The sequence below is a fragment of the Oreochromis aureus genome, linkage group 15 (genome assembly GCF_013358895.1).
Source record: "Oreochromis aureus strain Israel breed Guangdong linkage group 15, ZZ_aureus, whole genome shotgun sequence".
Taxonomy (NCBI): domain Eukaryota; kingdom Metazoa; phylum Chordata; class Actinopteri; order Cichliformes; family Cichlidae; genus Oreochromis; species Oreochromis aureus.
This window is the reverse complement of record NC_052956.1, coordinates 31,015,483-31,087,571: the sequence shown is the minus strand read 5'-3', so window position 1 is coordinate 31,087,571 and position 72,089 is coordinate 31,015,483.

The window sequence follows — 72,089 nt, the reverse complement described above, 5'->3', positions numbered from 1 at the left end:
TATATAGGCAAATACATCTGGAAACAGACACATACCATAAATTTAAATACATAGACAGTGGTAAGTCTGTTATAATTAATAATAATGTCCTGTTTTTTAATTTGGAAAAAACAAAACAAAACAAACAAACACAGACTTGGCAGCCAGAGAAAGTCAAGGACATGCTTTCTTTAGTAAACCAAACCATGTATACTGCCTTCATCCGAATACTGATGGAGTGTGACATACAATGAGTCTTATCGTCTACGGTGGTCAGGGACTTTTTCTTCACAGAACACAATAAGAAGTAAAAAGCTAAGAGTCTACAACTACACTAGCACTTCAATTAAATGATGAGCAAATACTAATGTTATCACACAAAAGTATAGTTGATCAGAATGCTTTCAGGTTTGCAGGTATTTAAGGTAAGTATAACAATTTATTTATTGGAGAAAATAAACTTTGATATTGTGACATCAACACAAATCCCCATGGTATCATCTGTCAGGGACTCATCAGTCATCCCTGTCTGGAAACCAAGTGTGTCATTGCATACATACATACAGCCATGCTGCTGTTATTTTTATTTTCCTTGTTTCCTAAAAAGTTGAGGAAAAAAAGAAGAAAGAAAGGAATTAACTTGGCCCTCTGAGGAAAACCCCAAATATTCTTGAAAGGTACAGAAGATAAAGCTAGTAAGCAGGCTCTGACTCTTACTTGTTTTACTAACTAATTGCTAAACTGTCTTTTTTATTTCATTTTTTGGTAACAAATCAGTGGTTCTGCAAATATTTTATTTAGGGAAATTTGAAAGTACTGGTAGTCTAGGACAGCAGCAGTATTATTTTACTTCACCCTGAGATAGCAACTGCATAGCAACAGCATGGCTTTAAATTGTTTTTTTCTAAACAATACCTTCTAATAACTTCGAAGCCTCTGATTCAGGTCCACTCAGTGTTTTGGTTCCACACTGGGTCAGACAGTTTCTGCCCGAGCCTGTCCACATGCCTCCTGTGACTGTCAGGGCCACCTGTTGAAATAGTGGGTGGCTAATTCTAGTTCTGACTTCTGACTCCCTCTCCATTACATTCCATTTGACAGACTCCCAGATACACACAGATAACCACCACCGGCATTCCACCCTCCATTCACACTTCTCTCTCTCTCCCAGCCAGCATACTTTTATTGCAGCCCCACCCCCATCACTCTTGATTGATGGAGTATCTCCACTCAGGGTTAATTTACACTGCTGAATAATGCATGGAATGATGCCACCACTCCATTCTGCAGCTCACCATGGGGTGAGGCTTCTGCGTTGGAAGAATCAAGATGTTTTTCTTCATCTCGCAACTCCCAGATAACACTGGAGGGTAAAGGGCTTTTTAGAAGCTGACAGCTGTAGTGGCAAACATGTTCTTTTAGTATTTATTATTGAGCTGGGGAGAATAGTAAACTTGATAATAAATAAGACATGGGACATCTTAAGCAAGAGGTCTTTTTACACCACCTTCTTTATTTTTTTGTGTCCTTTTCTGAAATAAGATTTTCAATTTTGGGTGAAAGAGTCATCTAAAATCTTTTGAATGTGGACTTTTGTTTTAAATGGGAAAGCATTAGTTCTCATATGAAAATGATGTAAAAAGAAAAAGCCTTAAAAGTATTATTTACAAAAGTCACAACACTTTTTGTGACTTTTGAAAAAAATTGTGTTTTGTAGTGCAGTGCAGTATGGTCTCCATTGATCTTGTTGGTCCAAAGGCCTTTGTTCCTTAACTCTTGTGGTTTGTTCAGATGCAACTTTCTAAACCTAAGCCCTCCTGCCATGTTCTTTTTGAAGAGAACAGGCCGTAACATTTAACATGTTATCTTAAACCTATAGACTGAGATACGTAGCTCTTGAGTTTTGATCTGACCTGGGACATCCACTCCTGGAAAGATTTGTGGCACTGTGTTAACTCACACCTGAATGCTGCAGAAAACCTTTCTATAGCTGATCACACATTCTGATGATCAATAAATCACGTGCATTTGATTAGCAGAACCAAACTTTTTTTTTACCCTCTTAATCTTACAGGACTACATAGAGTCCCGTGATTCATAACTATACGTTTGTATACCTGTGGATCGGCATTTCATTTTTGGTCTGTTTCAGTTTCTGTTGCGTTAAAGTGAACTAGAATGGCTGCTTCACATGCCCTTTTCATTAGTGAGACAGAGAAGCAGCCAGTAAGAGAAGCGCAGCTCATTTTGTGGAACTGTCAGACAATGTTGATTTCAGTGATGCAGAGTAGTGGCTTGATTAATGGCTGGAGCCTGTCAGCGGGTTTTCCTTGTGCTTATTCTATCATTCTGTTGTCTGACAACAGGAAGAGAAAAACATGGACATGAGACCAGAATTATTGTGAAATAATTATCATTAAAATACTGTGTTAGTTAGTATACAGAGCAAGCAAGAAGGAAACAGGTGTAAATTGGCATGACGCTGCCATTGCAAAAATGTGTGGATGGGAGTGGAAAGTTCTGTGAGTGATCTGCTAACGATGTTCTAATTCATAAACAAAACATGCATCAGTTTATTTCTGTTATCACTACCATTCTGCTAAGAGTGGGCCAAATTAGCAGGTCAATTAGCTAACACAGTCAGGTAGTGTTATGTACTAGCAAAAAATATCACAATCACAGTAAGCACAAAAAGACCTACATTAAATTCACAATCATTTGTAGTAAACTGTGTGATGCTTAGTAAACGACATTTTGTTTGCTAAAATGGACTGGTTCTTATAAAGCACTTTTCTACTCTACCTGAGTAGAATTTTTAAGTGCTTTATATCTAACATTCAAACACATTCACACTCGCATGGATGGATCAGAGAGCAACTTGGGGTTAGTATCTTGCCCAAGGATATTTGGCATGGAGACTGCAGCAGCCAGGGATCAAACCACCAACCTCCAATAATTAGTAGATGACCTCCTGAGCACAGCCGCTCCACATGTTTGCTCTAGTAAATTTACTAGGACAGCAAAACTCTTACAAGTACACATGCAAAATAGAGCAAACTGCAAAAATAACCATGGGCATGCTTTTTAATTTCTAAACTGTAAATCCGACCATTAATCAAAGGCAAGTGTTAGATTTATTACTGCTGTTAGAACTAAATTACAAATGACTAATATTCACTTTTGTGATGCAAGAAAGTAAAAGGTCATTTTGTTCCAGCACAACAATAATATGAAAACAAAGTTTCGTGCAAATGTAATTGGTAAGGTTTTAACCCCTTGATTAGGATACAAAGATAACAGTAACACGTAACTTTTCATGTAACTGTATAGACAGAGTCCTTTTTTTTTTTTTGTTTTATCAGATCCTGGAACTGCTTTTGGAAGTTCTGTCATAAATTGTGAAAAATTAATGCTTTACTCATCTGTACAGCTTTGTTGTGTTCCTTCATTTCATTCTTTTAATCATCAAATGTACTTCAATGTTTTCTCATAGCCTCACTAAAAATGCACTATAAAGAATGCTCCATTACCCCTGAGTGCTGGTCAGAATCGGGTGGTACTACCAGTCCCCACTCAGCTGTTCACCCTCTCTATCTTTGATGTGTCCAGCTTGGGATGGAAGGGATAGAGGGCTGGGGTGGTTTGATAAAAGGGGTATGAAGGCAACCCCTGATAAGAGGACACATTGATGTTTGGTCACTTGAGACAGAAACACTCCTAAAACACAACATGAACCCCTCTTTTTTACTGTGTCTAAAAACAGTGGCACCCCACCACCACCACCCGCAAACACATCCCACATTTTTCCTTCTCCTCTGTGTTTCCATTTTTCATTAATGACAATTGTACTACTCAGCACTTTCCCAGTTCCCATTGGTAAGAGTGCGTCCCAGTCCTGACAGAATGTGAAACATCTCCCAGGAAAATGAACTAATGCTTCCCTGAAAATTAGAAAAAGCTGTGTCTCAATTCATAGTATGATCAACATCTTAAAACTAAATGAAACTGTATTTTACATGAGAAGATTTCATGAACAGTGAGTCACAGTCGCACAATATCGATCTAAATTGGAATTGATACTATTTTGTTATATTAACTAATTGTGGAGAGAAAAAATCACCTTGGTTATAAAAATGGGTTCAGAATTTGCAAATTAAAGATGATTCATGTCACAAGTCATGACACACTGCTCTGCTCTGTCAAGCTATCCTTCAAGGTTAAATCTTTAAAAAATGAAATGAAATTATTGTTATGCATAATAAAAATCCCATGGAATTCCAGCCTTTTGTCAGGAATAGTTGGAGGTAAAGTGGGAATTTCATATTGTGAGAAAATGAATATTACCACAAATACCTGTGAGAAGTTTAAACAGGTAATCTTTAGTCAGTGCTTTCTTTTTCCTTCTCAGATATTGGCCAATAGATGCTGCTTTAAGGATCTGGTTACAGTAACTGTTTTCATTGCTGTGTTCAGAAAATGTGGTAAGTTGTGTTCAAAGTCCCATTTCCCAACAGATGACAAAAGAATAATCCCAGAAAAGAAAAATAAGCTGTTACTCATTGAGTCCTTTTACAGCTGAGATGATGGCTTTGTGCTGCTGTGTAAAGTGTCAATCTTCCAGGAAGGCTGTGCTTATTGCCCAACTGAGAGACTACCAATCATCTCCCAGCTAGTGCATTGTTACAATCTCAGTACTGACATGCTTCATAAATCAGAGCTATTGGATTGCCAGCTGCTATTTTTACAGCCAGTGACATGACCTGCCTGCCAGGGTCCTCATATCCTGGTGAGCATGTATTGTATTGACCCAAGGCTCTGAGGCAGGGACAGTCAGGAGAGCCCATCCATACTTTTCCCTGACACACTCACAGGGAGTTATATTATGCACAACCATACACACACGCACGCACACGCACTGGAGTATTTTGGCATGGTCCTATGTGTTCTTTAAAGTCTGGCTACTAAACAATGATACACCACTCTTTCCTGTTTTTCTCCAACCCTTATCTGTCAACATGCCATGCCTTCATTATGGAGCAGTGGAATCTAGGCTAAAGCGATATGTCTTCCATCTGTCCACAGTATTTTGGCCTAGCATTAGACAGGACATCTTCATTTCCATCAGGAGAGATGTGTGACCAGATTGAGCTGAGTGTTGTGAATTGCACTGATGGAAGGAGACAATAGACTGTCAGGTGCCTGGTTCCATTCGCACTATCGTGGCATCCATTTTCATTAGACATTGTCAAGCAGCAGCCAGCATATTTTCTATTGGACTCCCACACATAATTTGTTCCAAACTCAAGTTCAGCCATCAAAATGTGACAGCTCACATTGAAATAGGGGAACAGGAGGGAGATTGAGCAGTTGTATGGTCACCTCTTTGGAAAGCCTTTGCAACAAGCGCCTCTGTTAAACAGCTTTTTATCCTGTGCTATTCACTGTTGAGTTAGACGTGTCATTTTCCAAACGTATATATGCATTTGTCACCTAGTTAAAGGGAGGGGACAGAGCAAATATAGTTTGTTAGCCTGTACTAATGGGAATTAAAGCAAAGTCAATGTGCTGAAATGGCATGACACACCAGTTTTAGGAACTAAATGAAATATTTAATTCTCCTTGTCTGTGAGGATGAAATTTTTTTTCAATATATTAATTAAATGTACTAAAACAGATTAATTTCGATATCCGTGATTGATTCCAGAAGTGACCCTTTAGAGTCTTTTCTAGTTTTAGTATCCATATCAGTTCACTCGTTAGCTAACATATTAGAAGCAGCGAACCAACTCTGTGACATAAGGCTCTGTATGCTAAACATGAGTAAAAAGCTAAACATGCTCAAAAAACACATTTCTTAAATCCAGCATAACAGGTGCTGTTAACTCTTTTTTAGATTAAGGCTCCAAGGTGTAAAATAGCCTTATTACATGCTGGGTGTCGTGTCCACTTTAAAATAAGCAGGAACATGCCCAGACTGTAGATTTCTATTGATAATAGACACCACACTTACTGTATTCCCACTGTGTTAAAAACAATCTTTAACAGGCAAAATAAAACATGAATGTCTAGAAAACATCTTGTTGACATCTTGGTTTCTGGTTTCTGGTTAAGATGGTTAACTACTTAATTCATTAATGATTAAGACTACTGAAGTAGTCAAAAGCAACAGAGGTTGGTATTTAAGCAGAGATCAATGAAAGGAGAAATAATACCTAGTATCAGCAATCCTGTAAACAAAGAATTAAGTCTTCCCACATTGCTTTAGACCTCACTAGAGGAGCAGCACTGGTACAGGGAGTACCAGGGCCCAGCATCAGCAGATATCGGTGGACATGCAGGCTCTGGCTGGGGACTGGCATCGTGGGGTGTAAGCAGAGCAGCAGGACTGACGTGTCGTGGGGAACAATGAAGTCAAGAGCTCCAATTCTTCTTGGAAAGGGAATTTGTGGAACAGAGGCAACCAACTGGGCATCTTCTGCCCATGGCAGCACAGCGATGAAGCTGGGCCTGGCATGGAAGGGAAAACACCCCACCAGGCAGCAGGACAGCTGACTGCCCAGACAACAGGATCTCTGAAGGCAAACTTGAGGCTAAAAGTCTGGGCAGTAACTCCAGCTCTGGTTCTGGCAGTGACAACTAATGAACCCGTGTCTCACTTTACCTTACACAGCAGTGAGGAGCTGGCTGTCTGAAGTGGGGGTGAGGAGGTGGCTTGCTGCAGCAGCGGCATGCTGCTGACTGGATGCAGCAGTGAAAGGCCGACTGTGTACTGCAAGGATCTGGACATCACACAGTCTCCCAAAAATTTGACCGCATACTCTGTGTGACTCAGATTAGATAAAACAACCCAATTAACCTGAATCTGGACTGACCTGTTCCTTTCAAGGGTGAAAGAAGTAGCCCATTATCCATGAAGCCCAAAAACCTGGAATTAAAACTCCTCGTAATAGCTGAACTTTGTGGCTGAACTTTGTGTCCATGTCATGCTTTCATATTAAGCTGTGTAGAATGTGGAGTGTTTATTTTGCAGACCCAAAAGCAGGACCCAGGAAGTTGAAGTTAAAATGTAAGAGAAGTTTAAATCCAGAGTACAAGAGAACAAAGGACAAGAAAAGATTAAGACAATATATATGCAGTGGGTTTGGTTAGAAGATGTTCCATTCCTGCATGGTGTCTGTGAATGCAGCATGGACCTTTTCCCCGTCCCCTAGCTCACTAATCAGAGGTTGGTTATAAGGAGCAGCTGTGGCTTATTCACTGACTCCTGGCATTTGGTACTCATTCCTGTCATATATGGTAGTTATGATCACAGCGTGAACTTAGCATTGTAGATCTGATTCATTTCCCCTGCCGATTGTTTGGCTATGTAACTGTACAGTGTGGTGAGTAGGATCCACGTATGGGTTGTGCAGTTTGGTTTACAGGAAGGTGGACCCCAGATAACTGCTCTTCTCTCGTTATAGGTCTACCCTGCTGCTGCCTTGTTGTTTTTAACTTTTGTTTTAATCTTGTTGTGTGCTGTTTGTATGCGCCTCTGCTCTGCTGCACTTTGTTGGTACCCAGCATGGGTGTGCCTTATGGTACTTTTAACTGGATTAAAGGTGTTATACATACTGTTGTTTTTATATTTTCTACTGAGTTGTGCTACTTGTGTTAGTTTTATTTTACTTTTGTTTTAGTGAAGAGGTTGTAGGCTACCTCGCAAGTGGCTCATCTTTAACTGTATTAATTATTTTGTGGAACTGCAATTTTAATTAGAGCAACACAGTGGCATGAATTTTGTTTATAAGCAATGTCTGCTAATAAAGAGTGTTTTTAATGAAAATGTCTTGTGGTATTTTTAGTCCTGCCACTTAATTTGTTGTGTTCTTTGGTGGAGCTCCATATTTTCAGGTTTAAATGAAATTATTGAAATTGAAATGCCATGCCTCTGCCTTTGTCAACAACGAACCTGTGTGCCTTTGCAATAGAGGACTTGTGCACTGGTTAATGTAATATTTCCTGGGCTGCAACCCCACCCCCAAGTGGCATTGTAAGTATCCTTTGGTTGCCTCTTCAGTCCTTAACTTCTGGTTCAATAAAAAAGATTTTCTTCCTTCCTTTAAGACCCTCAGAGTTTTGAACAGACATCTGTTAACTCTCAACATTTATCAGGTCAACAACATGTTGAAGACTAGGAACAGGTCAGGTTCATATCTACCTCTTTATATAGAATGCTCATCCATCTGACATACTATAAAATCTCATAACAAAACTATATAAATGAAAAATGGGAGATTCTGCAAGGTAACATCTGGATTCTAAAATATTGCTTCTTTAGCATGTGGCTAAAGTTGAGTCCTATGTAATTTAGTCTGTCTGTGAAGGTTCTGTCATCAAGGTCATCATAGTCGAGGAGCTTGGAAAGAAAAGAATCTGGACTGAAGTTTCTTTAAGGATGTTTCACCTCTCATCCGAGAAGCCTCTTCAGTTCTAAGAGCAACTGGTAGAAAGTCCCCGATTTTAAGACCTATGGGAGTATCCCCCAAGAGGGTCATGGACCCCCTATTGATCCTCTGCCTAATCACACAGGCCAAGGTGTGAAAATGGGTGTAGGTCACAATCAGTCAAGGTTTTGGGTGAAGCCAAGTCCCCTAATCATGTGATTTTTACTGAGATCAAATGGTACAGGATGTGAGAGGGCTTTAAGGCGTCTGGGAAGGGATATCAAAACTGGATTACAGACGAACAGTTGGTGTCGTAAGCAATAGGTGGGATTCTCCACCAATTACTCTTAGAACTGAAGAAGCTTCTCGGATGAGAGGTGAAATGTCTTCAAGGAAACTTGAAGTCCAGATACTTTTCTTTCCAAGCTCCTTAGACTATGTGAGGTAGTCCAAAACTAATAGGTTTTGTGCAAAAGATCAATTTAAACAATTAGGTGTGACAATAATTTAGAATGAGGGCTAGTGTTTGTAACTGTGTTCATTGTAAAACCCTGTTAATGATCCAAGCTAGGCTAAATGGCTCTATGAAGCAAAGGGAAACGGCAGAGTTGGATTCCCAGTGGATTTCTAATTACAACCAACACATTAGATTTGATGCTTTATAGTTTTATATTATCAAAGTAGTGCAGCTTTAAAGCTCTGAACTGAAAAGTCCCCCATCATCAATAATGCTAAAAGCGCTTCTGTGCGATCTGATGTGGCAGTCATCATCTACCCAGTGGATTGATCATTAAAGTCGTGTAGCAATTCCACTCAATGCAGCTCACATCCTGCTGTCTGACTACAGGGCCTCCACAACTCTCCATCTAATGGTACTCTGTGCACCCGCTCAAAGTCGTCTTACTGACATGCATGCACTCAATTAATATGCCACAACTTCACATGAGTGCCTCTAACTGGAAATCAGATATTGGCCTTTCTAATTTGAACAATTTACAGAGGAATGCTGCACACGACAGCCGCTTCCAGTTGTCACAGATGTATCGACCAGCATCTGTGCACGAAGGAAAAATAGCTCAATACAAAGAGTGGTATTGGGAGTTTTTGAAACACTTCACTGATTTGTCATGGTTAATTCTGGGTTGTTGTTTTTTTTAAGATTATTTTGGTGGCATTTCTGCTCTGCTGGACAGCGACAGCAGGGAGTGACAGAAGAGACAGCATAGAGGGAAAGGATGACATGCAACAAAGGTCACAAGGAGGAGACGCACCACGTACCTCAATGAGCTGTCAAGACACCCCATTCATGCTTATTTCCATACTTTAACTTGCAAACATTCTGCATTTCTTTTGCAACTTTTTTGATTTGCACTTGCTTTCTTCTGTCAATTTCTCTCAATTTCTAACCTGTAATATATTTAGCCTGTTAGCTAACAAAGTGCAGAGGAGAACAAAGACGAGAACCTTTTGCTCTGTCTATGATAAGGGTAAAAATAACAAGTAATAGACCTTTGTTTAGCTTCCCAGGATATCCACATCAAAATGACAGAAAAACATACAAAAATATCAATAGAATGAACAGCCATAGCTCCTCACTTATTGCTTATTAAGCTGAAATCAAAATTTAAGGTTCTGCTGGAAAAATGACTTGTGATAAAATTGTCTTTAAACAACCTAATACTGTATTACTAGGGCTACTACTGTACATAAATCACGTGTTGAGGTGCCTTAATATTTTTGATGCATTCTGTTAGTTTAGTTTGGGTTCATGTGAAAGGTGTCAGCTGTCAGCTGGTGTGGAAAAAGAAGGGCCCCTATGCGCTTCACTGTCAACTTGCGGTGTAAAAGCAGCAGACCAACAGCAACAGTATTTTGTATGTCAGGGTTGACATGCTGGGTCCAGTTTAAGTGAGAGATCTCACAAGAGGTTCTTTAAAAATAGTCAACTTTCGTATAAACTGATCCTTTAAATAGCTCTTACACAGAAATCCTTCAGTCTATTTGATAAAAATTACACTTGTGTAAAGATGACATTTCAGAACAGAAAAATGAGCAAATTTCTTGATTAATTATGAGGATACTTGTTACCATGTGTTGTTTGTCTTAACAGTATAGTGTAATTCTTTATGGTAAACATTTATGTGCACAGTATTGTTACAGTAATCAGAGATGTTGACATGATGACATACTGTAGATATGTACAAAACACCATGGACTTAAAAAAAAAAAAGGATCATATTTCCAGTAACATACATACATCCTATTAACAGTGGGGTGGCACTCAGATTCAATCAGAGGACAGCCACTTTGTAACAAATATCCAAATCCATTCTTTTCATTAGTCCTTCATTAGTGCCTAGGCTGACTAACACAGCACATTACTACAACTGAACAAACAAACAAAAAAGAAAAAAAACATAAAAATTGAAGAACAAATTTAGAACTAATCACTGGACCGGCACGGGATGTGAGTACTGTATGTTTTCTTCCCAATTGGCTGAGGAGGATGTCCTCTCTTCTTCTGTCTTAGCAAATAGCACATTATCAGTTACACCAGCCTTTGGTGTATTAAATGCGCTTTCTTTGTTATGAGGCTAGCTGTTGCAATATTTTGTTATTAAATAGAGCTCCTCCTCTATGATGGATTCATCCATGTGCACAATAATGATACAATAATCACTACTGCACTTTCAAATTAAGCAGCAAAACTAAAGAAAAGTACAGTTGTGGTCATAGCTATGCATGAAAATTGCTGCAAAACTATTAATGAAAGTGGAGCCCGAGGTGTTTGTAGATACAAATGTAAAGTTTTGGTGTCTGGGGTCATGCGAAGAGGTACTAGTAGTTATAACAGTACAGGCAGCAAGTTAGCCAACAGAAACAGCTGAAGGTGCTGTCACCAGCCAGGATGACGTTGGGCTCACTGTGAGTTCACAGGGCGAATACAGCAGGCCAGGTGCATAAATTTGTTATAGTGATCAGGCTTTGACAGAGGACGATGGCGTGCTTGTGTAGTTGCACACAAGCATGAACGGCCATTGTAACACGGACTGTAAAAGTCAATCAAAGAAAACAGTAAAATCTACAAGCCTCTACCTAAGCATGACTTCAGCCTGTGGACTTTGGAGCAGCTCAAGTTAGGATGAGAAAAATTAATTCAAACAGGCAGAGAGTGTATTGGGAGATTTCCTGGAAAACATCTGTGGTGTGTTAAGCAGCAAACTGTGGCAGTATTTACACAGCTAGATCAATAGAATTCAGCAGGGAGCATGTCTCTATGACCCATGTTAACAGATGGTGGAGTTCTGTCACAAGGTCACTGTTGGTTGGTCAATATAGCTCATTCTTAGCCTGGATCAATCCACTAATTAGGCCTGGTTATGTGCATTTCTGATGAGCACATTCAGGATGCTTATTATGTGTTTCTGGTCAAAACTCTTGATGGACCATACGATGATTACATAACTGCACAGTCTGCTGAAGAAACAGTGCTAAAGGTTTTTTTTTTTTTTTTGGAGCACTTCATCCAGAGTTAGCCACCCACTAGATCCTTCATGAAATGTATTTTAGCGTCTGTTACATGAAAAGGTTACTAGCATCAAAGCAGTCCCTTAATTTTGAAGTGATGAGACAACCTTCTCAGCTTCTGGTTATATCACAATCTGTATTAAGATACAGACAGGAATGCGTATTGAAATCTTAAGTAAATAGTTTTAAAGCAAAAAAGTTTTGCTTTAAAAGATGAAAAAAAATCTTTTAAATGGTATGTGAACAGTAAAACACAGCCTTGGTGAATTAAATTCATGCAGGGCTTTTGTTGCTGAGGCCACATTTGGTCTGATATAACCAGGGGTGTCTTCTAGAGTCAGACAGTACAGTTCTAAGAATATAAGGACTGCTTTAAGCTCCTAAGCAATATATAATTATTGTTTAGAATGATTACGCTTAAGAAAAAAAAGGTGATCCTTAGGTGAACCTATGAGGTATAACAAATTGAATTTATAAGTTCCTGGTGCATGAATAGCGATTATTCCACTACAGACAGTGTGAGAAATGTCAGCAAATATCTTAAGCTACTAAAGAAAGGTAGGTTTCATGAATAACACAGTGCAATGTTCTGCTGTGAAATCCTGGGTCATGGCTTTTATGTGACTGTTAAAGGACAGCAGGACAATATACTGCGCCACAGCTCAAAAACTCTTTAGAAACTATTGAACAAGCATGAAGAGGAGCCTTAACTATTGACCTGTTTATCTCATAACTCATTAGGTCTCAAAGGAACCACTGGATGACATGGAGAAGCAGGATGGAGCTTCTACCACTCATGATTGATATTGCTCTAATGAGGTTCAAGTTAAAGTCTTCCTGTGACGTTTCCTCCCACAGGCCAAGGAAGGTATGCTAGGCTAATTGGTGATTCTAAACTAGCCATAGATGTGATACAAAGAAAGTGAATTGTGTGTTGAGTGATCAGTCAAACCAGAAAAGCCAGTGCCAATATATTGGTGATGGATACCTGAGGACAACTATGTCAGTGCCCTGCTAATTTAGAGCCATTTTGTGCCTTCACAGAACATTGCATGGAGTTTTAGTGTGTATTTCTAAAACCTTTTTGTTTTTCAATTTAATTTGGTGGCAAATCAAATAATCCTTTATCTGATTGACTTTTTAAATTAATTAAGGTCAACTTACTTGTCCATTCTTTATGGAACATTCAACCATGGATCCTTGATCTGCAAAAACTGTAAGAATAGTGATAACAATCTACCGATCTGCTGTGAAGCATACTTATATACTTTGATGCAGTATACTTTGATGCAGTATTTTTGGTTTAATTACTTTTTATCTTTAGATTTGTCAGATTACAAAGGTCTAGGAGTTAGATGTCTGAATATTTTGCAGCAAATAGAAGAGCAGATGTAATCACTGACTCTTAATACCAAAACGATTTGTTGCGACCTGCACAGAAAGGTCTTAATAAAAATGATTACATTGTACTGGACAAATGAATCGAGACACCTCAGTGGCAGACGGTCACTCTTCTGCCAACAGAAAAACCTCAAAGGCAGGAGAAGGTCGTGCTGATTATAGGTCATGTCATTTCCAAAAAACATGACACACTTGTCACAATATTCATCTCGCTGTGTGAAACTCCCGCCCACTCGCATCTTGAGCTATGGAGAAAGGCAGGCGTGAGCATGCAGCACATGGAATCGTTTTCATGGTCCAGAACCACGGAGACTTATTTTTTCCCCACACCTCTTATCATAAGCTCAGACAATATTGTCTAGTTACTCATGCTGAGAGATAGCGAGACGAGGAATGCGAGTGGCGAACAGCTTCTTTATGACACTATATTGAGATTGCACACCCACACATGTGGATACTCCTCCTGGTTAAAGAAAGGCAGCCTGATAAACAATGTATTTGCAGCTAGTGCTGTAATGACAGTCTGGGCCTGTGACAAGCCGCTGACAGAGAAAAAGACCATTAAAATGCATTGAGGCGCAAATTCACATCGCTTTCAGATAAATAGTGTTGAATAACAAGGAACACCGTGGGTACCCTTGGTTGGTATTTCTCACTCAAGCTAATCGCTAACAGGAGAGCTGATGCTGATGGCGATGTGAGAAAAAACCCTGGGATGAGACATTAATTCATGTTCTCTGAGCTGCGGGGCAGTAATGTTTTGTCACTAAGTTACCATTTAAGATTTTTATTATAGATAAACACATCAGAGTGATGCAGTTCATAAAGAAGTATTAAGAATTTATGTTGCGGTATCAAGTGTTGAGTGGGCCACATGTCTGGATTTTTAGCACCTCGTTAAAAGTCAAGCAGAACATGAATTATGCATGGGTGAAATATTGTTCCCCTGGCACGGCTGTGTTTCTTAGGGATATTGTTGGGTGCTGAGACAAATCAAAGAGTCACTTGAGCTGTTCCGTTTAGGGGCAGTTTACATATACGAAGAGGCCTATGGGTGAATTAGGATCACACACGAATGGCGTAGGGGAAGCGTAAAGAATTTGTCGTCAGCAGGGGTTAGTGACGACTGGCTGGAAAAGTCTGCAGTTTGCTGATAGGAAACATAGCACAGCTTGCAGTAAACTTCAACTGCTCCCAGTCTGATATGAGATCTACTCACTCACTCACAATGTAAATTACATCTTTGGGAAACAGCTCGGATCTGGCACTTATCCCCACCCCTCCCAAAAGGTTCAAGTTTAGAGGTTAAGCAGCAAACAGGGTCCTCTGGGTCACTTTGTAGCTAAGGGGAAAGACACTCTATCCTAAACAAGCTTCCAGTTGGCCCGACTGACAAGAACTGACTGAATTTAATTTCACTTCTTAAACTCTGAAGATTTTTTGTGATTATTTAGTCAAAGAACTGGGGCCAAGTTAAGTCATATAATGTGTCTGTTTTTCCTCTTGTTCTGGCTGGAAGAATATAGCCTCTAAAAGTCTGTTAAGTGTGTAGATGTCATCATTTAAGTCTTGAGTCATGGATTACGGATTAAGAATTACATTTTTCATTATGCTGTTGAGCGACTGAATTTTCAGTCCATGACTTTATATAACTTTGTATCCCTGTTATGTATACAAGTATGTCTTGTTATTCCAGTATTACCATGGCAAAATTAATCTCTGTGAATAAATGGTAAACAAACTATACCAGAATAGTTCTATATACTCTGAAGCCTATTAGAGTATATTTTTTATTTTACGGGTTTCAATGTAACATTTATATAGTAATTATGAACTTCAAGTAAACAACTTCAGAACTTAACCATCTAACCACAGTCTTTATACATTTTTCTTTTAATGAAATTAATATGTGCAGTATTCTTAGTCTCATATTTTCCTCTTCAGACACAGGTGACACAATCAAAAGTATCAGTTTCATGTACCAGAATTAAATCCCCTTTTTGAAAAAATGAAATCTGTATATCTCTTTTAATACTTCGTGAAATACCCAGCGATATTTTTCTAAAGCAAGCAGCCATTTCTTTCAGACATTTAACAGTTTTTACAGTGGATTTTTTCACAAGAGTCAGTTTAGACAGTTTGTGAGGAAACCCTAAGATACAGATAATATTAAATTATAATTAAAACTATTATTGTAGGGTCTTTACCTTAAAAAATAAAGCATGTTGATCCGACTGTTGTATAATAAAAATATAAAATTTAACTGAATTGAATTAAACAGACTAGTAGTGATACAGAACCTAAACTAAGTGATAACATTGAACATGAATTTGGGTACTAGAGCTTGCACCCTTTCTCCCCATATACTGTAGACATTTCCTTGCACGCATTTGAATTCAAAGAACTGTTCATGACAGCATTTTTTACATTCAATTTAAAGTCTTATTTTTACCTCAGAAAAATTACCAAGGTCAATAACTTTTTAAATCCATAGCTTGCTATGGGTATGACACTAGTTTAGAGCAGCACTGAACTGAGTTTGAATAATAACTTATGAATCAGTCTTTTATTTTTAAGTGAAAGATGATGTTACATGGAGTACACGTATATAGTATATATATAAGTATAAACTAAATCTTGAGGCAGATGGTAAGGAATTTTCTGGATTTCAATAGTGCTGATACTTTAAATTAAACACACACACACACACACACACACACACACACACACACACACACACACACACACACACACACACACACACACACACAGTGTGTGTCACACAATGATTCACTGTCTAAACAGTGAATCATTCCAAATACATTTTAAGGTCTACTATTAAGATATGTGTTTAATTAACAGTTTTATTAATTGTATTTTATTTCTATTTGGGTTCAAAAGCTTTAAAGAAATAAACTCGGTGACCTAAAATAGAAGTCATGTTTTCAAGAAAAAAAGGTTTCATAAATATTCAGTGAATTGCAGTATCAAGTTAGTGAATTGCTTGACCCTCACCTCAATTGCTTTTTTTCACTTTCATTCTGCTGATGGATACTGATGGAAAAAGACATTCCTGGCTGCCTGGGTGGCACATGTCTTTGGTCATGTGCTGAAATACCAGAAAAGCACAGAGCAAAACCCTGCTTTGCATTGCAAAACAAAAACACTACTTGTCAGTTCAGATGTGGGGTGGAAAGGTTGGGCTAGGGAGGGGGTTTTCTGCTGGTTGTCAGCACCCACGGCTGTGGAGTACCCATCTCGACAAATCGCCTCTGTCAGCTGAGGGATGGAACATGAGGCTCTGTTGTGGTTCTGAAGTACAGATCAATGTCAGGCGTGAACTACTAGCTTGACACTTTGAAGGCAGGGATGGTCATGTTTGGTTGCTGGTAGTGGAGTCAGAATGATGTTGACTTCTTTCCTCCATTTGTCCCTTAACAGACCTCAGTGGCTAACGCTGGTGAAAGGTTGGGGTGGAGTCTCTCTTTGTGTGTGTGTGCTTGTGAATGAGGGGGTCTAATTTCAGCTGCTTAGGCCTTGTTGTGCCTCGGAGTGCGTGATTTCAGGGTCATAAGCTCATGTCTTAGGAGGCCTCAGCTGCCTGCCTGCAGGCTACGATCATCTCACCAACAAGCACACGCATCTCACACCTACACAACTCTGCACTTTAACTAAGCACCAGGGTCAAAGTTAGCCCTAACACTGAAAAGCAGGATATAAATAAAAATGTCTTCTTCTTCCACCACATTCATGTTCATTGTGTGTTATCTGGGTTTGATATCCATACAACCATGTCATTGATTTACTGTTGTACACAAGCCAACTTCCATGTAGCTCAGATTTCAGATGCTTTCACCAGCACCCAAATGCCCCATGACTCAGCACACCGTGCCTTAAATAGGCAGCAAACAGGTTACAGATGAACTCTGGTATACTTTATACAGCATACCAGAAATAATTTAGACTTCTTCACTTTTTATACACTTCAGTGTGTTTAATTTTTATCTACATTTACAAAACCTACATTTAAACATCCAATTTCCCTAGATGTACCTCTACACGCTTTAGACACCTGGTTCCTTTTTGTTTGTGGTTCATTTCTGTTTGGAGAATCGTTTCTTGTTTTAATTAATATTTAGTTTGCTATTTGTGTAATTTTTTTTTGCTTTATTTTAGTTCCTTGTTATTTAGAAGTTCAGAAGTCTTGTTTATTTTCGGATTATCTTCATGGTTGCCTTATTAAGCTTTATTTTATGTTTTTGTTAAGTCTTCGTTTCTTGTTAGTACTGATGTCTTTGAAGGCTATCTAACTTCCCTTCAGTCTCACCTCTCTGTTTTTCTTCTGTCTTGTAATGTTTCCCTGACTCTGTCTTCTCTTTGTCACGTTAATCTCATTCCCCTGTTTAACCATGTTTTATTTCCTGTTTTATTTTGGTAGCTGTTGTTTTCTGTTTATTGTGTTGAGTTTTAACCCTTAGTGATCCCTTATGTGTCAGGTGTATCAGAAACAGATGAGACCCATTTCATCTAAACACAGCGTCTCTGTGGCTTTCAAACCCCAAAACATGCTGCGCCAAAAAACTGGTCCACCCCAAGGCTCAGGATAGAGTAATATCAGAGTAATATAGTGTACGCTGTTAAGTGCCAGGAGGATTGCCATGATTTATACATATGGGAAACCAAACAACCTCTGCAGTCTATTTACACCTACAGGCCAGTGGACACTTTCAACGATGAGGATGTACAGATCCTGCACAGGGAGGAATGCTGGTTTGAGCGCAGAGTCAAGGAGGCCATTTACTTGAAAAGGGAAAGACCATCTCTGAATCGAGGAGGGGGCCTAAGGGTACATCTTTCACCATCTTACAATGCTGTGATTGCAGCCATTCCCCAACTCTGTGAATGGTACTCATGGCCATTGATCAGTGGTTGTTGATCAATGGTCATGACAATTTGCATATTAATGATCATAAACTGACCTCACAGCCAATTGTTCATTCAGTGGTGCTAGTTTCAGTCACTGTGCAAATGTACTGTTTATAAGGTTGGGGAAAGCTGGAGTCAGCTGAGACTGAAGAAGTCCCTTGGATAAGTGACAAAAAGTTTCTCCCACTGAAAACGCTACGTCCAGATGAAGAGAATCAACTTTCTGGGATAGTAATAAGATTGTTCCCAGAATTTTGGAAATGCTCAAAATGTTGGCTGCTCTACTCTACTCAAATTATCTTTTGGCAAGATACTAAACCCCAAGTTGCTCTTTGACACATTCATGAGAGTTTTAATGTCAGAAAAAGTACTTAGGCATAGAAAGAAGTGCTTGTCTGAATGTGGCAAGCTGTACAAAACAGTACAGTACAGCAGCAGTCATGTCTTTCTGTTCATCTTCTTTCTGTCATTGTATAAAGCAACATGGTAAAAACAGCTGTTCACAAACACCAAACAAATGAATAAATAAAAATAATAGAAACATGCATTTATTGTTTTTCCTCTTCGCAAACTACATGTTTATTGTATAAGACAACATAATCAACTACAGACGCCGTTAGCGTCACTGTTTTTAATCAACAGTTATTTACACATATGCATGACACTAAAGTGCCACTGCACCAACAATTGTTTAGGAAAATGTTTTTAAAAACAACAACATAACGTACATAAAATATTATATAATATTCACAAGGTAGACATAACACTGGCATAATATCACAGATCAGCTACTAGAAATCATATTTATGATTTGTAAGGATTTAAGTGTTATAAAAATATTTCCCACAAGCTCCAAACATTCATTTTTTATTCTCTGAAATAGCTCAATGGTACACTTCAACACTTTTAGATCTAAAAACTTAAGTTGCTCCATCTGTTAGTCATTCTTCTGCTTAGGATGCATGAAAACCCAGGGCAAGGCATAGTGATCACAATGTTTCTGCACCTGCAATCTCCCTGACAAAGGAGACTGCCAAGGCAATCACTGAGAAAATGAAAATACTGTATAAGACTCTGTAGGTAGGTGTCCTTTTATTCAGTTGCTGCCTGCATGCTATTTCTTTATACGGTCATGAACATTTGTTCATCTTGGCTAAACGCTCACTTATATATACTTTTTCACATTCATATCAATATGATTGGATGAACAGCAGCTCCAGAGAGAGAAGAAGAATGAGGTACAGCTTAACATAGGAGGACACTGTAGGAATCATCACTTTGACATCACGGTTGTTGAAATAGATCCCCTTTCGGTCTTGCTTAGTTTAAAATGTCTTGCTTGCTCAGTCTATTAAAGACTGTGATTGTGCCAGACTCAGGTCACTTTTGAATTAACATTCTCCACAAGGACATTCAGATAACATTGCTGAAATGAACCACAACATGCAACATTTCTGTAAATTAGTCAGCACTGTTCAGAGGTGCCAAATGTATAGACATTCTTTATTTAAGCAGAAGTACAGATAGATACCTGTGTTTAAAAATACTCCAGTGAAAGTACCAAGGCAACTTTTTTACTCAAGTAAAAAGTGCAGACGTACCGGCTCTGAAATGTACGTAAGAAAGAAAGTAGCTCCTCGAAAGACAGTTTTCCTATCTGTTATATGCAAAGGTAACTGAACCTTTATATCTATAATATAATATAATATAATATAATATAATATAATATAATATAATATAATATAATATAATATAATATAATATAATGATTGCAGTCAAGGGTTAAATCTATTGTAGTGGCTAAGCGTGAAGAAAAGAATCACAACTCACAATAATTTCTGTTGTGAGCTCCAGTACAGGCTGTGATCAGGTGACCTTTGTGGATTTACAAAACTGAATTCAGCAACATGTAAGCAGATGTTTCACGAGCTACCTTGGTTGATTTCCATTCACTACACTGACAGTACACTCAACTATCGTTATACTAGACAGTTGTTACAAGTTGTAAATGTGCAATTCAGTAACTGAATCTAAGCATCATCTGCTACACTTGATGAAACCTAACTCTGACTGTGAGCACCACAGGTACTGTGCAGCAGTCCAACGAAAGGCTTTACTAAACAATTAACTCCAATACTGCAAGCTAACCCTGTTTATCCTGGACTAAACTCCACATGACTTTCATGCAACATTTGAATAATACAAAGTGTTTTGCAGGACAGTTCACAAAACATAGTTTATCCAAACACATATCATGTACTGTGATTGTACTGCCCTGTTTCAGCCCACTTAACCCCCCCCCCCAAGTATAAGCGCTACAAATAAACCTAAAGTAACAAGCCTGTTTTGAAAATGTAAGGAGGACAAAGTATAGATATTTGTTTACAAAGCGTAGGGAGTAAAAGACAAATGTCAAAAAAATGAATACTCAAGTAAAATACAAATACCTAAATACCTGGAAATTCTACTTTAGTACAGTAACAAAGTATGTGTACTTCATATTTTCCCACCTCTGAGCCATGGTACATAACGTCTCAGGTTTCACTTTTCTTCACTTGGCAGCTATATTTTGATACTCTGGTAATTAGATACTGTAGTAAATCCATCAGACTGTTTATAAACTGTGGTTTATAAATGACAGATCACTTGTCTGGAATGAACTGTCCTGAGCTATCTTGTCTCTATTTCAGGAATAATTTTTTAGAAGTAATTAAGAAAGTCACTGCAGTTTTCTTGTGTGTAAATGCATACTAAGCATTGGCTTTGGAGAAGCTTGTGGAAAGTTGCTGTTATGATATAACCTAAAAACGAAAAGCATCTAGAGGCAACAATCAAATCAGATCTCGTTAACATTTGTTTAGAAGTTATAAATATTTCAAGCTGTAACAGATGGGTATGAGTTTGGTGATTTTGGAGACGTATGTGCCTGTGTGTACCTTTGGAAAAAGCAGTTAAATAGATTTGGGTAGAGTAGGAGGTTATCAAAAGGTGAGTGTATTTTTTGCATACACCATTAGAAAAATCATTTTATTGTCATTGTGTGTTAACACAAATGACAAGTGAGTAGAATTATGACATAAAAATGTCATTAAAATGTCACATTAAAGAAATGTTCTTTAATGGAGTGGCTTGAGATACAAGTACTATCCAGCTGAAGTCACCTGAGCCAGTCGGATAGTGAATGAAAATTCTGTTAACCAGTCAGTTCTTTCTCTTCTAAAAACATGAATTAAATTATTGTAGAAGGCACACGAGAAAAAATCTAGTGTGAGAATGCACTGCCTCCTCTTTTTGTTTGCATCTAATGACAGCTGTTGTTTTTCCAGCATGCAGTCCATGCGATGTAGCAGTGTTCATCCAGAATTAAACAGTCACAGATTTCAAATGCATTTTTTTAAATCCTATTAAGCAGTTTACCTTTTTAATATGAACATTTAGAGTAGAATATTCCCATTGGACTAATATTGTATGAATCACATACCTTGTCATTGCATTGTCACAGAAAGGCCTTGAAAGCACTGTTGCTTCTTTGCAAAGAATGATGTAAATACCTCTTTAAAAGGTTTTATGAGTGCACACCTAATAGACCTCATATCACTGTAGAGAAATACACAGGCAATACCTACTGAAGAAAAGCAATTTCTCTGTGGCTGGTTTCAGGTGCACTCAAAACTCTTTAAAAACTTTTTCTGTATGGTTTAGTATTGTAACTCTTTTAACTGATTTATTACACATAACTATTTTTTCATTTCTTTTGGCTCTGCATATGCAAAGCTCTTCAAATTACCATCACATATGAACTGTGTCCTATTAACACGCTTGCCTTTCCTAGTAGTTGCTGAATAGTTGTATTAATTACTTGTTAATCTGCTTAACTGTAGGTAATAAAGGTATTGCAGTGCAGTGGTTTGAATCATATGTATTTAATAGACTCTAATTTGTTCATATAAATAGCAAGTCTTTTTCTGACCAATTCTATTTACATTGCACATGCTTCAGTTCAGCATTGTGCTCCACCCTGAGCCTGTCGCTGGCAAAGTTTACTTCCTGTTAAAAGGGATTTTTTCCTTGTCACTGTCACCAAGTGCTTGCTCATAGGGGTTCATCTGATTGGTAGGGTTTTCTCTCTATTATCGTAGGATGTTTATCTTACAATGTTATTGTGATTTGGTGCTATATAAATAAAAACTGAAGTGAATTTTGCACAGGGAGTGACGCAGGTCCCGCACTAACAGAATTGATCATTGCTGTTTGCATCCAGCCAACATATAGTTTAGATTTCTCTATCAGCTGAAACAGAGGCCATCCAAATGGCTATAGCTGTGGTTGTTGATTGCAGATAATACATGAATTGTGCCTGTCGTCTGCAGCCTTACTGGACATGCAGCTGAACACCTTCTGTAGTAATTGTTTAAGCTTTGCTAGGTTATCTATCCGTGTATGAGCAAAGCTTAAACAATTACTACAGAAGGTGTTCAGCAGCATGCCCAGTAAGGGTGCAGATGACAGACACAATTCATATAATTAAATTCATATAATTAAACTTGTTGTATCATATTGGGTTTTGTATATATATATATATATATATATATATGGGGTTGTCGTCATGCAGCCGGGCTGGTGGTGTGGACAACTACATTTGTAAAAGCGATAACTCCAGAGCTAGCTGACATAAGATATTCAATTTGATACGATAGATGTATCTACTAAAAGTTCGAATCTCCGTAACCTCAGTCTCAAGGTCAAAGGTCAGATGTCAAGTTTTCTGAAAATCTTGTGAATGCTGTTTCACTGGCTGCTGTAGAACAATAGTTTCCAATTTTGTGGGAAAAATGAAGTAATCTTATGCTGTGGACACCTTGACATGCTAGCTTATGCTGGACATTAGAACATATCTAAGAGCTATACAATATTTTCCTTTTTTTAGATTGCTTTCATAAAAGAAAGATGCTCTGATTGGCTAATTCAAAAGGAGAAACCCTTAGACTGCTACAGATTGTCAGGTGACAATTCATTGTACTGAACCCCATCTGTGTCAAATTACAGAACCATATGATATCACTAAATATGCAAATTTAACAGTAATTTTTTTTTCTTTTTTTTGTAGGAAAATTAAAAACTGGCCTCATGTAACTCAGTTGTGTGATTCATTAATTCAAATATGATCTTCTGGTGGAAAGACCTCTACATGGAAACCTACTGAAAATGTGCTTTTCACAAAAATAACTATATAGAGACACCAACCCACATATTAAAATGCTTTGATAAAGGCTAAAACCAGGCCTGCAGATACAGTGGAGGAAATATTTGTTCTCATGTAGAATTTGTAACTTTGCTCACTTACAAAGAAATTGAGCACTCTGTAATTTTATGGTAGTTTAATTTTAATCCAAATCAAATAATTATATGTCCCACTGCATGTACCTATAATGGAGCAGAATTCAGTTTTTCTCTTGAATTATAAACTTAACTGCACTAGCAGAGGTCGGCAATCACAGCTGAATAGATCTCAGCTGTGATTTCACAGGGTTTATGTAAATTATAAGTTCACACGGTGAATAAACACATAAAAATTAGGGTTATTACAGTATATGTGTACTTATAATAACAGAGAAGAATTGTTTTTTTATTGAATTACAAACTTGATTGCATTAGTAGGACATAAAATCTGTCATTATACATAAAGAGATAAAGAATGTCGTGCAGTTACAGTGCAGTACATGTTCGCATTATAATCACAGAAATCTCCACAGTTTCAGCCATACAGGTTTAATGAAACTGTAAAATACACAGTATATAAAACATTCACACTTTTTTTTGAAAAGGTTCATGATTTATTTCAGTCATCATCATATCAGAGTATGATGTTATATTGAATTACATGACATGCAAAAGTCTAGAAAAAACACCAACAATTAAGGTGGTATTTTTTTCTGCTAACATGCTAACCTGTGTTTCAAGGTAATCTCATACGCAGTGTTGTTTTGTCACAGCTTTTTAATTATATCTTTGGTTGAAAATATAAAGTACATAAATAATGCCTATCCTGGATGGTAGCAGGAAGACATAGACTTGTTTTGTACTCACATAACAATAAATTAGAAGACGACATCAAAAAAGTACCAATAAAATCTCAAATAGTTGCAAACTGTAATTTTAAAGAAAAAAACTCACTTTCGCAAAGATTTGCAATATTTGATAACACAGATCCACATTCGGTGAAAAGTCTTATCTTTAGTGCACGTGAAACAACATGCTCAGAATGGGTGACCATTTGTTTCTTATTGACAGCTTCGTGACACACTTGCTGTGAAGCTGGATGACTTTGAGAAGCAAGCTGCTAGATTTGACAAAAGTATTGTGCATTTTATTTGTGGACTCTAACAGATTTTATAAGACTCTAACAGATTTTTATAAAAAAGCGTGACAGAACAGTCTGCTGTCATTCCCAGGTATGTAGGGGGGAAGACGGGGAATAAGGTCATAGCAAAAGCCTTGGTAGAAGAGGCCCCAAGGTCCCGAACAGAAGGTACAAATCAAAGTTACTATCAAACAGATATAAATATAGAAAAAAATTAGAAAATGTTTAGTGAATAAGACCTACTCCTCTTCTGGTGTCACACAGTTACACATCCTTATCATTTGAACAGCTTTTTGAAGTGCTGTCAATCATCCTTCTGTCATCTTCATCATCAAGCCCCTTCAGCAGTTCTGCATGAGTCCTGAGAGTCTAGAAGATCCTGAGGTATTCAAGTATACCTGCTGTTTATCTTCCAGCTCAGTATGTACCGCAGACCTGAATCAGCGCCTTTTGGTTACACACAACACAACACAGTCATCCATCTTCCTTTCATTTCGTTTCACTTGACATAACTGCCAGATGAAAGTAGATAAAGAAAGCCTAATTTTTAGTACCGGAAGAAATGTTCAAACTAGGAATTTTGCATATCTGTAAGATAAATTAAAAAATGGAAATAAGTATAACATTACTGCCCTTCTAGCCCTTCTAATAGGCAATCAATGTAGACCAACTTTGTAGATCAACTTTTTTAAACTTTAATATTTTAAATGTTTTAAAAAGCTCTTTCTAAGGTTCTACATACTTAAGAAATTATGCTAATACCCATCCTCTCTTCATACCTTTCTCCACATATGGTATTCTCGAAACTTCCATCCAGTGTTTCTGTCACAAGTACCACGTTCTCTTCTTCAAGCCTTCTCACACCCATCATCTCATCAGAGACCTCCTTTTTGGAGTGAATTTAACCGTGCCTATAATTAAAAGAACACAGGACACTTTTAATTGCTATTTCTTAATATTACTAAAGTAAACTAATGTAAAGCATACCTTCAAGGGGCAGCTGCCATAGGAAAGCATCACTATCAGATATGCTGTTTCTACTATGTCATCAACTTCATGTAGCAGAGAAGACCATTTTGGTCTTTTTGCCTTTTTCATGAATCTGACAACTCATAACACTATTTGTTGGTCTGTTAAGGAAAACTATACATACCACCAACACACAAAAATAGACTGAAAACAATCAAACAGGAGCAACATAGTACTGCAATAAAAACCATTATGTACTTAGACACCCCATAAGCACCTGTTTTCTTGTGAAGGTGCTGAGCTTGCTGTTTGACACACAAATCAAGGTGTTTTATCGTTGTCTGGAAATCTATAAGTGTGCCCTGACCTCTTTATCCTTTAAGAACAAATGTAAACTGTTAATGATGTGTTCAGCCAAGCAGATTAAACACAAACTTTATGCACACAAAATAAGCATCCACTCTGCGTCCAGTCCTGAACATCAAGATGTCACATTGCTTTGTTAAACATTTCACAAACATAAAACCCTGCTGTTATCAAGTTTTGTCATATAAACATGTAAAATTAATTATAGAAACTGTGTTGAAAATCGGACTGACCATTACAAAGAATTCTATCTGTTAAGGTCCAGGACAGGTTGGGTGAGTTTCCTCATCTCCTCTCCAGGTGATTTTAGGTAGCTCCTTCAATGCCTCCACCTTTGGGTGGGTTCTCTCTTCCCCACACCTTCTAGCCATTAGCCATCAGGAGGCTGAGAACTTAAAGACAGGCTGAGGCTCGGATTCTCTGCCAAATTGCACTTTTTACTTTAGTGGTAAATTGGCTCCAGCTTATGTCTTTGAATTCCTTGGCTCACAGTATTCTCACAACTGTTTCCCATCTTCCATACAGAATCCAAGACCCAGTGCCCATTTATTCATCTGAAGGACAAACCGGATCAATCTTAAGGATTTTCTAGTGTATTCATCCCCACATTTACCTCCGGCTCACTCTCACATGCTGAAATCTGTTCTACCAGACACAAAACTGCCTGGCTACTCTCCACCGTGCCAGCTCTCCCTGATCTGGAATCCAATTTGCCCACTGACACATTCTCTCACCACCTTTTTGCCTTGGACCACAAGTAAGACAAGCCCATTAAATCTCAATGAATACCATTGCCCACTCTCTACCAACTCCAACTAACATTGTGTTTCCCTGTTTCCCAGTATGGTATCAGTCTCCAGTCTGTGCTCTTCGTCCTTGCTTCCCCCACACCAGGGGTCTGCAACCTTTAACACCCAAAGAGCCACTTGGACCCGGTTTCCATGCAAAAGAAAACACTGGGAGCCGCAAATACTTTTTGAAATCTAAAATGAAGATAACACTGTATATATTGGTTTTTTTACCTTTATGCTTTGTGTGAACAACTAAAGTAAGTAAGTAAAGTTTATTTATTAAGCGCTTTTCACAGACAGGCAGTCACAAAGCGCTGTACACAAATATTAAAATAAACAATACAATCAATAGACATTATACAACTAAGGTGTGTTGCTTATGAAATCCATGAAGTGCTACAGAGAAAATTACATTTTATTTAAGTAAATAACACATTTTAAACTCTTAAAGAAATATAACAAAAGGAAAGACACCCAGCTGAACTAAAATGATCCATGTAGCAAACAAAAACTGTTGTGAGCCGCCACCCTTATATCGCCTTTGGGCTTTTGGAGCCTTGACCTGACTTTTAAAAAGTAATTGGGAAAAAAAGCACTATGCTGCTAAAAAAAAATAGATATTTGCAAAATTATGCCTAAATATGTGTTTTACCTTGTTAATGTGTGTGGCGGGGCGTGGTCTGCAGTGCCGCTGCATGGGAGGCGGCACCCGCAATCACGCCTCGCCGCCTTAAAGTCTGTGCTCTCTCTGCTGTTGTGTTGTCGGGCTGTGAGCTGAAAAGCTACAGCCGGCTGTATGCGTACAGCAACCGTGTGTGAAAAGTGGTCAATAAAGAGATGTTGAAAAGCATGTTCATGCAAACATCGTCGAGTCTGCCGTGATATGTTTACAATAAGACTTCTGGTCCCGAACCTCTGCGCACAGCGTCTGCAAATCGGGGCTTTCATCTTTACGCAGGACTGTAAGCTGTCATCTGTGAGGCATGAGCGGTGTTTGTTTTTAACATAGTTCACGGTGGAGAACAGCTGCCGACATAATGTGGATCCAGATCCATAATTGGCCTACCTGGTGTCGAAAGTCTCGATAAATGCACCGGCTTCCGCGAGTGTGACGCTTTTTTTGAGCGATGAAAAAATAATAAGATATAATTTTATTTTTACATTTCAAAATCACAATAATCTTCCAATTTAGAACTACAAGTTAAAAAAAGAACTAAACACAAATAAAATACACTTCAGCTAAATACTTCTAATTTATTTTCCCAAACCACCCGGAGCCGCAAAATAAAGACTAAAGAGCCGCATGCGGCTCCAGAGCCGCGGGTTGCCGACCCCTGCCCCACACTATTCACTAGTTCTCACCTCTCCATTTGATCCAAAAACCTATGGAATGTGATGCACCGGAATCGGCACATGAAATCTGGCTGGATTATGATGAACCTGGTGAAGTCACTGGTGGAATTAACAACTCATTTGTAACACACACACACACAATTAATTCTCAGAAACATTACTTATGGCTATATAGCTGTAAAAGTCAAATTCAATGATAATTACTGGGATGCAGCAAGCAGTCACTGGTAATACAAGAATGCAACTTGTCTCAAAAAACATGAACCAACCCGGTTATTAGTCATTAGTTAAAGGTCTACCATATTGTTTTTCTTCGGAAGGCTCCAACAAGGCCGAGATGCAGGAGCTGGTGTGCTTTCATCAGCAATCTGTGACGTTATTGCAATGTGTCATTTTTACATATTCTACTAAGTTTTAAGAAGAAGCCTGATGTTTTTTGATTCAAAGACACGTAACATATGTATGCGTTACCAGGGTGAGACAGACTGCTCAAGCCCCGTTTTGTACCATTTTTCACATCAGAAGTTTAATTTGACAAATTAACTAGTAAAGGTTTCCTTTACTCTGAATCATTGAACATACAGGTCTGTCATGAGTCATCCTAGCTTACAGAGTGTGTGGAGTGTGAAATTGAGGACACAAAATGCAAACCCAGAAGCAAGCAGTATTCAACAGAAAGCGATTTGTTTTATTATGCTGTAAAATAGTCAAACAGGCAAAACATAAAGTCCAAGAGGGAACTGAAAACTATCACAAACAGACCCAGCAGTGAGGGGCACAGAAACAAACACTTTCACAAAGACTAAGGGGAAATAGCTCTACATATGCACACAGAAGGGCAATCAGGGCAAGTGGAGACAGCCAGGGAAAACAAGACACAGATGAACTAATTGCCACAGACAACACAAGGGAAGGAAATTTAAATACAAACACAAGTGACCAAAGACTACCAAAGGAGGACAGGAACTAAACAAAGACAACAGACTCCACAGTACAAACTTGACACAGGAGGGTACAAGGGGAAAAGTAAGAAAACAAGAGACTATAGAGAATAAACTCTAAGTGGGATACTAATGGCAAAAACATTAACTGAAGCAAAGCACAAAGCCTCAAAATGATAAACAAGTATACACACTAACAAACCAAATAAAACACTTAATACGAAAGAAAGATTCCAGAGATTCCATAACTGAGTTCAAAACCCAGGACCATGACAATATCAAGCATGAAGAAATGAGTGGATTTTTAGGCAAGTTCTATTGTTTTGGGGTTTTTTGCCTCAGTACAAACATAGTCAGAGGTTTTTTAAATGTCTTCACTATTAAATCTATCTGCTGAGAGTTATTACCACATCCAATGATATAAATCAAAAAGAAAAATGTTGGTAAGGTTATTTTTTTAAAGGACAGTCTTAGCCCCGAGAAAATACAGCTACATTTAGTACGAGTATTTATTGTTAATTAGTTTGTTTTTCTGTTTTTGGTTTTTTGGTTTTTTTCCTTAAACACAGCAGTCTACTCTAAGTATGCAGTTATACCTCTGATTTCAGTTAATAAATACTCAGAAGTTCATGTCTTGTTAAAAACTCTATATTCTATATATTCCATATCACGCTCTCAAACATCAATTCCAATGCATATACACGGAAGATGCATTTGTTTGCCTTCAGTGGTCTTCAAAATAAAAGCCCCAAAGTTATATTTTAATTTCACACAAAGATGTAAAAAGCAGGAACCGATGGGGGATTTATCAAAGAAAAGGCAAAATTTATATTTATTTATGTTTGAATGCTCACTTCCTAATGAGCTTACAGAGGTCTGTCAGAGGCAGCCAGCAGACAAAATGTGGCCATACAGTTCCATACAGATTGTCTACCTATTCTTGTCTCATTACCAAATAAAACAAAAACAGGGTCCAGTTCAAATTGCTAAACAACATGAAGTGTCATGCAGCACATGATAAGTGTTTTGCCAGTCCTGTTCCTGTCTGATTTTTCAACGTACTTCACTGTGGAATTAGATGCTTCCAGCAAACGGGTTGCTGCCATCCACTCGCAATGGTCAAGTTCTGATGAGCTATGTTCTTGTTTATTTTTTTTCTCTTATTTTAGTTCATTTTTCCCCAAGAGCACAATTGCAGTATTGAGAAGCAGGAGCTGCTGGGAGCCAACACACTTTTGGAGAAATAGAGACGCAGGCTTGAGGGGGCAGAATATCCACTCACGCTGGATAAACCACAAGAATCTCACCCACATAAGTCAGCTAAGCACCTAAACTTCAGACTCGGTTGAGCAGGTGATTAATATGCCAAGGGCTAATGCAGGGGCCTGGTTTTGAGTCTGCCCCAAACCTTTTCCTGCATATCACTGCTTGCTTTGTTGTAACCTCTGACTGATGAAAACCAAAAAATGTCTTTAAGGATAAGAAAGACCTCAAACCCCCTTCTGCAATTTAATTTTACCATAACTTGCTGTCTAAATTCTGCTTGAGAAGATAGAGTTGGTTCATGGACATTTAACATTATGGTCTTTTATATTTTTCCTGTCAGGTTCTGCAAGTTGAGGTTTTTTGTGCAATTACTGGGGCCGAATTTTTAACCAGGAAGTACTCTGAAATAAAGGTTTTATTTGTAACATCCATCACCTTTAAATATTTGGATACACTTTTACATTTTTACCGAACATAAGAAACAAGAGGTGCAAGGCAAGTTTAAATTGTACCCACTTCAACAAAAGCAAGGAATAGTGACAAATAAAACTGAATGATGACCTTCATATGTGCAGACATATTTGATTTCTGTTTCATGTGGATAATATTTCCCCCCTCACCTAAAAGCTGAGAACACAAGACTGTTTATCTCCCTTACTCCATTTTCCACTTCATAAGATGTGTGCTTTCAGCGTAGCCCTCGGCCAGTGCTGCTTTATGTTGTGTTGAGTCCTACATGACTCTGCTTTAAGAATCGAAACTGCACCGAATGGACTGGACCTCTGACCTTTAACACTGACACAGCACACTCTGCAGTTGCCAAGAAAGATATATGGGGTTCTTGCTTTCAGTTTAGTCACTTTTTTGTCAAACCCTGCAATTCCCTGATGCTTTGCAGTCTGTCAGTTTCATCAAGCTGCATTACAGGATGGAACAGGAGTGCGAAAGAGGGAGTATCTTTGTGATGGCAGTGCAGGAAAAATGATCTAAAAAAATATGTTCTGTAAGAAAACACATATTTGAAATATGATGCTGATGTTAGTGCTTGGAAATTATATGAAGCAAATTAAAAAGTGTGTGTGTGTGTGCGCGCGCGTGTGTGTGTGTGTGTGTAAAGTGTGTAAAATATAATTTTTATATATTATACACTATTACATATGTTCAAACTTTGAATCATAAATTGGCACCAGAATCACCAGAATCAAATTGGACAATGCTTAACAGAAATTAAAAATTTGATTTCATTTGAGACAAACTGACCCAGGTCTTAAAAATAAAAAACATTCACTACATATGTAACATATTTCTCAGTTATATGTACCATCTAGGAACTCCAGAATTTTGTTCTAATCATATTAGACTATCTACGGATTTTTTTTTTCGTTTCTGTGATGAAACGTGTTATTTCTCAAAGTATTTTATATTTTCAAACAACAATTTATGCATGCTCCAGGACAATAGCTTCTTTAGTCACAGATTACTTCAAATAATGTCTTGAGGTAAGTATAAATACTGTAGGTGGAGGTAACTGTTATAGTGCCACTGATTAGTACATGTTGTTGTTGTGGCGGTAACTTGCTGGCTCTGGTGTGCACTTGGTAATTTTGTCTGCACTGCACTGGTAAAATAATCTGTTTCTAAATAAATACATAAGTAAATAAAGGCACTGTGAGCTTTCTGCTTTTGCAATTTATGTATACTCTAAAAACTTGAAACTCTTCTTTCTTTACCACTCACTACATCCAAAACCTGAAAGTCCTCATTATGTAAAACAATATGCAGATCTCAGTTCTGCATCTTAATAAAAAAACAACCTCCTTGCTTGTTTTTCTGCTTTAACTGTGTAGCTTACTTGTCCCATTGTGAAAATTCTTGGAAGCAATAGCAGAAAGCTGCCACTGTTCCTACAGCTCACTGACCACCAATGAAAAAAAAAATCATGAAATAATTAATATCCATTTAGGGTGCTCAGTTAATAGGTTCAGAGAGGAAATAAATAAAAGGAAGTACTAATGGTGACACTGTGACTATAAAACACATTGTAGAGTGGCCAACTCTATTAAAAGGTGTACAAATGTTCAATAATATCTTTAAATAGAGCACAAAACAGCAACAGTTGTGCAGTTCAATACCAAAGTGAAATCTTCATTAGACCCTGGAAAGTCATAATATTGGAACTCATAATTCTGCATTTCCCCTCGCAGCAACTGAGTACATAATTTCGCCATCGTAAATGATGTGGGGGTCCCCACTGCTCATTTGCACCAAATGGATGAAGATGCACGACAATGAATATACCAGAGCTATTACTCTCTCACTATGACCTTTACACAGGAGAGGTAAGCGGAACATATGTTCTCTAACAAGAATTCTTTTTCTGTAGCTCCTATTTATCTCTTGGGTCTCATAAAGTCTTAGTCCTTGTTGTTTATGGTGACCCTTAGTTTCTCAAGCCAGTCCCTATGACAGGGGATTTTGCTGCCTTATTATGGTTATAAAATAAAATTCAGTCCAGAACTTCACGTCCTTGCTGAACTCGGGTACATCAACATTCAGCCACTTTCACATTTAAAGGAAGCAGATTCCTAATTTTGCCACATGATAAGGTTGTGTACATGAATAATTCAGTGTAACTCTACTGATTGTACTCAGACTGTGAAGTCAAAGAGAAAAATAAATAAAAAGTTCATCCTGCTGATTTACACCATTGTCATTTATAAACATTTGTGGTTGTGTTACTAGTTACATACCAGTAATGGCAATTAACTGAATATTAATTGTGTGCTATTCCAACATCTTCAGGGAACACATCAGAATGGCAGTAATAAAATCTAAGCTATCAAAACATGTGTTCTACTGGTCATTAGATACCTAGCTGAAATAACAAGTTGGCCATGGGAGGAGATAGATGTCAAGACATGAAAACTCCACACAATGCATGGAGATCTTCATCAAAAAGTCCCTGATGTTCTATGAGATATGATAAGAGAGAGGGTGAGAACTAATGAGTGTCAGGGCCACAATCCAAGATGAAGTATGGAACATCTGAAAATATATGAGAAAAATGCCCTCCAAAATGAGCAGGTCCATGAGTACCTCAGGCAACTAAAGACAGATGGTGATGAGGAACTGTACGAACAACCAAGCCCCTGCATGGGATGTGTTATCAGCAAATGGAAGTGGCTGGCATTAACAATTCCTACCTGTGGTTATAAATGGTCAATCAAAAGGACAGCATGGCAGAACAAGAACAGGGTGTAAGCACCAGATCGAACATAGCTGGGACTAACACAGCTGACAGGGCCCAAGGCTGTGCAAAGGTGCCCAGGAGACTATTCATTACAAAGTAGCTAAATTTAAAATGCAAAATGGGACAGCATACAATGAGATACACAACCAAGTGGTTGGTGATTAGCAGTTACTGTTACAAGACACAAGAGAAAAACTCGACAATAGTGCCAAATTATAACTTTTATATTGTAAGGTAAGGATCCTAGGATGATAGACAGAAAACTCCAACTATCAGTTGACCCCTTTAAGCAAGCACTTGGCGACAGTGGGAAAGAGAAATTCCCCATTGACAGGAAAAGACCTCCAGCACAATGAGGCTCAGGGAGGGGCGGCCATCTGCCATGACTGGGGTGAGGGAAAACAGAAGAGAGCAGTGGGACACATGTGGGATAGAGCCAGAGTTTAAAAATAATTAAAAACAATAGCAGTGTATAAACAGATCTAGCAGTTAAGAAGACACACTTATCTTCAGAAGCCCCCAGCAGCCTAGGCCTATTGCACTGTATGGGACGGTGCAAGGTATAACTATAAACTTTATTTTTTTTTAAAAAAGGAAAGCCTACTCCAGAACCTCGAAGAAAATTAGCTATGGTCACAAGATTCTGTAGCTTCATGTTTCTTGGAGTAAACTCACCAATTACCATTAAAGCTAACACCCAATGTGTTTCATACTCAAACCAGTAGTTGGTCTGGTGCCAACGACCAAGCTCAGAGTCACTAAATCAGTTTTTTTCCTCATTCTTTTGAACATTAGCAGAACCCAAGTATGCCAAGCTTTACAAATTTTGACCACATGATTAGCTAATTACAACAATTCATTTCTTCCTAATAAAATGAATCATTTCTGGATGGATATTGCAACAGTGTCACAACTATGCAAGAAGTTAGTTAGTTAGAAGTTAGTTACAAATTTTTAAAAAAGATCTAAGTGAGATCAAAATGAAGAGTTCACAGTTCTGAAGTGCTGTGTTCTTACATATGACTAATTAATAATGACTGGTGATTATTCACAGACACCTTATCGAACTGATCCTATGGGAAGATGGTCTCTTTATATATTTATACATTTGTAACTTTAGAAAATTTGGGAACATTTTAAAAGAATAAAGTTGTTAGTAGGTTTCAGAAAAGTCTTGTGCATTAAAGGTTTATAATAAAAAGAATAGAAGAATGGCTTATGTCTTGGTTGACCACTTAAGCTTTCAAATTTCATATGATGAAAATCATAAAAACATTTTGTGGAAATTTGTGTTCTCCAGCCACAGACATATATTACCAAAATAAAATTAAAATGAATCCAGTAGTACACATTAGCACCACAAACAAGGCAGATATATGAGACTATTATTAAGAATAAACCACATAAAAGGCCATGATTTATATAATTGTCACATTTGATAAATGACAGTAATGCCACTGTCTTCTCAAGGTAACATTTTGAAGAAATCCAGCATTTCTTCTGCTTCATTTATTCTCCAATACGAATTGTTCTTTAGGGCATTTCAGTTCATTTTCTTTTTATTCCTGCTAAAAGCTGTCATACTCAGTTCTTCAGGTAATATGCTACTGAAAAGTGCCTGTTTTATTTAATGTAGACACAATCTCTAAAAGCTGAAATGTATTAGAAATCCTGAATGGAGAAAGTGTGATGTTGTTATGCGAGTCAAAAAATTCTTTATGCATAATGGTTTAATGAGACCTTTATAAGATTAATTTTCTGAATAGGTCTGATGAGATATTCAAACACATCAGATATTCTTATAATTAAACGTAAGTAAACTGTGAAAGCAGCAAAGTATAACACAAGAGCTGTAGAGTGAAATATTCAAAAAGATGACAAAGAACCCCCAAGAAGGCAAACAGCAGGGATGCATAACAATAAAAAAAATAGCTTTCAGTTATTTCCACTCATCCATTAATTGAGGAATACAACAATAAAAAACTGAATTTAAAAATAAAATTCACACTAATGTGACCAAGTAGCCATCTGGTGTGGGAACTAATAGAATTGTAAGAGAAAAGAGCAATGTGCTAGGTTCAAAGAGAAAAGTTGAATTTTATGACTAGTTTAAGGGCTCAAAATATAAAAATAGGTAAATAGATAAACACAGGCAAAATTTTGAATTAATTAAGGTGATTTTTTAATTACTTTTGTCTTCACTGTGTCATAGCACAAACGATTGCTGTGCAATCGTGTGCTTTAATTTGCTTAACTATGCTTGAAACTTATAAAATCTAGTTAAACCTGAGGCTTATTATACATTTTACACACAGTATAAAAACTCAGCAAGGATTTAGCTGTCACCTAAGAAACCATCATGCCTAAAGCAAATCGGTTTAGACTTGAGAAAGAGAATTGTGGATGCTCACAAAACAGGAACTGGATACACAAAGTTATCACAGGGTTTCTGACCCAGTCAAGAACTGTAGTGAGAAGTATTATCAAGAAATTCAAAGAGAGCCACACAGTACAGAACTGGGCTGGTAGAGGTAGGAAGCAAAAGATGATGTGTGAGAGATGTGCAAAGACCCCAGAACAATTGCCAAGACACTATTTGGGAGTCTGGAATTGTAGTTTCAATGAAGACAATCACCAGAAGCACTGGAATGGACTACAATGCTGCACACCAAGAAAAATTCCACTCTTCTGCAGAAGTGAAGTTTTTGCTGAAACTCCACTTCTGTCTGAAGTATGCTAAGGAAAACCTGACATTGAATCACAAAGTATTTCTTCAGGAAAGACTTTGTGATCTTTCCTGAATCACAGCTGGTCAGATGAGATGAAAACAGAGCTCTTTGGTCTCAGAGATGCTGGTTTAAAGAAAGAAGGGAGAGAGGTACAACCCAAAGAACACCATCGCCGCAGTAAAACATGGTGATGGGTTTGGTATGCTCTCTCAAACAAGGAATTTTGTCAAGGTAGAAGGAATAATTAAGAAAGAAGGATATATAAAGATTTTAAAAGAAAACTTAAGCAGTAAAAGTGGGTCTAACTGTTATGATTTTAATTATTTCCTTTTATTTTGTTTATTGTTGTCCATAATTTTCATATTCCTTCACATCAGACCGTGTGTTTGTACACCATAAAACAGTTTTTAAGTGATGCTGCTAAGAGAAAATGACATAATGTATGCTTGGATGTTTTGTTTTATATTCTTTGGGGTATATTTTTCATCTTCAAAATTTCTGTCAACCATAACATATCCACTCTACCACTCAAAAAACATGGTAAATCTTATAAAATGGAATTCTTGAAATGCGTGTGTATGATATTTTTTCATTTAGTTGTACATATTACTTTAATTTTTTCCCTATAGCTATTGTCCCAAAATGAATGCACAGACAAATCCTTACACTTGAATATCTTTAAAAATATATCACAAGAACAAGACTAATTATTGCCAAAGGTTTTGTTTTTCTTTATTATAACTCCATTGTATTCTTTATACTGTGAAATACAGCATAGACATTAGCAGCATGGTGGCTCGGTAATTAGCACTATTAGTTAGCATAGCAAGAGAGTTCAAACCTGAGCAGGACCCTTCTGTGTGGAGTTTGCCTGTTATCACTGTGCTTAATTGGGTTTTCTCTGGGAGCTCCTTTATCCTTTGCCACTGAAAAAATCCTTACAATTTCAAGGTGCATTCTGACCTAGATTCTAGCTGAACAGTAATACAAGAGAAAAGCGATAGTACCAGTTTAATCACAACATGGATTTTGCAATGTGCTTTGCAGTACACTTGTCTGTTTACTATTACAGTGAGAAAAACACAAATATATTTTAGTTCTGGCAAATATGCAAGATTTAATACTCCAAGGCTCAGTGCATAAAATATGGTCGATCCCCAATATTTGCTGGGGTTAGTTAGTGACCACAACCGCCCACAAATAGCTGAAATCCAGAAAAAAACTTGAGACCCCTCTAAAGGCTTTGTGTTTGGAATTGACATCGTTTGGAAAATATTTTTTTAAGAAAAATTTCATTGATATTTCACCATGTTTACATTAATATTAATATCTGAAAATTAGTAAATCTTTTTTTGTCATAAAAATCTATTTAGTCAAATAGTAAAATAAAATGAAATAATTAGTGAATATTTTAGATATGCTCTATGAAAACATCCACATATAGTCGAATCTGTGAATACTGAGTCATGAACTTTAAGTGAGATTTAGGATTTACATACAGGCTAAGTTAATGATAACCTCAGGCACACATTTCTAACAAACTTCTGTTCATTTCAGATGATGAAGATCTTTAATGTGTGCTTTGTTGTAGTTAAGTTACGGCCAGTTTAATGAAACTACTTGTCAGAAGCTGATATTTTGCAGAAAGAAAATTAAATGCAGACATCCAATAGTAATATTTTCTTAATATGTTCATAATTTGAAGTGTAATTCATTCTTCTTCTATATTTTTCATGAAATTAAATACACTGACTTCCATTTAAACAATTGTGTTGCTGTCATGACAAATTCCCCTGAACAGATTGGAAGTGCCATAATGAAATCCTTGCTCTTTCCCTTTCCTCCATATAGGAAATTTCTGATGTGTGCACTAATAAACATGACTAATCACTAACAACTATGCCTTGTCCCTTGATACTTGCCCTTTGATGCTGCACTGCATGCACAGCTAGGTGTTGTTCATCCCGTTGATTTGGTGCACAAACACTGGATTATTTCCCTAACTTTCCAGCCGAATTAATTATTCATTGTCAACCCCAGCACCACCCTCTTGTGTATGTGCTGCATACAGATCCTTTCAGGACTGTCCTATATTGCATTTTCGATGGGAGACGGCGAGGTCTTTCATCAGCAGAGCAGAGAGAGATTTGAACAGCTCCCCTCATGACCTCATACTTATGATTGCATCCTCAACCCATTATTGTGTAGTGACCCAAATTTCCACAAACTCCTAAGCTGAGAGGAAGAATCACTATTAGTTAAGTAGAACATGAATGTAGCTCCCTCTGAATGACTGCACAGTAAACTTTCCACTTTGGCTCAAAGCTTTCAGTCTTAGCTAATCAGCATTTGCTTCACATACCAATAACAACGCTGGGGACAAACACACAAGAGAAGCATTTTTGGGAGGTAAAGGTAGTAGCAGCTGTTCGGAGGGGGTGGTGGAGTTGTGGCAGTTGAGAAGAAGTGTGTGAGATTTGTTGTAAATCCATTGTAATCTCTTTCTAAGCGGCAGAGCTGTTCCACAGAGGCCTCATAAGCAGGAGACCTTCCATTATGACTGGGCCTTTCATCCAGGTAAAGGAGATTACATCTGAGGAATGCTCTGCTTTTTGAAGTTCTCAGAGATCCAACAGCGCATTATTCTGGTCACATCCCCATCACTGAGACCCTTCACAGACCTTCAAAACTAATGCTTACTTATATAATCTGCATTAGACCTAAATTTCCACTCAACTAATGTATGCATCTACTCAATGGAGACAAGTTAGAGTCCTTGATCCAGTACTTTAGTGTACTAGTTTTCATGAGGGCTATGCACAAGGGCTATGGATGGCAAACTCAGTTTAAGCACACTACTGTAATGCAAGTATGTATCTATCTATCTATCTATCTATCTATCTATCTATCTATCTATGTATCCTTCAAGCTCAGGTCCACTACCAGAGGCCTGGGAGCTTCAGGGTCCTGCGCAGTATCTTTGCTTTTTCTAGGACTGCGCTCTTCTCTGAGTCCTTGGTACTTCTCCAGCTTCCCGTGTTCCTTCTTCCTGATGTTGCTGACATTCGGTATAGCTACATCTATCAATACAGTCATCTTCTTCTGCTTGTCTATCACTACTATGTCCGGTAGGTTAGCCATCACTATTTTGTCCGTCTTTAAGTCCCACAGGATCTTAGCTCGACCATTCTCCACCAAGCTAGGGGGCGTCTCCCATTTTGACCTTACTTTTCAAACAGTATCCTTTGCTCTAGTTGATTTCAGTCTAAATGCCTTAAAGTTAAGATTAATCACTAATGATTATTTTTGCCTGGCATTGCTACAAATGGCTGAAGTTGCTGATTTCCTTGATCTCTGCTTTTCAGTTGTGCTTTTCCTACACAACCAGTCAAAAATTTGGACACATCTTCTAATTTAATGTTTTTTCTTTATTTTCATGACTATTTACATTGTAGACTCTCACTGAAGGGATTAAGAATATGAATTAACACATATGGAATAATGTAGTAAACAAAACAGTGTGAAATTTCTCAAAACATGTTTTATATTTTAGATTCTTCAAAATAGCCACCCTTTGCTTTGGTTACTGCTTTGCACACTCTTTGCATTCTCTCGATGAGCTTCATGAAATGGTTTTCACACAGTCTTGAAGGAGTTTCACTACAGAGCACTTGTTGGTCCTTTTGCCTCTCTGTGGTCCATCTCATCCCAAACCATCTAGATTGTCTTTAGGTCAGGTGACTGTGAAGGCCAGGCCATCTGGCGCAGCACTCAACCACTCTCCTTCTTGGTCACATAACCTGGAGGGCTCATTGTCCAGTTGCAAAGTACTCAACACAATTAACCAACTAAATGCAAACAGGATGGGATTGCATTTGTGCCTTCAGTTTTTAATACATCCCCAACAGAGTCATCAGCATAGTACCCCCACACCATCACACCACCTCCTCCATGCTTCACGGTGGGAACCATGCATGTAGAGATCATCCATTCACCTTTTCTGCATTGCACAAAGACACGGCGGGTGGAACCAAAGATCTTAAATTTGGACTCATCAGACCAAAGCACAGATTTCCACTGGTCTAATGTCCATTCCTTGTGCTTCTTGGCCCAAACAAATCTCTTTTGCTTGTTGCTTTTCCTTAGTAGTGGTTTCTTAGATTTACACAGTCTCGTCTGAACAGTTGATGTCGAAATGTGTCTGCTACTGAAACTCTGTGTAGCATTTATCTGAGCTCTAATCTAAGGTGTTGTTAACTTGCGATGTCAGAGACTAGTGATTTGGATGAATTTATCCTCAGCAGCAGAGGTGACTCTTGGTCTTCCTTTTCTGGGGTGGTCCTTATTTGAGATAGTTTCATCGTAGCGCTTGATGGTTTTTGCTACTGCAATTGGGAACACATTCAAAGTTTTAGCAATTTTCTGGACTGACTGATCTTCGGTTCTTAAAGTAATGATGGAGTGTCGTTTCTCTTTACTTAGCTGATTGGTTCTTGCCATAATATGAATTCTAACAGTTGTCAAATAGGGCTGTCAGCTGTGTACCAACCTGACCTCTGTACAACACAACTGATGGTTCCAACCCCATTAAGAAGGCAAGAAATTCCACAAATGAACCCTTACAAGGCACACCTGTCACCTGAAAACCATTTCAGGTGACCACATCATGAAACTCATTGAGAAAAGGCCAAGGGTTTGCAGCGCTGTCAACAAAGCAAAGAGTGGCTACTTTCAGGAATCTAAAATATAAGATATTTTCGGAGTTATTTATCAATTTTTTCTTTGCTACATATTTCCATATATCTTTCTTCATATGTTTGATGTCCACAGTATGTATCTACAATGTAGAAAGTAGTAAAAATAAAGAAAAACCATTAAAAGAGAAGGTGTGTCCAAACGTTTGACTGATAGTATTATCAGTCCCAAATCAAGATATATTTTGCCATCAAATATACTTACATAATTTTTTTTTAAATAGTCCCAAAATAATATAATTTTAAAGAGTAATTTTGACTTATATGACCTTATGATCTCCTCCTAGCAACGCTCAAAGGAAATGTAAATACAGGTGTGTGTTTTGAACATATATTTTTGCAGACCTAAAGAAGGATGCAGTTTGACAGACATTAAACTGAAAACAAGCTGTTAATTCTGCCAAAACAGGATAAATCCAGAAAATCCAGAAAATCCAAACACTTCTCAGAATACAAGACCTTGGAAAGCACAGAAACTCATCCCAAAAGGCACACAGCAACTTGGACAACATGACAAAGGGCAAAGGAAAGCTGAAACAATATATGCAAAAGTGGTAATGAGCTAAGGAGGGAAGAGGAAACTGGTGAGGGACTAAACACAGCTGAAGATAATTAACATTGAGAGACAGGGGAAGATGAAACAACACACAGAGGACAACAGCTACCAAAATAAAACAGATAATAAGACAATTAAGCAGGGGGAAGAGATTAACAATGCAGGGTAAGACAGAAAGAAAAACAAAGAATAGAGACACAAGGAGACACAAAGGGAATTTAGTAAATACAACCTTCAACTTGTCAGAAACCAACATAGACATGACTATAGAAGGAACTCTGATTTAAACACCAAAAGTAGGGAATAAACCATAAATATAAACAAAATATATACAAGAGCCTGCTGGGAAGGTATTGAAGCACAACCAATATTTAAAAAAATCAAAAGTCTCAAACATAAATCATTTTCAAAATCAAAAGGAATCGTGAACTCACAAAAAACTCAAAGCCCAGCGTCCAAGACATAGAAACCATGACAGGTACAACTTGGCATTTTGACTGCTTCTTAAGCTGCTAAAGAAATGTAATGATTTAGTTGGTGCAAGTTCTGTTTTAACTTGATATAATGTCATCAGTTTTACGTGTCATTGCTCAAATTTTGACTCTTATTAAGTAAAAATAATGAAATTTTTGCAACAGAGTTGACAAAAGTGCTTCACAATTAGTTATGAACAAGAGAAAACAATAGAAAAACAAATAATAAAAAATAAGACATTAGATGAGGCAATGGTAATATATTTAACATCAAAACAAAACAAACATAAAACAAGCCTGAAGATACTCAAACTGAACTTGAATTAAAAACCAATGTAAAAAAGAGAGTTTTAAGAAATGATTTGAAAGACTGTATAGACTCTGAGGTATGAATGTCAAGTGGCAAGTTATTCCAGAAGGCCCGATCTCCTCTATGCTTTAATCGAGACCTCGGCTGTACTAAGAGCATCTGGCTGGAAGATCTCAGTGCTCTTTTGAGATGTTGAGGAGTTTGCTTAAATAACTGTGCACCATACCATCTAAAACTTTGAACGGACAGGGAGCCAGTGTAAATTTGCTAAAAGAAGAGTGTTCATAACTTCAAACAGCTGTTAAAAGCCATGCAGCAGCATTTCAGACTAAATGCAAGTGATGAAGTGATGAGTGTTCAAGACCCAGATAGAGAGAATTGGAGTAGTCCAGTCTAGAGTTGAGGCATCAATAAGTTTTTCTAGGTCTTTAGGAAGAAGATATATAAAATCCTCCTATGATGGTATAGTCATTGCAAGTCTTCCTATTTGCCTCCATCGTTTTATGACAGATGCTCCATTATATCCTATTGTAGAGATGAAAAAAATAATAAAACGCAAACAAAACTCTTATTCTGGAAATAGTTCTATAACAAAGGCTTCTATGAATCACAAAAGTTGGTGTGAGACGGGCAATAATTCATATATTAGATAATATAACCTATATCAAAATACATATTACATAATTTCCTTAGGGATTATTAAAATATTCTGAGTCTGATATTCCTGTGGAAACTATCCTAACATTGTCATAGCTTATTTTAATTGTATTTATATAGTACTTTATGCCAATGAAAATGGGATCATTTTACAATGTGTTTACATAGTGCTTAGAAATTCTACTCCAGCCTATTTAAATTTTCTTTAAAAAGTATATCCACTGTGTGAAGGAAAATGGGGGCTAATTTACCAACAATTTCGAGGTTTGAATTTATGGTGCACATCTTTACAAAGATACTAAGAGAGTAGCTCACTGGTGCATATCTTGGGCCATAATACTGATGTGATGGTTTTATTAATATGAGAGATGATTGAAAGCTGTCAGGGATGATGGATGATGCAGGAAGTAAACGGTCAGATGGATTCCTCTGCCTAGCCACTTATCTGTCTCCAGAACAGCTGTTCATCTCCCGAATGGGCATGGGTGCCTCGAGTTGCTGAAAAAAATGTGATGTGAGTGCTGCCTATACCCCCAAAATTACTACAACTTGCTTGGGGAAGAGCTAGTTCAGCAGCAGCAGTACACATCCTGTATGTGCTCAACGGATGTTCATAATACTACTGAGGCTGTCGTGGTTAAAACACAATTACTCTGTTATGCACAATTAGTCTTGTAATCACACTGTTGTAATTTCTGCAGCAATCAAAGTGCATTCTACAAAGCAAAGTCGATCATAACATATTGATTGCATCTACACTGTATGGTCTAAATCTTAGCTCTCACAGCAACAAGCCTCTTTTTTTCAATATGACTGAATCTAATTGTCATCAAGTTGGTATGCTCATCATTAGGCTAACTGTTACTAACTGGAGATGCATTTTACATAAAATACCTAACAAACTCCACATGGTAATAAACATTTATGGTAATAAATGTTTATTGTTTACCAGCCAAGGCAGACAAGGCCGAGTTAGTGGAAGTCATCTGGGTTCACGTCATGGTAAGCTGTGTACAGGCTAGAGTAATATTAAAACTAACTAGTTGGGGACTATGAATTCTGGGACACAAATGCAGGACTCTGAGACAGTTATTACAAATCCTACTACTTACATCGACTTAAAAAGCGGCAGTTTTATTGCTGGAAAGACTAGCTAAAGCTAAAGATAAAAATACATGAAGACTAAAGAAAAGACAAAAGGTGAGCTAGAACTACAATAATACACTTGGTATACATGACATGACCAGAACCTATAGCTAATGCGGGGAATGCAACAACAAACAGGGGAAGACTGAGGACTTAACTAGGACAAATCTGGCATAATGAGACAAAAGTGAAAGAAACTATACATAAGCACAAAAACCATCATTGATACAAAACCACAGAATACTAACCAGTGTTGGTCAAGTTACTTGAAAAAAGTAATCAGTAACTAATTACTGATTACTTCCCCCCAAAAGTAATCCCGTTACTTTACTGATTGCTTATTTTCAAAAGTAATTAATTACTTAGTTACTTAGTCACTTAGTTACTTTTTAAAAACACGATTTACAACCTGAATAGGTAATAAAGCGATAGATCTTTCAGCCCAATTCTACTTTTTCTGCATTATCCATCATACAAAATGTAATCAAATGGAAAAGTCTCTTTTTAAAACTTGTTTTATTAGTTTTAATCTTTTAAACTTTACTCTGCTGCCAAGGGGTGTAGATTTTTGGATTGTATGTAAGCCTTGAATTGTGTTGTGTCTTGTTTTTTCAGAAAGTGGCATAACATTGTTGAAAAATAGTCTAATTGAGATGACAATGCTTCATACTAATATGGATGCTAATACTAATAATACATTGTCAACATCATAAAGAAAGAATTTTTTTTTAAAAGTTTGTAAATGTATTTATATTTCTGTAATGATATGACAAGATCATAAGTTGTGATTATGTTGTAAAAAAAAATGTCAAGTTAAATATGGTTATATAAGTTGTTGTTTTTTCATGTATCAAACCCTTTTTATTGCTATATTTTTGTATTATTTCTTACCCAGGTTGTCACCTGAAATTTGGGAAAGTGGTGGGCTTATCAAAGGAGGAACTCAGACTTCCTATGTACTTTCTGCTCTCTGGACTCTGTCCCGGACCTTTCTACACTTGCCCCAGTGGCTCTAACCTCTAAAATGATGGTAATTAAGTCAAGACATTGCAGGCTTAGAATGAAATTTCATTCTCCTGTATATCTGTACAACAAATTTATTATTGCAGTATAACTACTTGGTGTGTGTCATCTTGCTTCATGAATATATAAAGTTGGTAAAGTCTAAAAATACTACCTAAGGAGAGCATCTAGATAGAATTGATCCCAGCACAGAACTTGGTGGAACTCCATAATTAATCTTACTGTGTGAGGAAGACTCCCCTTTTACATGAACAAATTCATGGTTAAAATTGAAATGAAGCGTATGCGTAAGTTCACTAAAGAAGTTCTGTAGTCACACATCTGTCTGCTTCCCAGGTGTTTGGTGGCTAATCGAAGCTTTACATCATTTCCACTTTCCCATGCTGTCAAGATCATGGTGACATCACTGGTCTAGGCCAATCATCTTTCTGCCGGCCTTCTAAGACCAATCAGCTTCCACTCCATGTACTTTAAATCTCACTGCTCATTTGTCATTCTCCATTGAAGACTTCCCACCCACCTCCTCCCCATCTCTGCCTCTCCCTTATTACTCAGGCTTCATTCTAGCCTCCCTCTTCATCTACACCACCAGACTTCGGGGGCCCTGTCCTAGTCCCTATCACCACTGGGATTCCGTATGGGTGTAATGGGCCTTCGGCATCTAAACATAAAATACCTTACCATAAAATGCCTTAGTTAAGTTCTGTATATCAATAAATCATGTTAAATTCCTCTTAATGATCTCTCCTTACTGAACTATTACTTAATGGTAGGATTGCTTTGACCAGTTACTTGCTTACTTACTGTAACTTTATTTATAAAGAAGTCAAAATTATTAATTCTAAGCAAAGACGGGGTTTCTCAGTGTTGAATCATGGTTAACTTGAGGTTACTTTAAAAAATGTTAAGAGCAAAATAAAAAAGGAGAAGAGATTTTTAGGTCAGTTTGGTGTAAGGTTATACCACCTGTAGTTGCCGACTATAATAAACTAGAAATGATGATTAAATGTCTAAATCACTAACTTTATATCAAGAAAAATGAGCATAGTCCCATTGGTTAGAGAGGTCACAACTTTGGTTGAGGACCACATATATTTAAGAGTCACAGAAAACAAAATTCTGCATTTGCACTATGTCACATCTGGGTGGTGGTTTATTCTGTCGCTTATTCTGTAAATGTCATTTTTGGACTTTTTTACAGTTTTGTAACATGCTGTGAGTTGCATTTGTCAAAGTTACAAAGATTTAGTCTGACTACTACAGAGGAATCGAAACTGAAAGAAATGGTCTGACTTTCAGAAGTTATATTATAGTACACAACAATGTACCAAGTGTTGGTATTAGCTGATTAGCTGTTGGTCTTGTTGACTGATTATGGCATAATTGGTACAAAAATGGGTCTGTGACACACAGTCTTTTGTGTCACATTAATTTTGTGTGGGTAAATTTCAGGGGGGCGGGTTTTAGAATAGAGATCTCTTTGTTTTCTTGACACAAAATTGAAATAAATATGACAGCTCATACTCGTTTTTATCTTGACTCCAGCTACTGTGAGACACTATAGTCTGCATTTTATTACCACATGGTGTAACATGTAAAACAGATAAATGACAGCAGTGATGGAAGGCACAACAAGAGCAGTGTGGTGGTTTCTAGAGGTGAGGGAAGTCAAGGCTCCACACTATGCTGGCAAGGCAATGCTTAAAAACAGAGACTAAAACTTGAGAAGCTGGAGACTTGCCCAAGGACAGGAGACTGACAGGGACAAAGTGAGGCAAAAAATTCATTAGGCTTTACTTTGCTTTTGTTACCAGATTCATTCTTCAGTCCAGGAGAAACTTATGCTTATTTTTCTCCAAGATATCATATCTTAACAATGCCTGCTGGTGTCATTTTGTTTATCAGCGTGTCAGATGTTTAACTGATCTGCTATTGAATTGTGTTAAACTAGGTCTCCCCCCCTTCTGCTTCCTCCTCCACTTCTTCACAAATATTCTCTTTTTCAGGTGCTGCATAGGTGTTATGAAGAGGCCAGATATTTAAAGTAAAGAGATGAGGTTCTGAAGTGGTGCTCCGGAGAGATGTCTGCATAATTCCAAAAGTCAGATGAAGAGGATCTCTCACTCTGCAGTACTGTCAATCCGACATGCTTTGAAGTGTGCAAAGTTCACAAGAAATCCAAAACAAAGAAGGGGGTAAAGAGATTTCGTGTGGGAATCCAGAAAAAAGAAAAGTTGATGACTGTACTCTACATAGGAACATAATGCATTTTTTTCTTCCATCCATTGCAGCAGGATCGTTATTTGTGAGCCTAATGAGGAGCAGGTGCAGAACTGGAGAATGAAAAATATTTGAAACAATTATTGTACTGCAACAAGACTTCTCTCACTTGAGTTTGCATATGTAGATTTTTAGATGTGTTTTTCAGTACAGAGACTCTTAACATCCACTAGGTTTGCCAGCAAACCACTTATGGTTAGGGTAAGAGGAAGGTTACATTTTAGCCACTTGCTGAACATAGTTTTAAAACTGTTACACTGAATATCTATTTTGTTTCTTGTACAGATTTGTTTTTACAATTCTTCTGTTTTATACACACACATATGCATGTACAAAAGTCTTGGGCTTCCCAAATTGCTTTATATTTTGTAAATAAAACAGGAAATAACACATGGGTGCAGCGATTTATTAAAATGTGCAAACATATAAATACAGAATATAATGCAAAAACTGCAGCTCTGGCCTAAAGATGTAACCTTCGCCAAAACCGTTTCGGTACTATGATGATATCTGAAATCTGACTGAAACTCTTCAAATAAATTATTCCTCTACAGATAATAAGTTAGCTGTCTTACAACTACTCTTTCAAGATTTCTTTTAGATGAAAGGAAGGTTGGATATTGCCCATAATGTCTAAGCCAGCTGGGTCAAGTGACAGCTTTTTAAGAAATTATTGGATTACTGTCACCTTAAAGACCTGTGGTACATAACCCATTAATAAAGACAGACTGATCATATTAAAGATTGAAGCATTAATGGGAGGACTTCTTTAAGCAGTTTTAAATGGGGCTAACAGACATGTTGATGGTTTGGAGGAAGTCATTACTAAAGTTGACTCAAAACTCAGCCATACAGAAAGAGTCTAAATAAATATCAGAGAGAACAAAATATTTAGTACAATTTCACAGACATAGTAGTTGTGATGTTCTTATTGTTTTGTCAGCCAAGCTACAGCGCTGAAAAGAAAGAGGTTGTTCGTATTCTCTTCAATCATTGATGAATACTAAGATGTCCTAGCTTTTCGGAGGGCTTTTTCATGGAGCAACAAACTCTTTTTCCAGGCTAAATCATGATCTTCTAAATTAGTGAGATTCCATTTCCTCTTAAGCTTACATGTTATCTGCTTTAAGGTGTAAATTTGAAAGTTACACCAGGGAGGCAAGTAGTTCTGATTTGAGGCGTTCTCTAACAGAGAAGCCACAGTATTCATAGTCATACATAGTATGGTTTTAACGTTATTAACAAGATAATTGACTTATGTGGAAGTAGAGATTAGGTAGCTGCTCTGTGCTGTGTTGGTACATAGGATTGAAGAAGTTAACAGTGTAGGAATTATATCACTAAATTTAGTCACATCACTTTCAGAAAGACATGTACTATAATGAAACATATTCCCCACCACTGTGATCTCCGTTATTTTAAATTTAAATGATAGACGGTCAGACAAAAGAGCTTTTTCAGGGGGCACTATTAAATTTTCAGTTTCTATGCCATATGTCAAAACAAGTGTGATTAAAGTGGTGGGTGGACTCTTTTACATTTTGAGCAAAGTCAATTGAGTCTAATGATAGATTAAATGTATTGTTGAGGAGTTTCTGCATCTCCATGGATGTTAAAATCTCTGAGCTGTGCACTAAATCACATAAAAAGTCTGAGAACCCAGATAACAATAAATAAAACTGTTTTTTGAATTGTCAAATTAGGGTGGACAATGCTCAGAGTTAGGCTTTCAAATGAATTAAAATGGAGATGAGGATACTATATTGTTCTTTCTTTCTTGTTTTTTTATGTTTAAGCATTATGGACAATTTCTACCAAAACATCACTGAAACCAACCAGCTGATCTATACCACAGCAACAGCAACCCTCGATATGCTTGGCTATAAGATGAACAACAGCCACAAGGAGCAGTACCCTCCATGAAGAAGGAGACTGGGGGCCAAGATCAAGGCAGCACAAAAGGAAGTTAGCCAACTATTGTAACTGTAGAAAGTTGTGATGAAAAAAGGGATGCCTAAGAAGTACAACAAGCTGTCCATACCTTGCATTTCAATCCAGTATCACGGCAAAATGCCAGTCCAGCGTGTCCTTTTCATGCTTTGCTTCTGCTATCAAGCCTGAGATAAGTTTCCATATTGTGGAGAGGCAGGTAATTGTTCAGTAGTTTGATGGTCTTGCTCTCTTATGGAGATCCTTGATGATCAGGATTGTTCTACTCTCTGTTATCCAGTCTGGATGCGTGCCTGCTTTTCTCAACCCAGTTAGTTGCATGCATTCATAGTGTTCTATTAACCTCCTTAGACAGTAAGCATTGATCATGTCAGGTCTTAACGTTGTCCAACTCCTCATTCTGGGGACTCGATGTTAGACATCTGCTTTGATTAACAACCTCTTATTGTTCTAGGAGGTTGTTATGGTCTGCTCTTTGGTCCAGCAGCCAGTTGGCATTGGTGATGTGTGACACCTCTTTCTCCAAGATGTTCTTCCAGTATTGCAGTTTCAGCGTTGGGTGGGTCTGCCCTATTATTATTATTATTCCCTTGTAGTTGAGAGTGCACTCTGGATGGATCTTTGGAGAACAGCCAATTATTCTTTTGGCCTCTGCTTCTCTGGTATATCTCGTCAGCCTCGTGGACAGAGCAGTGTACACTAGAGCATTACCGCTAGTGTAGTGACACTACACTGCTGATAGTGGGTAGGCTGTGGAGTGCAGAGTTCGAATCTGCAAGCATGTCCTGCGATGGGACTTTGTCAGTGAGTCAGGGGAGTCGTGCTTGTGATTGTGCTTACCACTTGCTCAGTTCACGGTGTGTGTGTGTGGAGAGATGTTAAGAGTTTAACCAGAGAAATAGATGGTGCACTCTATTTAACCTCTACTGTAACTTTGTACAATCTTTAATGTAATGACAAAAATGTTCTTATCCCATTTCACACTCTTAAGTGATACTTTTTCATCATTCAGTGTTTAGGACACCTTTAGAAAATCCTGCTGAGTGCGCTGACATTCAGCATCTGCTCAGACTGAAAGGTCTCGCAATGCCCACAGACGTGTTAGGAGCAACGGGGAAGCAAACGAGACGACCTTTCACACCCCACTGGGGCTACAAGACCAATGGAAGGGAAGGTAACAGTGAAGAGGGACTATTCAGTTAGTATTCAAATGAATGTTACAGGTGACATATGCAGACAGAGCATCGGCTTCTAGGCAGCAGGGAAAGAGGAAACCTTTTTGAATAGCTCTGCCTCCCAAATAATTGAACAGTCTTTTTTTCTTTTCTTTTTTCAAGGCAGCGCAGCGTCCTTCAGTTGACATTCATCAATGGACTGAAAGGATTTTATTACATAAGTAAAGACTGATTTCTTGTGTACATTACTGTGGGCATACCTCAGCCTTGTTTACAGCTTATCACACTTTTATTTTCTTGTAGTTTTGTTTACTCCGCTGTGAAATGGAAGAATAATTGTGTTAATTACATGAAAAACCTGAAGTAAATAGAAAGCAAACAGCATGACTCACAGCCTTACTGAGGTATCTTGTTAAATCAACTAATTATACCATGCTTTCTCCACACTGGCAATGTTGTAACCAATGCAGCTGGCTGCTTTGATTTCAGAGCGGAAGTTTCATCAAGTTTGTAACTGTTCATTCATTCTTATATAATGAGCACAGATATATTTGAGAATCATTCAGTCGTCACACAGTATTCTATATAACTAGTCCCACTATAAAACTTCAGCTTCATTATATGGAAAATGGGCTTTTCTTTTCCCATTCATGTACTACAGCTGAACTTGGCCAAAGTAGGCCAATAACTTTTTTCCCCAAGCCCACACACCTTATTAAAACAAAGTTGGCATAATCCATTAAGTTATCATCATGTCTTTAACTCCGTGAAGTCTGAAGACTTAATTATACTTTCTGCATCCGGGGGTCCTCTAGGGTCTCTGCCCAGGCCTAAGTGACATAATTTCATCATCAGACATTAGGTGATAGTGTCCATGCAGATGTCTGTGGAGAATTCATATTACAGTGCACCAACTATGCATATGCGAAAGGTGGCGGACTTCAACATAACAGGAATTATTTTTTAACCACAGTGTCACAAGACACATCAAGGAATCTAGAAAAACTATTTTATTGTTAGCTGACAATGATAAATGGGGTGGAACTTTTCAAGTCATACCTTTACAAAAAGAAAAAATAAAACATTATTAAAACACATCAATAGACATAAAAAGGTACTATTGAAAATTCTGCATAAATCATCAAAAGTAATAATAATTATTTTGGTGAAAACTGTTCCCCATCAGTGTTAAATAGATTAATATTACTGCTGTACATGTTAAAGGTTGATTTCATTTTCAATACGTTATTTCTGTGTAATGTTCAGCATCACATTGTCCTGTGAGCACCAAAACAAAATAATAATAATTTGTTCAGGAATTCAGAAACACAGGTCTAAATCTTGATTTTCCCATCCAATACATATGATAATGCTGAAGAGACATTCCCAAAGATTAAATAAAACAAAGAAAAAACAAATCTGAATCTGCAGGAGAGCTGAAAGCTACTCAACTACAGGATAATGGCACGATTTAACAGAATAGAACAGGCAAATAACTCACTGATACACTGTTCAATACAGGTTGTCATGCAGAGAGGACCTTATTCTGTGAAGACGCAGAAAATAGCAGACTGTATTATATTCATTTGTTACCTGTAGAATGTAAATGTAATTACGTATTCACATCATTCCAGAAGATTTTATGACAAATGTCACTTTTCTGTGGACAAACAGGCATGATAAATATTAGTATTTGGTTAGTGATAACCTTCATAATCAATAGTGACCTCTTGGTATTAATATATACATACTAAATACAAGTAAATACTCAAGTAAAAATGTGAGTGTTTTGGTCGTTGGTGACTAACATAACATTATGAGCACTCATGCCTAATGTGCTACTCTGTGAATTTGGGGCTTCTTACTGTCATGGTAGGGCAACTGAATAGCCCATAACAATGCGCCAAATACCTTGAAACACTCTCTGCAAGATCCCCATGTGGGAGATAGTTGAATGCCTTCTCTAAGTCTACAAAAAACATGTAGACTGCTTGACCAAACTCCCACAAACACTTGGATATCCTTGAAAGGACAAAGACCTGGTCCAGTGTTCCATGACCACAACAAAAACTTTCGTTCAGCCATCCGACTCTCTTCTCCAGTACCCCGACACATATGTTCCCAAGGAAGCTGGAAAATGTGATCTTCATGAAGATGGACCACACTTCTTTAAAAGGGGAGCCACCACCATGGTCTGCCAATCGGCTCTCCAGAGGCATGTCATTCAAGACACAACATGCAGAGCCTTGATAAATTCAGGGAGACTCTCACCCAAGAGGACTTGCTACTAAGAAGTTGTTTAACTACCACCAACCCTGTTCTAACGTACTTGTACTTGGAACATAAAGTTAATAACTACAAATGGATTGCTATTTAAATAGTGCTTTATGACTCTTACTGAACATTTAACACTTACTGAAAATTTAAAAAATGCAAAAGTTGTTTTTAAAAAAATGTGGCTAAACATTTTCGCAGTGGAACTTCATTTATTTGCCCATAAAAGTTTATGACACTCGTGAAATCCTCGTGGCTGTTCTTGAAAGTTTGTTTGTTTGTTTGTTTGTTTTAAATGAACTCGCAAAGTGCTTTGGGCCACTGACAGAATTTTTGACCGTACTGATAACCGGCTAAATGTAGTTTTTAGTTTGCCATTTACAAGTTAAATATCTATATATAGTGATTTATGGAAGCAATTATTTTCCTTTATTATTATTTTAGACAGTATTAAATTTACTCCGCAAATTAAATTAGTAAATTCCCTAAAAACATTGCAAGTACGGTGTATATTAAGTAATAAGTCACATCAGACCCACAAACTCTGGCCTGCAACATGACCAAAGTCCTGTAAATTGTAGCTACTGGAAAATCTTATTAATGTTAATTGCTATAATCTAACTATTACATTAAACTGATAGAGCAGAAATCCTTCTCAGGGATCTCCAGTAACACATAAGACTCTCAATGGATGTGCTGGCCGCTATGGTGGAGCATCTTTAAATTGTATCACTTTGCTTGTCAGCAGGCTTTTCCTTGAAGGAGCATTGCAAATAAACACACACAAATCACAGTGACAACTATTGCTACATGTAAATTATTATGTCAAATTTCCAAAAATAAAAAACATTATTTTAAATACTTCATCCATGTCAGAATAATTCACTTCCTAGATTTAGAAATAACACTTATTCAGTGTTATTTTTATGGCACCAAATCACAATAACAGTTGCCTCAATATGCTTTATATTGTAAGGTAAGGTGATCCCGCCCTAACTATACCAGCTTTACCAAAAAGGAAAGTTTTAAACCTAATCTTAAAAGTAGAGAGGGTGTCTGTTTTTTGAATCCAAACTGTGAGCTGGTTCCACAGAAACGGGCCTGGAAGCTGAAACTTTGCCTCCCATTTAACTTTTTAATACCATAGGAACCTTAAGTAAGCCAACAGTCTGAGAGCAAAGTGCTCTATTGGGGTGATATGGTACTATGAGTTACATAGGAGCAATACATTCTCTCTTTCTAGTCCCTGTGAGTACTTGAGGCTTTTCAGGGAGTTTTTAGGGCATGCTGATAATAATGAATTACAATAGTGGAGGATGACATTTGATTAAGATGCCAGTGCGTTGTCTCTTTGCTTCGCCTTTTGTACATTTTTGGTGAAGACGATCCCTTCTCAGATGATAAAACACAAGCATAAACCTTCATATCTTGAGTTTAAATGCCCCCCTTTATGGCAACCAAACACCTACAATTTCTCTTCTTCGCTGACTTTGATGTTTCACATACTCTCATATTTAAAAATGCCATTAGTTGAAACATTCCCTGGTATTCAAATATGATGGGGGAGGATCACAAACCGCAATCCAAATCCTATGTATTGTTAATACATTAATTATAACTTCATGAGAATTCAACAGTTTGTTGGAAGATGTGGATACACACTATTCTATGAATATTTATGAGTATAGTATCCTTTTTTTTAATTTAATAACCTAAAATAATGACTTACTACACATCTAGAGTGCCGCATAAGTCAGAGCTACTCCAAATCAGCTAGGACAATGGTTTATAACATCCTTAGAATTTCTTTATTATTGCCTAAGGCCAAAATATTTAAGGGATAAGATATAATTAGAAGAGTGACAGAATTCAACCACACAGGGTAATTAAAGAAGATGGGATGATTTTTGGAGGGGGTTGTATAAAAATGTCAAATGGTTCTTTATAGATAACATAATGGATAATGGATATAGATGAACTAAGATGAGCCAAGTGGCTTATATCTCCTCTAAAATAAAATAATAGCAAGGAAAATCAAAATTCATATAGGTCATCACTGATAACTTTAATAACTTTGATGTTTTGCATTATATAGTTGTCATAAAGCATTTGAATTAATAAATCCTAGCAAGGGAGGGGTCTTTCAGCCAGCAGCTATTTCAGGCACAGCAGCTAAATATACTGATGGCCTTAGGATTTCAAGGAGACAGCTTTGTAAACACACTGATTCCTCTTAAAATTGCTAGATGCAATTCACTTAGAAGGTACTCAAAAAGTCCTTTTTTTCTTGCGGTTAGGGCAATTTTCGCGGTAAATCTGTACTATCATGCTAATCTATGGTAACTGGTTAATTGGCATTAAGAAATGTATGTTCCCATGGGGTGTAAAGGCCTCTGGATAGTGATCAAGCCTTGGTCATAGATTTTTCTCTGTTGTCTCACTTTCATTAACTCAAACTAAAATTTTATCTGATGTTTTTTCTGACTTCCAAAACCCAAGATTGTTCTAAATTTAGGATGTTGTTTAGTTGGGAGTAAGAGGATTAATTTATGTTAATTTATAGTGAAATCTATTAATTGCAAAGTCACCCACAATAACATCTCATTTAACTGCAATGTATTGTGGCGGAGGTGGAAAACATGAGAAAACATTGTTAATTAAATATTTTCAGTGTTTCAATTCTATACTTATTACCTCCTCAATTCATTATCTTGAAGGTGGCCCATAGGTTGGCTTTAACCAGCTGACATTTTCTGCATATGTAACTGCCTGCTTCTATTTATACTTGTATTTATACGAGGGGACTTACAGTTTCATTCCTACTGGCAATTAGATACCAGATGTGAAACAATTCATCCTCTAATTTCACTACTGCTTCAAGCAAGAGGAATGGGAGAGGGACAAATATCACAAGGTGTTCCATTTTAACATGACCTCTGAGTCAATAGTGAGACCTTTCAAATTGGCATTCTCAAACACCATACAATGCAGATTTAACAGCAGATCTTCTGGCAAACAGAGACATGAAGCAAGGGTCCTGTTTTACCTTAATATAAATATAGGTAGAATGTTTTCAGTTTTTAAATAAGCACAGAAGATAGCATGGATGTATTACTGGGCTCTGACTCAGGGGCCTAAAGGGGTAAGGCTGGGGGGTAACAGTTAAAAGACACTTGCAATCACAGAGATGCTTTGGGGAGACTGTTGTTGTAATTTGGTGCTACATAAATAAAATTGAATCAAATAGAAACACACAAAATGACATACAGAAAATTACATAAACTGGCCCCAAATATAGACCAATAAAGATATTCTAATATGACCTTGAAGACGTGCAAAAGGGAGATATCCCCAACTATTCAGATCCAGAACCATAAAGAAGACCCAAGTAATCATGGACGCGTTTTTGTGCCTAGGTTTTGGCATTTATTTTGAGATTCTTGTGTGACAGCCTTCTGAGTTTTACAACATCTAAAAACAATTTAAGAAGACTGTAAACTATTATCTGGAATTAGAGTAATAAAAGCTATTTATCGCACCCTAGGGTAACTATGTGTATGTTTTTGAGGACTAAAAGGGTTCATATCTGTTCTTAAGCAGTACAAAGTAAATAATTATGTTCACCAGTTTGTTCATCTGTATCTCTGAAGTCCCACAGGATCTTAGCTCGGTCATTCTCAACCACCCTAGGGGCCGTCTCCCATTTGACCTCTGGACTACCAGGCCATACTCAGGGTATCTGACCAAGTACGAGACAAGATTTCTTTGAGTGCAGCTTTAAGGTACAATTTCAGGAGAACATCTGTACACAGGTATGGACTGGGACAAAAAATCGGCCCTGGCAATTTTGGTCCAAGCGGTTCACCATGATTCCTATATTTTCCCCATGGACAGTCTGTCCTTCAAGCTCAACTTCTCTACCAGAAACCTGGGAGCTTGAGTATCTTTGCTGATCCTAGGACTGCGCTCTTCTAGACAGAGATTTGACAGAGATGTTGTTCCTGGGATAAGCTGGTGCCACCTAAACAGCCAGAACAAAGTAGCTGTATCAAGGGGTCAATTCAACCAGACCCACTGAGAATTAAAACAGGACTACAACAGTTCAAAATCAGGACCACTTAACCAAGACGAACCACTGTGAAAATCACTGCACTACACTTATTTTTTTAATTCTACCACCATCCTCCACAACTGATAATCAAGATACAGTTGAAACCAGATATTTACATACTCTTCAGATAAAAACACAAACACTTTTTTAATTGTAACATCAAATCAGACTAAATGTTTATTTTTTAGATTGATAAATATAAAAAAACATATTTGTTAACTTTAAGAGTAAAGAAAAACTATATGTATTTCTTAATTGCAAATGGCACCAAATTGTATTCAAAATTGAGCCACTCAAAGAAACAGGCTCTGTGTTTTGCCTATGCATCTCAGCCCTACTCACATGGTACTTCTCCAGCTTAACAATAAACTTAGTGTTCCTTCATCCAGATGTTGCTATCATTAAATTTGGTATAGCTAACATCTATCACTATGTATGTAAATATCCATCTGCCAGTTTCTTGTTTTGCATAGATATACTGAACAACACCTTGTACCTGACTTTGAAAGAAGGTCCATTGTTACTATCTCCGATTTAGAGAGTTTGTTTGGTTAGCCATCACCAGTTTGTTCATCTGTATCTCTGAAGTCCCACAGGATCTTAGCTCGGTCATTCTCAACCACCCTAGGGGCCGTCTCCCATTTTGACCTCTGGACTACCAGGCCATACTCAGATGTTCCTGTATACTATGCTGCCCACTTGGTTATGGAGTTCCATGTATATGCCCTGCCTGCTAGCATCTTACACCCTGCTGTTATGTGCTGTATTGTTTCAGGAGCATCTTTGCACAGCCTGCACCTGGGGTCTTGTCTGGTGTGGTAAACCCCAGTCTCTATGGATCTTGACCTCAGAGCTTGTTCCTGTGCTGCCATGATTAGTGCCTCTGTGCTGTCTTTCAGTCCAATTTTTTTCAGCCACTGGTAGGATTTCTGATGTCAGCCACTTCCTCTATCTGAGTATGGTCCATACCATGCAGGGGCCTGTCCTTCCATGATGGTTCCTCCTTTTGCTCCTCTTTTTTGGGGGGTTTCTGCTGCCTGAGGTATTCACTGAGCACAGTCAGTTGGGGCCTGATGTACTTGTGGATGTTCCTTTTCCCATCCTGAATCGTGGTGCTGACACTCACTAGTCCCCAGCCTCCTTCCTTCCGCTTAGCGTCTAGTCTCACGGTGCTGGACTTGGGGTGAAACCCTCCATGCATGGTGAGGAGCTTTCTGGTCTTGATGTCAGTGGCTTCTATCTCCTCCTTTGGCCAGATTATTATCCCAGCAGGGTACCTGATAACTGGCAGCCCGCATCAACTGACTCCTCAGGACTTGCCTGACCATCTGCCAGTACTTGGTGGTTACTACTTGTGTACTTGTGTAACTGTGGGTACCGTGAACAGTAGTGCCAGCAACATGTTGGTTAATTTGAAACATTTTGCTGCATGTATTTTTAAGGCTATTTTTGTAGAGGGATTAGTAATTTGCATTAACATGACACATAATTTTATGACAGCATACGGTGCTACCAGATGATATCTCTTTGATATATTGGAATATGACACAATCAACTCTTCATCAGTTGGTGCATCAAGCTGGCAGGGCTGATGGTACTCTACTCACTGGCCATGTGATCCTCTTGACTTTCTGATAGGCCTTTTTTGCAGTCAGCGACACAGAGCTCCATTTCATGGGGATTAATTGTTGCTTGGGCTCACAAGCCAGGGATATCCTAAGCATTTTGCTTCAAATCTCTTTCCAGCGAGGTGCTGTCTTTAATTCAATTTGAAAAAATGATAAAAGCCAGAGATTAATGATGGCAGGATGAAATTCACTATATTGCCATGAACTGCAGGTATTAAGACTAAAGGCTGAAAATTGCATTCTTCAGTAAGGTATTAACTTTGTGATATTTTAATGGACTAGTCTTTGAAGATCTAGTATAAATACAGCAGTAGATATTGTTAGGGAGGTGAAATTAGTACAGTGGATCTTTGCATCTTATCTCAGCACCTGTTATGTGAACATCACTATAGATCTCTGAGAGGCTTTGAATAATATGGGATTTAGCATTGTATAAACAATTTCATTTACTGCTCTTAAATAATTTGATGTGAAGCCACAAAATGTCTAAACATTATTTGGTACAAATACTTGGCTGCTTTTGAGATAAATCCTACACCATTCTTCTTACATTTTATTTGTTTGTCTAACTCACTTGTGTTTAAAAAGATGTTAAATAAAACTCTGATCTCTAAACTATGTCAGTGAGCTGAAAGCACCTTGATGGTGACAGCCTCCTGTTGGGTTTCTCAGAAGTAATTCTGTAGCATACCAGGAACTTGCAACAGTTTACATCCCCTGGCATCATCTCCTGATAATAAACACATCTGAATGAAGACCCAATCAGTTCTTATGGAGATGGATCTCTCTCTCCCTCTTTCTCTTTTTCCTATGTATATTTGGTGTAACTGAAATAAGTTTGGAAATTTCAGTATGAGGCTATTAACAGCAGCTAGTAAGGATAGTTTAGCAACTTCCCACTCTCTGTGCCCAGTTATTCAAAAGGTGTACTGTAATGGTAATCCATTTGCTTCTTTGCACATCACATAATCCAGTTCACTTTTGTCCTGGTTGTTCAAAAATGAACTGATCCAGGTACAGATGTTTAAGGATTTCCAAATGCGGACTACCAAAATTCACACATTTTGTGGAATATTTAATTAGCAGTAAATTCATTATTTTTTCCACAACCCTATTTACCTCATCTACTTTGTCATGATAAAGATGTAAAAAGTCATGTTGAAAATATGAAAACATTTTTCAAATATTGAGGACATGCAGAGGGTTGGTGTGATATGCTTGATACTATCCTATAGGGGTGGCAATGCCAAAAGAGAGGAGCAGAATAACAGTAGAAGGAAAAATGAGAAGAAGAAGGATAGGATGTTCTTAGGATATTATTATCTTATTTATGCTTGAGTCTCTGAAGTTTGACAGTCTGTTACTATCACCATTTTGAAAGCTTGGCATAAAAATACCACTTTAAAAACCCTACAGTGAAGTATGTTGATGGCAAGGACAACCCATTGTCTCACTGTGCTTTAGCTTTGGCGCACCCAGATCTCCTGAAGTGTTTTTCTGTGAAAAGCAGGCTGCCCTTTCTACCTCTTAATCCACCTAATGTGTTTGTCACTCTATTTAAAGGGCGATCTGACTGGGGAATTAAAAAGATTAGTCTCTTTCTACAAAGGTAACATTTGATGAAATTCTTCTAACAAGGATGTTTACTTCAGGAATATCTAGCATTTGAGCATAACTGAACAATATTATAAACTGCTTTTATCTGAAATGTATCTGAAGAAGTGCAAAGGGTCACACTGAGGTGTGTAAGAAGCAACTGAAGACATGTGTCACTGAAAAACCTTATCTTGATTGTTTTTGTACTGCTACCGAATGTAAACCTGACCTACAAATATCATGGTCAATTCTCTCGATTGATCTCTGAACTGAACTTCTGAACGTCTTGATGCATTCTCAATCATCCAGGAAAGTAAATCTCCAAAAGTTGAATCTGTTCATCTGGACGTAGCGTTTTGTGGGAGAAACGTTTCGTCACTCAACTTCTGAAGTTTAATTTTCTTAGTTAGTGGAGTAAATAAAGTATTTAAACTGATAGCACTAAAGTGGATCTGAACACTTCATGTATAAAATCTAATTTACAGCATGGAGCCCTGTTCTCAAAAACTGACATAGATGTCTGTGTAGCTAGATTTGTGGTCAGTAGACCTGCATTAGTTTATGTTGGCTAACTAGTAACATAAGCAATAACTCTGGGAAAACTAAGGACACTAAGACTAAAAATCAGTTTAAGGGGGTCACTTTTGTGCTCACCCTGACTCTAACAATGAGTTTGATGTTAAAACTAAAGCTATACTGTCCACTTTCACTCTCTGTCTCTTCAGCAGTAAGTAGTTCTCTGTTGTTTGGCTCGCTGTACTGAAAGGGGATTTTCCCCTTTCAGTACAGCCGATTGGTTTTGTAAAGCACTTTATGAGTGAGAACAGTGTGGACGAGAGCCTGTTTGAGTCAGGTGACGAGTGGATCACCAACAAGCTGGAGCCAGAAACTGATTTTTCCTCATCCAGTTAGTTCAAAATGCTTGCAGGAATGGGACTAGAAAGAGAGAGCATATTTCTCCAATACTGACTTCTCTTCATTGACTCCATGTTAAATCCAGATTTGATTTTAAATTCCTTCTCATCACATACAAGGTCTTGAATAATCAGCCTTATTTTACCTGCTGTATAACTATGGATGGAGACAGACTATTGCCGAACACATAAACCTTTATGTGGTAGTTAAATATGTTGGCAGAATTGTTGTCATTGTACCAGAAGAAGTGCAAATGGTCTTGATGACTTTCTCTTACATTTCTTCTTACAACAACTTCATGGCTAAATCTCAGTTGTACTCCTAACAAAAAGTTATTACAGTCAGGTACATTAAGGAGGATATTATAGAAAGACATGCTGTGGCACTTTGGACTTAATTGCAACATAGGGTGACCAAATATTAGACTTCGCCATACATGTGCATGCATGCTTAGATACAAAGGGTCTTTACTGTAAATTTAAAATTCCCAGATGTTGGATTTCGAATACGCTTGACAAATTTCTGCAGTGAGTGGAGGGATTTCCAGTGGTAATTGATTTAATTTAAATGTTATTTCAATGTTTTACTCTTTATGCCGGAGGTTTCTTCCTGTCACCAAAGTGCTTGCTCATTGGGGGTCATATGATTGTTGGGTTTTTCTCTGTATGTATTATTGTAGGGTCTACCTTACAATATAAAGCACCTTGAGGGCGTATGTTGTTGTTATTTGGCGCTGTATAAATAAAATTGAATTGAATTGAATGTTTAGTGACTTCAAATTTGGAACATTTTTTGAAAGTAATTTGAAAGTTTGAAAATATTTCATCATTTATCATCTGCTAACAAGGTAAAGGCTAGCTGGATTGTTGCTAATACCGTGATTACTGAATGCACAAGAGCTTTGGACACTGATACACAAGGTAAGCTTTCAGTATGAATGAACATTTTGCCATTTGGGTAGTTAGATAATACCAGTCCATTATAAGCTCACGGTATTTTGTGGGGTCAGAAAGAGGCTGTTTGTATTATTGTTCGTGCTGCCTGAGATAGTCAGACTGTTCTCAGTAATTTACCAGTCAAGGCGATATTTAGCTTGTTTTTCTGTTAATGCATTAAACAGTATTATCATTATTATTATCTTCATGTTACATTTAATTGATTGCACTGTTGTTTCATATTGGCATCTCCACCGGATTGTCCACACATAACCCAGACTCACTACAGATATGTATAAGCACACACCATCAGTCCTCATGCTCTGACCTCTATAAAGTGAATGCACCTGTTTGAAGAGTGAATACACTGATTGAGTATTATCACAAAAAAAAGGGAGAACAGAAAGAGAGGGAATCAGTTTGTCAGTTTGATTGGGTTAAATACATTTTATTTCACCCAATCACACACAAGTGCTGTTTCCTAGTTGTGCTTTGTCTGAACATTCTTAAAAAATTCCTATATCAATTTACTTGACCATCTTGTTCCACAAATTAGTTCTAAAACCAATTAAAATCCATACATTTTGGTAAAACATGAAATATTTTCTTTTATGAAATGATTTTCTGTGTCACTCTTACATCTTGGCTTAAAAAGCTTAATACATATATATGTCTACAAACCCACCTTATTCACTCTGCTCTGATGTGTGTTGATGTGTGAGACTGTTTTTATTTGTAAAACTAACTCAGAGTTTAATACCATTACAGTACAGACCTGCACTGTTTCACCAGGGAGTTAATTTCACCTAATCTCAGCCTATACTGAGATGTTTTCTCTGACCTTGACTGCATAGACATCATTTCAATGTCAAACATACTGTTGGAATTCTTCTCAAGGAGAATCAAATGAGTCCTCTCACTATTATCGACCAGCAGCAGGATGTTTTTATCTCCTGCCATGCACTGAGATCTCTACTCTGGCAGACTGTTGGGAAGCCCAGTTGCTCTGGCACAGCATCACAGCCTCAGCTTTGGAAAGAGCTCTGCCACCCTGACACTCCTGGGTTGCACTGAACTTTTGACCCCCTCTGTCTTGGAGACAAGAGTCACTGCTCTATAATCCCTTAATCCCTTTCCACCTAGAACTTATTATAATTTAAAAAAAAAACTGCATGATCCAGAGAACAGGTAGAGCTACTTCTACAGCAAAGAATGCCAAGCTCTTTTTTTTGCAACTTATGGTGGAAAGAGCATGATTAGGCTCACTTTTAGCAATCTCCAATTACCATCTGTTGTTTCTGTTTCATCCTACCTCTGTAAAGTAATACTGTTTCAACATGTAAAGCTGCAAGAACAGGCAGAATTAAATGCAGCTGAGCAAGTGACGGACTAATCACCTTAACATATGGGATGGTGTCAGCTCCAGCGCTAATTGATTCCCAATATTGACAAGCTGAATCCATGAGGGAAATGAACATTTTGAGATTCCTGCAAGTCTTCAATCGGCAGCAGCCAGATTCTTCAGGTGCTGCAAGTCTTGATCCAAAATCAAAAGATAAGATATGAAGATTTTTGCCACTGCATCTATTTACTTTAATGCAGTTCTAACCTCACTCATAAGAAACTGAGCATTTCCAACATTAGACTTTAAGAGCAGCAAGATGGTTGACTCCCTCCAGTTTCCTACTCTCGCTCGGCTCATAGATTTATAGAATCTCTTTCAGAGGGTTGGGAAGGCAGAAAAAGAGATTATGATGGCTCCTCTGAGCCATCTGAGCTCCTCTTTATGCCAACCTTCTAAATTTTCTCCCTCCTTTTGTGCCTCCCTCCTGGGTCGGCTGTCAGAATTTCTCTCCCAGACATCTCAATTTGTAAACATCATGCTGTGACATTCTCGCAACAGATGCAACCAGACGCTGCAAATGAAAGCACTACAACATTATACTATCAAATGTGAGCGCTTGGCCTTAGATGTTTAGGGACTTACAAATGGAAATGCATGCATCACTTTAAGCGAGTTGAGTGTTTGTATGTGTTTATCCTCTTTTGTTCTCTGTATTAATAGCAGCTGATTGCAGTTATGTCTTCTGATATCTTTTTATGGATTAAGCCACATCAAAGCATCTCGTGTGGCATGCAGCCTCTGGATATGCTACCCTAATTACCACTTAGTGCACGTAGTCATAAATCTGATGATGTGTATGTATTGCTGCCGTATATACCTTCCATGCAGTGAAAGCCGGGGGAGCTTGAGGAAAGTCAGTGAGTGCTTGAGGGAATACTTTAACCGCTCCATCCCCCTCCTGTGTTTATTTTTGTGTTTTTTTAAATGTATTTTCTGCCCGATTTAAAATGACATAAGTCTTTTCAAAGTGCAATAATCAATCATTAACAATGTGACTTTAAACCTCTCATAATCCACTAGGTTAATATTAGGTTTACTGGTACTGTAATGCTTTCTGAACTACTGACACATTAAAATTGAGAAAAATTTAGAAAAACTTCAAGGACAAAGATAACTACATACAACACAACACGACACATCACAACACAACACAGTACCTAAACTTAAGTAATAAAAGTAGAAGAAGAAGAAGAAGTGTATGTGTATTGCACATTGTTATTATTGTACATTATTATTATTGCACCTTGTTATAAATATAAATATTATTATTGTTATTGTTGTTACCCCCCCAAAAAGGGGTAGCCAATCAGGTCAGCTGTTTGCATTGATTAGGGCTATTGCCCTGTTGTAAAAGCTGTACTTGAGTCTGTTTGTCCACAACCTCAGCAGCCTGAACCTCCTGCCAGACGGCAGCAGCTTAAACCCCCAGTGTCCTGCTTGTGTGTAGTCCCGTAGGATGCTGCATGCCCTTTTGAGACAGCGCATACTGTACAGGTCCTTCAGGGAGGGAAGAGGATGTCCAATGATTTTTTGGGCCATATTAATGACCCTCTGCAGTGCTTTTTTGTGTGCCATGGTGCAGGTGGAGAACCATAGACAGATGCAGTATGTCAGCACACTTTCACTGGAGTGGTGGTAAAAGACGATCAGCAGCTCCTTCTTCAGGTCCATTTTTCTGAGGATTCTCAGAAAGTGGAGACGCTGTTGGGCCTTCTTTAAAACAGCTGAGGTGTTTGAGCTCCATTGGAGGTCTGTGTCTATGTGCACACCCAGGAACTTGAAACTGGACACCCTTTCTACACACTCCCCATTGATCCTGACCGGCTGCAGCTCAGACTTCCTCCTTCTGAAGTCGACCACAGGCTCTTTTGTCTTGGTGGTATTGAGGTCCAGGTTGTTGTCTAGACACCAATCTGACAGCCTCTGAACCTCAGCTCTGTATGCCGTCTTGTCTCCCTCAGGGATGAGCCCCACCAAGGTGGTATCATCTGCAAACTTAATGACTGCATTGTCTGGGTTGGAACTAACACAGTCATGTGTGTACAGAGTATACAGTGAGGGCTGAGGAGAGATGAGGCCCCACTCTAACTCTCTGTACCCGGTCTGAGAGGAAGTCTCTGATCCAGCAGCAGGTGGTAGAAGGAAGTCCGATATCCAGCAGTTTTACTATTAGTCTGTCCAGGAGTATCGTATTAAGAGCAGAGCTCTTAATGTCGACAAAGACCTGGCGTAACGCCCCTGTTGTTCCAGGTGAGAGATGGTGGTGTGGAGTGTTGTAGCAATGGTGTCTTCAGTTGATCTGTTAGCTCTGTATGTGAACCAGAGCAGGTCAAGTGTGGGCGGCAGGCAGGACATAATGTGACGTCGGACCAGTTTCTTGAAGCATTTCATTATAACAGCTGTTAGAACAACTGGTCAGTAGTCTTTGAGGCTACTAATGTTGGTCCACTTTGGCAGTGGGACAATTGTGGCAGACATTAGCCACGGCAGGATGCAGGACTGGGACAGTGAAGGTTTGGACGTCTTAGTGAGACCCCAGCCAGCTGCTCTGCACATTCTTTAAAACCTCATAATCCTGCACCATGAGGCTTGGGCTGCTGTAGCTGTCCGATCTTTTAGCTGCCTTGGCCTCTGGTCCCTTCACCTCAAAGCGCACAAAGAAGTGGTTCAGCTACTCCGCAAGCGCCGCATTGCCCTCAGTCAACGTGGTATTGCCAGGTTTGTAGTTGGTTAAGTGATGAACTCCCTGCCATACCTCTGTCGTGAGTTGTTGTTGCTGGAGTGGTCTTCAATCCTCCTCTTGTACACTGCCTTGGCCTCGCTGATACTTCTTTTCAACTCAGATCTGGCTGCACTGTACTGCATACCATTCTAAAAGAGTCACGTTGCTTCAGCAGGACCTGGACCTCTTTAGTCATCCAGGGTTTCTGATTGGAATACACCCGGAGACGTTTGTCCACAGTGACACTGTTGACACAGAAGTTCATATATGAGAGCACTGATGTTGTGTGCTCTTTGAGATCCTGATGTTCAAACACACTCCAGTCTGTATTTTTAAAACAGTACTGCAGCTGATGTGACGCAAATTCTGGCGTGGGGGGGGCTCTCCTCCTAACGGGAGTCTATGCAGGGATCAGCAGCATAGACATGTGGTCTGACAAACCTAGATATGGTAGATGTGTTGCTCTGTAGCCTTTTTGGATGTTGCTGTAGGCCTTTCCCCCTTGTTGCACATTTAATATGGGGAATACTAATCATAAGTGAGCATGGTTGAAGTCCCCAGCTATAGTGTGCACTGTGTCAGGATGGGAGTTCTGCTGACTGCTTATTGTCTTGTGTAGCTCCTCCATGGCAGTGTTAGCATTAGCATCGGGTGGTACATACACGGCCGTTACCATGACAACAGTAAACTCGCGAGGTATGTAGACAGGTCTGCACTTCACAGTCAAATATTCCAAATCCGGGGAACAGTGGCTGTCTACAGTCTTTGTGTTTTTGCACCAGCTGTCCTTGATGTAGATGTATAACCCCCTCCTTTGTTCTTACTGGAACGGAAAGGAACCGTTCCTGTCGTGACAGTGGACCGTGCCGCCTACTAGCTCAATAGCCGAGTCCAGAATTAATGGCTGCAGCCAAGTCTCTGTGAGTAGTACAATGCTGATGTCCCATACACACTTGTTGACTGGAATCTGGAATCCAATTCATGGATTTTGTTGGTTATGGAGCTGACATTGGAGAGGAAGATACTCGGAAGCGGTGGCTAAATGGTTGTCTCTTTAGCCGTGCTAGCGAAGCCACGCTTTTGCCTCCTTTGTTTACGCATCTGTGCGCGCCACCATTTTGTGCTAGTACAAGATGTACAAAATGCATGTCAGAGATCTGAATTGAATGTAACATTTTATATGTTTTAAACTATTTTGTGCTTAGTATAGTATAGGTGGATAAAATTCTGACCATGAAGCTTTGCTCAGACCAAATGTACCCACATAGCAAAATTGGTATGGCCTGGATTTGGCCCGCACAATGTGCTTATACGTGGCCCACATACCGCAAAAAATGACGGCCCTTTGGTGGCCCAGATCTGGTTTGCCAGAGGTGGCCCACACATGGGCCAGCACAAGGCCATTTGCAGACACACTGGTGGTCCTGTGCTAGCCCATGTGTGGATTACCTTTGGCAAACCTGATCTTGGTCCACCAAAGGGCCGTCATTCTTTGCAGTATGTGGGCCATGTGTAAGTTGTGTGCAGCCACGGGCCAGTTGCAGACACACTGCTGGCCCTGTGCTGGCACAGAACAGTTTCAGCTCTGGCCCCAGATGTCAGCCTAATGAAGCCATGTGATAACATCATGTGCCGGAACATAATAGCACAAAAGTAAAATGATGAAACTCTGTTCAGACAGTGAATGGACTGATTCTTACATAGTGCCACATTCACACACTTTCTCTAAACTGAGTGCTTCCGAACTAGATTCATACACATTCACACTCTTGACATGCAGACTACAGGAGCCAGGGATCGAACCACTAACCTTCTGATCAGTAAGAGACCTGCTCTACCTCCTGAGTTACAGCCACCCAGTGTTAAACACGAGTAGACCCTCAATAGGTTTTGGATAAAGTGTACACTCACAAACCTGTCAAACCTGCATTTGAAACGTTGGCTAACATAGCAGTATAGTATTGCAAAATGGCATTTGGGTCTTTTAACTAAAATAGGAAAATAGGAACATAAATAGTGCCATCATTGCCAGACCTGGCCCACATCTGGTTGATATACACCCTGCCATGACACCAGTCAGTCAGAAGTGCCAGCTTGATGCCAGACCCAGGCCAGACCTCTGTTCTATGAGTCTGGGCCACATATCTGGATGACATACCACTTACCATGCCAGAAGTCAGCCAGCAGTGCCAGCTTGACACCAGATCCGGGCCAGACCTGTCTGCTATGTGGGTAAAATGGAGTGTTTTCGGAAGGCAAGAAATATTCGTCCATTGGATCCTAGTTGGCTGAGTACAAATGATAGCTGGAATCAGTTCATAGTAACATTGTGCTAGTGGTGTGTGGTTTTCAGTTCAGATGCAGGAGGAGAGGTGAATCAGGGAGCAGTACTGAGTCAGGTGACTGGCACATCTCTTGTGCATTTTCTCATCAAACTCTTCGTTTTTATCCAGTACAATGATAAACGCCAGTCACAGGCTGTGAACTGCCTCTAGAAAGAGCTACTGTGTAGAATACAAATGTGGGTAACCTGTCTGGCAAGCTCTGAGAAGTGCATAGTTTTGAGTTTATGAGTGCAGCGATGTAAATAAAGATTGATGTTTGTGTATCTGCTGGCAGATTGTTGTCTAGAATGTGTTGAACACACAATTAGCACAGAAAACAAACATACTGTCAGAACTGACCAGAATGATAACTTCTTAACATCCACCCCATGGCTGGTGAACTTTTTAGGAGTAGGGTGACACGTCTTGGATATGGATTTTTCATCTATTTCACATACCCAAATGAAAATTTTATAGGCTCTCTAAGGTCAAAATAAATGTAAGAGGTTTGATTCAAAATATATTATTGTGTAGTCTGGCTAAATTAACCAGCCCAGAACACAGATTATCTTTGGGGTTCTTTTAATCTGAATGATAAAGTAAGCGCTCAGAAGAAAATAAAAAAGGTTGTAAAAATAAAGAAATAAAATTGTTACAGACAGTTCTTATCCAGTAACAGCTTTGTGCACTGGTAACCTACTGCTACTGCAGGTTATGTCCCCAACTTTATCAGCGTCTGGAACTCAAGGATGTCTAGCGTCAATTTGTGACTGATATAAACCCATACAGAAATACAACAAACTTAGCAGTGCAACAATAACTGTAGTGGCTTCTCCTGCTAAGACACAGAGCCAAGATTAAATAGTTAACAAGGTACATTTTCCCTGTTACCCACAGAAATATTCTAATACACATCTTGCGAAGCTCCCTTCGCAGAGTGGAGTCCCTTACTCCCTCCACAAACTGGTCTCTAACTGCCATCTTTGCGTCTCGTACTGCATCAGGTCTGGGAATCCCACGTTTAGGGGCCCTTTCTCTGGATGTAACACTCTCCTGAACCACACTGAGTAACTCCCCAATAGCCTTGCCCTGCTCAGACACCACCTTAAGGATTTCATGTAGAGTTGCAGATGACCTATCTGGAACTTCACGGGTACTCTGATCCCCTGCAACTGCACTGTCACTTAATATGGGCCTGCTCTTGGCAACTCTGGTGCCACTAGGTTTTTCCTCCATAGACCAAGCAATTGCTTCCTGAAGTACATCAAAAAGCGTAGACTCTGGCTTTTCCCTCACCATCTTGCGAAGCTCCCTTCGCAGAGTGGAGTCCCTTACTCCCTCCACAAACTGGTCTCTAACTGCCAACTTTGCGTCTCGTACTGCATCAGGCCTTTGTTTAAGGGCTAAGCGGAGGATCTGGGACAGAGCGTGTGAGTACTCAAAGAAATCTTCACCTTCTAGCTGGAAACGGCTAAAAAAGGTTTGCAGTAATTGTGCTACACTGCGCCTCTCACCGTAAGCTTCTCTGAGAAAACAAAAAATTTCTTCGGGTTCAGTCTGCTCTCCCCCAGTACACAACTTGATCTCTTCAAGTGCAGAACCCCTGAGGAGGGAAAAAATGAAGTCAACCTGATTATCATTACCCAAGCCTCTAGTTCTGATACCCCTCTGTATTTCATCAATAAACTCCTCTACAGAACGTCCATCCACGGTTGCATCCCCACTAAAGGGTTGGATAGGTCGCTCTCGTGGCAGATACACATACGACCTACTTGCCCCGTCACTCAAAGCAGTTATACTGGCCATAGCCTGGTCATGTTTGTTACTCAGTTCTGACAATTTTGCCTGAAGCTCAGTGACAGGGTCCCTTCCGGTGGCCCCCGACAAACCCTGGTCATTGTCACTGTTTGTGTCTGACATAATGAAATGTCTGTGTCCAGATTAGTCTTTGGTCAAGATGCGGAAATTGCCTTAGCAGTCTATTCAGCTAGGTGCCACTGATGTCCTCCTCTCCTCTGGAAAGAATCCTTTCCTCAATCGAAATCGCCTTCTTCTGGACAGACTGGCCACTGCTCCTCTGCACACCTCTGGTATGGCCCCAATCGTCAGGTCCTTTCCAATCCCTCGCGCCGCGGGTGACCACCACTACAGTTATTTTTTGCACCGCAAAATAACCTACTTAAACTGAAACCCATAAAAAAACAAAATCACTGAGCTGCCACTTTTGCAGATACCCCATTCCTGGTACCAAATTGTGTAGCCTGGCTAAATTAACCAGCCCAGAACACAGATTATCTTTGGGGTTCTTTTAATCTGAATGATAAAGTAAGCGCTCAGAAGAAAATAAAAAGGTTGTAAAATAAAGAAATAAAATTGTTACAGACAGTTCTTATCCAGTAACAGCTTTGTGCACTGGTAACCTACTGCTACTGCAGGTTATTTCCCCAACTTTATCAGCGTCTGGAACTCAAGGATGTCTAGCGTCAATTTGTGACTGATATAAACCCATACAGAAATACAACAAACTTAGCAGTGCAAAAATAACTGTAGTGGCTTCTCCTGCTAAGACACAGAGCCAAGATTAAATAGTTAACAAGGTACATTTTCCCTGTTACCCACAGAAATATTCTAATACAAGTGTGAACTCAAATACATACAGTGCATTAATCCAGCAGAAAACGGAATATAGATCCCTCTGAGATGAACGGTGAAGTTGGTTGCAGCAACTCCTGGTGTCTTAACTGTTCCACACTTTGCATTTAAAACAGACCACGCAGCGAAAAACGGCATTGCACACCGACATAACACCAATGCAAGCTAGCACTTCTGTGAATGTCTCCCCCCATCATCCCTTGCGCTCCAAGAGGTACCCCAAAAGAAACAGCGCCCTCCAGTGGCATGTCCCATAGTATTGACCTTCCACCTGGCTACACTTATTAAAATGTGGCTAAAATAGGCGCCGATGACCTTTCACCTAAGTGGCGGCTGAAAAGAAGATAAAGAAGTTTTAGTGAAAGCAAACTTTATCTAAATAGGAAATGCTACGTTTGGAAAATGATCAGAAATAATGAAGGTGCAAACCCATGGTTGGCATTTTACCTCAAGCACACCTTGTGTTTAATGAAATATTATTTTCTTCTGCTAAAGGCCATACCTTATAAAAGCACATCACCACCTATGTCAGTACATTGGCCTCTTACTTAACTAGAAAGAAAATAAAACCTGAATGTAATGTCCTAATTCATTTTAAAGTTTTAAAATAGGTATTGGATGTTTTTGTGAAATGTCTCACAAAACAAACTGAAGCATACTCATGCAAAGACACAGACTCCACTCGACCCCTGAAGGAATGCTGTATTATCTGGCACCAACATGTTAGCAATAGATCCTTTAAATCCTTTAAGTTACAAGGTCTGTTTGTCCAGCACATTCCACCGATGCGCAATTGGATTGAGATCTGGAGAATTAGGGGACTAAGTCAATTCAATTCAATTCAATTCAATTTTATTTATATAGCGCCAAATCACAACAAAAGTCACCTCAAGGCGCTTCATAGGTACAGAGAAAAA